We start from the raw sequence: 66,213 nt of genomic DNA on the forward strand, positions 1-66,213 counted from the left end.
TATCTTAGATATTCCACCGCTCTTCTTCTTATCTTCCATATTTACCCTCATCTATAGGATTTTCTAGAACATAACTTGTGGATGTTAACTAGTTTTCTTCTACCTTGGCTATACATAGCCGAGGATATAATCTTTCTCGGAATTTCTTATTGGATATACTTGCTCAGACATCATCTCTTTTTTAATTAGTGTTGCTTTAGGAGTTAACATTCATACATTCTCGGACCACTCAGTGTCTTCGAATTGGGCTTTTAGCTCAAAGAATACTTTTAGGCCACCCCACACATATTCCCAGGCCCAATGACCCTACAACTTACCTTGCCACAATTGAACACAACTACCCTCTTGGACACTTCTCTATTTGAAATGGATTCATTTCATGATTGAGATAAAAAAAAAAAATTACATATTCAAAGGTGTAGTGATTGTCATCTCATTTAATAACCGCCTAAACGTTGTTAGATCTTAAAAAATAATATCTTAACCAAAAAATAGAATCTCTTTATTTCAAGTGAAATGGAGAAGATATGTTCCTTTTTTGAACCCAAAAACCCATGCAAGCGGCTAACCCAAGCTGACATCTCTGTCTCAAGCCTCACCATCAATATTCATATGTTCAAACCTTTTACACCAAGCCCCTCTTTAATGGTTCGTTTGGATTTAGGGGGAGTGAGGGAGAGTGCAAAGGAGTAGAGTAGAGTTGGCCAAAGAGTAGGCTATTTTTCAGCCAACTCTATTATAATCTCTTCCACTCCGTGTCCCTCCCTCTCATTACAAATAGACCCTAAGTCTCTCTATCTCTCTCTTTTCCAAGGTTGTAAATTTTGCACCAATTTCAAATACCCTCAAAATGTACAAAATAAATTATCGAGCTGTACTGTGGGTTTCTCAAGTGTTTCAATTGGTTTTTTTTTTGGAGGATAAACGGTAGAAGTGTTTCAATTCGTTTTAATATTTCTACTAATACAAGAAAGCCGAAAAAAAATGGGGGTTATAAAACAAAATATTTGGACTAATATTTTGCTCTAATGTATTTGAGCTTATAAAATATATGGATTTTAATGTTTATGTTTAGAAATATAAATTATTCTCATAAAGAAGAAGAAGAAATATTTATTATTTATTTATAAAACTTGTTGTAACGACCTAATGGTACATGAGTACTAACCACTATCTAACTATTTTGTTCCCAGAGTGCTATCCATCACAAACTACATTTTTGGCTTTAGCTTTCTTGGAACTCATAAATTTTTCAATAGGTTAGGTAAGTTTCCAATATGTTTAGCTTGCAACTTCGTAAATATACATGAGATACATTTACAAATATGCATAACTAAATGTGTATTAAAATTTTACCACGAATACATAATATATATATATATATATATATATATATATATATATATAATGTTTGTGTATTTGAAAATATAAAATAGCTACTAATAAAATAAATATAATTTTATATGAAACAAATGAAAAAAAAATCATTTGAATTGTTATTCATGAAATTCTTAATTTTAGTTTGTCTAACCGTTATTTATATAATAATAATACCATAAGAAAAATGAATCAATGATGGTGACTTTTTTTAAGGTTTATTAATTTTGATTCTATATTTTTCACACTTAATAACTCATTTAACACAAAAAAATAAGAAATTTAAATTAGATTCCTTGATTTTTGTAGTGTAGTAAACAGTTGCACCAAAATTTTTTTTAAAAAAAGAAAAAAGGATGAGACACACATAGCATAAAATTAGACTCAAATTTGAGATTTAGTTGAATTTTCTTTTAGCTTTGGCTTAGATTCCTTGATTTTTGTAGTGTAGTAAACAGTTGCACCAAAATTTAAAAAAAAAAAAAAAAAGGATGAGACACACATAGCATAAAATTAGACTCAAATTTGAGATTTAGTTGAATTTTCTTTTAGCTTTGGCTTAGATTCCTTGATTTTTGTAGTGTAGTAAACAGTTGCACCAAAATTTAAAAAAAAAAAAAAAAAAAAAAAGGATGAGACACACATAGCATAAAATTAGACTCAAATTTGAGATTTAGTTGAATTTTCTTTTAGCTTTGGCTTTAAACACACACACACACGTTGAGGCTTGCACTGCGTTATAGTCTATAGATCTTGAAAGATCAACGTCTCAGCCAAAAAAAGAAAAAAGAAAAAAAAGAATGATCTTGAAAGGTCAAGGGAGAGTGCAGTCCACCTAAGTAGGTCATATTCACCAACAATTCTATTTACTTTTGGATCACTTGGAGTAAAAGGAGAGTCAATTTAATTTTATATTTCATCTTATTTAGAAATTAAAGAATATTATTGTTACTTTCACAATGGAGCTGAACAAACTTGGAGAATTAATTGAAAAATCGATCTAGAAAGGTAGCGGGTGTCTCGATTATTGAATCTTATGATAAATAACCAAGTTAATGTGTATTTATTTTTAAATAATTTAATAGTTACAAAAATGAGAGTGGAATTTCAAACCCTACAGGCAATGCCACTGACTAAGTTAAGAAAAGCAGATTATTAGTAATAATATAAGTAGTAGTAGTAGTAGTAGTAACAACTGGAAAAAAAAAGGGCAAAAATTCAACACTTAAGAATTAAAAAAAAAAAAAGAAATTACATTTTTTTGCATAAATACAAAAAGAGCAAATTTTTAATTTGTCCTAGAAATCCTTATAGAAGCATTTTAGATGTAGCTAACTAGAATCTTTACCTTTAGCGAGCTTCGAATTTGGTGATTGTCACGTCATTTATAGAATAAAAACGCTCACCTGTGATTGATCGCAAATTATTGGTAGGTCTTCTAAAAATGAAAGCAGGTTGTTTTGGAGAAGGAAGAGTTGTTTCACAACTTAGCATGAGAAGAATTGCCAACATTGTTGGTCGGTCCATTGCATCTTCTTGCACACAAAAGAGCCCAATTTGAATGCATCTCAAGACTTCATGGGAAACAAATGAGTCATTTATTGATGAATCAACTACATCCAAGACTCTATCTTCTCTCCATAGTTCCCAAACCTATATGGTTCATAGCATTACCCATAAGAGGCTGTATTATAAATGTAAATGGTAAAGATTGTTGTTTTTTATTACTTACATGCCCTATCAAAGTTAGGGAATCGTGCCTTTGATAAGAACTGTTATTCTTCTTGCCACTAACGATCTCCAACAATATGACACCAAAACTAAAGACATCAGATTTTGTTGAAAATTTTCCAAATATTGCATACTCTGGTGACATATAACCACTGCATGTGAACAATATTAAAAATAAAGTTAAAGTTTGCATAGGCCTTCATGTTCCGTAAGGGTGGCAACTGTGCAAGGCTTTGTGCACGCAAGTGTGCATGTGTTTGGGTGATACTTACTATGTTCCGACAACTCTAGTTGTCGCGTCTTGAATTTGGTCCCCATTGAATATACGAGCTATCCCGAAATCCGAAATTTTAGGATTCATCTCACCATCTAGGAGAACATTACTGGTTTTAAGATCCCTATGTATGATTTTTAATCTTGAATCTTGATGAAGATACAAAATTCCACGAGCGATCCCAATGATGATTTCAAAGCGTTTCCCCCAATTAAGCAATGAACTTCTTGTATGGTCTACAATAAAATTTAACTCTAGCTATACTCAAAATGTTATTAATTAGTGTAAAAATATTTGGTTGTATGTAGTCCAAATATTTTCTTTGAACAGAAATAATAGAAGAAAATAAAACAGATGAATGCAATCGATTTATAGAAATAAGACATACCAAAAATGAAGAAGTCTAGGCTTTTGTTGGGCATGTACTCATAAATCAACATCTTTTCTTCCCCTTGAATGCAACAGCCAAAAAGCTTGACAAGATTCCTATGCTGAAGTTTTGCAATCAACAAAACTTCATTTTTGAATTCCTCTATTCCTTGTGTTGAACTGTAGGATAGCCTTTTAATAGCTACTTCTTGCCCATTAGATAATTGACCCTGAATCCATGATCCAAAATTAAGCTCAGTCATAACAATTACTTCAAAGCAATTGAGTTCAATGCCACAATCTGGTTCTTCAATAACATATGTCTTAGCTTATGTAAATCATTTTCCTACCTTCACACTCACACAATAATGGAATTTGAAAAAGAAAGGAAAATATGCAAGATATTTACGTTAAACGATGTCATTATGAATTGTAACTGTACCTTAAAAACAGAACCAAAGCCACCCTGCCCTAGTTTGTTGATTGGAGAGAAATTGTCAGTGGCAGCAACTATGCAGCCTAGATCAAAGATCAATATATCTGGATGTCTACTACTCTCCTCTAGCTCATTTCCCTCCAAATAGCCTTTAGTACCGGTAAAATATAATGATCGATTGTGCAATTTTCTTTTCACTGTCCAAAAACATATTGATAAATTGCTCACTATAATTTTGCAATTGAGCATTTATATAGCTCGTGTAGACTACTAAAATGACTCTTGATTTAAATGTATATATATATATATTCCTCTGTGTTTGTGTGAACAATACAATAGAAGTGATTTTGTTACCTTTTGTTTTCCTCTTCTTCATTAGGCATATATAGGCTATCAAGCATACCATAAACAATGTCACCATAACAGAAATTATTGTAATAGACAGCAGCCTCTTGTGGCCAAGAAAACCATTGGACTTCCTTGTGTAAGTAGCTGAAGGACCAAAAAAAAAAAAAAACAAAAACAAAACAAAACATCAGTCCACGATCTGTATGTTGGAATAGGCAGAAATGAAAATTTACGAAAAATGCAAGCAAGTGGAGAAGGCCACCTAACTCAGTTGCATCTACACGTACATTTAGATCCCAACTTTGAAATGAACTCTCCGAAACGTCAACCAATTCACCATACCATGCCAAGCAACGGGTCCCCTTCCCATCAATATTCACGCTGATGAAAGCTGTGCAAGAGCAATTTCTCAAGCATGCCTGCTCGCACTCTGAGCTACTCATACTCTGGTCCATCCAAACTGCATTAAATGTATCAGGACCCTTCAAAAGCCCCACCTTCACAAACCCTTCTCCATTCCCACACATTGACAACCCCAACTGCTTCCTCACACACCCGTCAGAACCATCTCTGCGATACCAATTCTTCGGAGACTTGGGTTCATACCCTGGCAAACACGTACACTCTAACTTATAAACATTGTCATCAGGCTCAGGACCACATTTACCGTAGGCACCACAGTGTCTATAGTTGTCACACCGGTATTTAGGTGCTGACCAGAAGTTCTTCCATTGAAGATCACCATCATTCCACGTAAGGTGGTGGATTAATCCAGAATTCTCAACCACTAGTCTGGAAATGATGTAGGCGTCATCGAAAAAGTAGGAGTAAGATACCTCATCTTCGTTGTTAACAAAATAATACTTAAAACTCGATGAGGATGTTGCTAAAGATAATGATGTGGGCCACGGCCATGGAGCTGACCGCCAATAAAAAGTCGAACCCTTATACAAGACGACTTGTGGAGAGGCAGTAGGATTCATCTTACATAAGTAGTCCCCAGTTCCGGGGTCATCTTGCGATTTCCAAGATGTCAACATCATGTCTAGCCCAGTTATCCGATTCAACCCAAACCACATGCCTGGAAGCAAAGTGTCTGTAGGATGATCAAAGCTTTGCCATATCAACTTATTGTTATTGCCTTGGACCAATACCAGATTTCCTGAGTCTTGAAGCTGTGCAACAGAGGAGGTTGTTCCTTGTACAGACACATTCGTAGACCAAAGAAGACGGTTAGAACTGTCATGGAGGACAAGGTTTCCATACTGGTTGATGGAGAGAACTCCGGAGGAATCAATGATAGGATCATTTCTGTTTGCCACCCACACAAGAGTTTGTTTTGCCACTTTGACAAACCAAATACCAAGATACCGGTAGCTAGAATTGCCGGGACTGAAGAAGCCTAAGGCGAAATTATTTTTGTTGGAAATCAAAGACTGGCCATCCTTGATGGATTGGTCTAGTGTTAAGGTGTCAACGGAAGTACAAAATGGGAAGAAAAGCATGATCAGAATCAACGACATGGCCATGGTTTCAGCATCCATGTTTGTGTGCAGGGGTCTTTTTTTTAATATGGGGTGGGAAAAATATATTGATATTTAGTTTGATTGAGGATTCTGAAGCCTCCTTGCAGAAAAGAAAATGGATGCTGGGTCAAGTCGATAAGTCAGAAGTCCAGAATGGCGTCGAGGGACTGTAGGCATTCTAGACATCAATTTTCACTGACTGGCAGATATTTTTTTTAAAATCCCCCACGTGCTCCCACATATTCATCTATTCCCCACCGCACAGTCTCTTAAAATATCTCTGTCTCTCTCTTTACCGGTCACCTAAGGTCTTCTCTCCCACATTCTTTTCTTTTATTCACAAAATACACACACATATACACCTCCATCTCTCTCTCACCCTTACCAACCACCACTCCATTGGATCACCACCACCATCTTTTTAACGATGAGATTCACCGAGGAACTTCATAAGAATCTCTAGGCTCCTTCATCTCAAACTATTAAGGTAAAAACTCTAAATAATTTGGTGGATTTTCATATTATTGATCTAAGCTTTTGAAGTGATATTCACATGATTAAGCCTTAAGAGTTTTGATTTGGTGAACATATTCTGATAAAGGGTTTAGTGTTTTTATTTATTTAAATGAATGGTGACCATTTGAGGTTTTCTATAGCTAAGATTTGGCGGTTTTGATGCCTTATTGTCTTGGTAAATTTTTGTGATGCTAGTTTTGTGGGAGATCTTTCAAGTGAGGAAATTATGAGATTAAGGAGATTTTTGGGTAAAGTTGTGATTGGCAAGAGGGTAACCTCAAAGGAGTTAATAAAATATGCCCAACATTCTAAGTTGGGGCTTGCCTAAGTGAACTGTTTCTAGGGGAGATTAAAGTTACTTAACTAGACTTAGTTTAAGATTTTCAAACTTGTCTTGATAAACTTTTATTCCTTTTCTTTAGGTTCTAACTGATTCTTGTTGGAGCACTTGGAAGCTAGGCTTTGATGCGGTCTTGCAAGGTAAGTAGCTAATTAAAATGTGTAATGTGTGCATATATATAATGTGGGAATACTGCGAAGTTTTTATTAATTCTAGGAGATTGGCTTTGGTGTGATTCATTTATAATGGATATTACAAATAATTGGATAATTTAAAGAATTAGAAAGCCTCATTTGACAAGTGAGTGGGAAGTCATTTGGGAATTCATTTGACAAGTGGGTGGGAAATCCTACTAGATAGGAATTTCTTTGGAAATTATGCAAATTTATCAGAAATGTGTTATGAAACTCAATTATATAAACTTGCCAACTCTTTATCACACGTTACCTCATGTCATGGCAATTGTGATTTCCCAGTGATTACCTAGCCAAATACCTGGATCTTTGTGATGTTGGTATGATGGTACCTGAGTCTGCGTGACACAGTAGTCAAAAACTGGTACTTGCAGTTTTTGTGACACAACCAATAGTGCAATAGCCAAGTCTTTGTGACATGGTGGATTATATTATGGCACCTGAGTCTGGGTGACAGGGTAGCTAGTAACTAGTACTTGTAGTCTTTGTGACATGGCTGATAGCCAGTGTTGTTAAAAGCGCTGAGCGCACTTAAGCGCAAAGGCCTCCTGGAGCCTAGGTGCAAAGTGCAAGCGCGCGCCTAGTCGACGTGAAGCGCACATTTAAAAAAAAATTATTAATGATCAATATAACAATTAAGTGATCAATTAATCATATAAATTACATTAAAACATTTTATATAATTTATATAGCCTTTATATAATTCTATTGTGTTTTACAATATGCAACCATGATATTTGATGGCCATGATTACAAAATATGGTTGAATCAAAATAGAAGTATAGAACCAAGAAGGCAAAGGCTAAAATGTACTAGAATGTTAAGTAATGTTATCTTTGTGAGTGTCTGATTTTGTGTTTGTTTGTGTGGTTATGGTTAAAATTTCAAAAATATCTAAAGAGATAGGCTTAGGTGTATGGTAGCATACCACACTATTAGTTTTTATATATATTAAATCAATGGTTTATATCAAATATATTTAGATCTAATGTCTAAAAATCAAATTAGGATTAAAAAAAAATTACAAAAAACTCAAAAAAGTGTGCTTTGCGCTTAATAAAAAAGCTCAAAAAAGCGTGCTTAAAGCGCGCTTTTGTGAGAGCGCTGCGCTTTAGAGGGAAAAAGCCCCAAGGGCTCTGCGCTTTGCGCTTAAGCGTGCTTTTAACAACACTGCTGGTAGCACATTAACATTGCTACTTACTGAGCGTTGTCTCACTAATGTTTAATTATGAATTTTTACGGAGTAGGCAATAACCTTTTGAGTTAGATGTCATGGCTTAGATAGGCAACTGCTTTGTGGAGGCTAGACTTTTGGTATTATAGACCTTAGGAGTATGAGACTCCTAACCTAGTGTTGGAGCTGCACACACTAGGGATATTTTGCACAATTGTTTTGTAACTGATTTTGGTGATGACATTTATCCCATCTTAGAAACAAGATATTTATATGTAGTTAATTCAGACCTCCATTCTTTTGTGGCCAATGGTCCTTGTAATTATTGCATGAAGATTTGACTTACTTTTGAAGTATCATTAATGAAATTATTTTGAAAGTTCTTGATGTTGGTACTTGGTATGAATTGTTTGGATTGAATTGTCAAAAAGGAAAAATCAATAGGTACTGGGATGTATTTCTCATGCTTTGGACCCTTTTAGGTTTGGAGTTTGACAAAATATCACAATACTTATCTTAAATATATTTTTCTTAAGTTGTAGAGCAACTTAATAGGTTGGCAAATGAGGGGATCTAGAAAATAGGTTAAGATTGGCGTATTAGGTTGGAGCTGTGAGATTAATAGTATATTGTAATTATCTCATGACCAAAACACATGGACTTACACAAGTCTTTTATTGACCCTTTAATAGTGTAACATTATATTCACCTCATTTATTGTACCATATTTCCCATCTATTGCAAAATATGCTATATGAAGAAAGCAAATGTGGAAATCTTCAATGAATGATTGATTTTTGGGTCTAAAGTGAGTAGAAAGACCAATGCTGGTCAAACTTATTATTGAGGCATTATTAAAGACTGGTCAGAAATATGAATTAAGGAATGGTGTGATTAGGACCCATGGTGACTTTGACAGCAACAGCAATCTCCTCCACTCCCCTTAGCATAAGACAGAGCTTAGGCTAAAACCCCAAATTTTATATCTGTGGTTGCATAGTTTCTTCTCTAGCTCAATCTATTATCAATCTAAATCACACACACACACAAATAAAACACAAGACATAGAGAGGGGGATCATTACAAACATTAACTAACATAGATAATCCTACAACCACTGATTGATTCTCTCACCTACTGTTGGGTGCTGTTCTTAGTGACCCATCCTTCTTTCTCAAAAACACCACAATGCAAGCTCAAACAGTACACTCTCAAGTCTCAACAATCTCTCTCTCTCTCCCTCAAAGCTCGCATTTTTCTTCAACAATGGAGTTGGGTTTGGTCACAAAGAACACAAGCTGGTGGGTGTTTACACTCCCAGCTTATCTTGGCTCCAAAAAAAACCTTTGTTTTGTTTGCAATTTTTATGGCCTCTTTGTCAGTGTTTTGTGTCATGGGCTTTTCAGTTGCCACACAAGACAACATTAATTTATGAGTCATACCGCTATTACAAGTTTTACTATATTGAACTTACAAAAATAATGCCCCACTAATCATAAAGAGATATTTCAAATATTTATGAGTAAAAAATTAATTTGCCCTACAAATCCCTATAGAAGCAGTCTAGCTGCAGCTAACTAGAATCCTTATAGAAGGAAATTAGATGCAAATTAAGTAGAATCTTTGCCTTTAGCGAGCTTCAAATTTGGTTATTGTCACGTCATTTACAGAATGAAGCTCCCTCCAGTGATTGATTCAAAATCATTGGTAGCACTTTTGAAAATGAAAGCAGGTTGTTTTGGAGAAGGAAGAGTTGTTTCACTACTCAGCATGAGAAGAACTGCCAACATTGTTGGTCAGTCCATTGCATCTTCTTGCACACATAAAAGCCCAATTCGAATGCATCTCAAGGCTTCTAGGGAAACAAATGACTCATTTATTGATGAATCAACTATATCCAAGGCTCTATCTTCCCTCCGTACCCAAACCTGTGTGAGTAATAGTACTATCCATATATGGGTTGTATTATAAATGCAAATAGTAAAGATTAATGTTTTCTGTTACTTACATGCCCTAGGGAAGGGTGGTTCTGATAAGAATCTATGTTTTTCTTGCCACTTATGATTTCTAACAATATGACACCAAAACTTAAGACATCAGATTTGGTTGAAAATTTCCCAAATATTACATACTTTGGTGACATATGACCACTGATGTGAACAATATTAAAGATAATGTTAAAGTTTGCATAGGCCTTTATTTGTTGTATGTATGGCAAGTGTGCAAGTCTCAATGCACACATGCGGGCATGTGTTTGAGTGATACTTACTAGGTTCCAACAACTCTAGTTGTCTTGTCTTGAATTTGATCCCCTTTGATTATACATGCTATGCCAAAATCCGAAATTTTGGGGTTCATTTCACCATCAAGTAGAACATTGTTAGTTTTAAGATCCCTATGAATAATTCTGAATCTTGAGTCTTGATGAAGACACAAAATCCCTCAAGCAATCCCAATTATGATTTCAAAACGTTTCCTCCAATTTAGCAATGAATTTCTTGTATGATCTACAACAATAATTCGGTTCAACGTATTCAAAATGTGATATACATAGTGTTGAAATATGCGGTTTTATGTACTTCAAATATATTCATTCAACATATATGACAGAAGAAAGTAAAACATATGCATGCAATAAATTTTTGGAAAGAAAACGTACCAAAAATGAAGGAGTCCAAGCTTTTGTTTGGCATGTACTCATAAATCAACATCTTTTCTTCCTCTTGAATGCAACAGCCAAAAATTTTGACAAGATTCCTATGTTGAAGTTTTGCAATCAACATAACTTCATTTTTGAATTCTTCTATTCCTTGCCCTAAACTTATGGATAGCCTTTTTACAGCTATATGTTGTCCATTAGATAATTGACACTGAATTCATGATCAGAAATTAAGCTTAGTCATAACAATTAGTTCAAAGCAATTGAGTTCAATACCACAATCTGATTCTTCAATCACTTATGCTTGGCTTATGGAACTCATTTACTGTGCATTCACAATAATGGAATATGAAACAAAAAGGAATATAGGCAAGATATCAACATTCAACGTCATTATGAATTGTAACTATACCTTAAAAACAGAACCAAAACCACCTTGCCCAAGTTTGTTGGTCAGAGAGAAATTGTCAGTAGCAGCAACTATGCAGCTTAGATAAAAAATCGTTAAATCTGGATGCCTGCTACCGTCCTCAAGCTCATTTCCCTCCAAGTAGTCTTTGGTGCCAGTAAAATTTAATGATTGATTATGCAATTTTCTCTTGACTGTCCTAACATGTTGAAAGACATTGCTCACTATAGTTGCACTATGGAGCGGTTACACACCTCTCATCATGTGGAGGACTAGTCTAAATGGCTTGATATATATGAGTGTGTTACTTATCAAAAGATATATATGTGTGTGTGTGAACAATACAATGCAAGTGGTTTTGTTACCTTTCGTTTTCCTCTTCTTCATTAGCCACATATACGCTAGCAAGGATGCCAAAAACAATGGCACAGCAACAGATAATATTGTAACAGCTAGTTTCCTCTTCTTTCCAAGAAAACCTTTGGACTTCCTTGTATACTTAGCTGCAGGGAACAAAAATAACTGTAATCCATAGAGTGAAAAAGACAGAAATGAATATTTAGGAAAACAAGAGCTAGAGAAGAAGACTACCTAACTCAGTCGCATCAACACGAACATTTAGATCCCACCCATCATCTGTAAACTCTAAAATGTCGATCAGTTCACCATAAAATAATAAGCAACCGAATCCCTTACCATTAGGATTGTAATTGATGAAAGCTGTGCAGGAACAATTCCTCAAGCATGCCTGCTCGCACTCTAAGCTACTCATACTCATGTCCATCCAAGCTGCATGAAATGTATCAGGAGTCTTCAAATGTACCACCTTCACAAAACCTTCTCCATTTCCACACATAGACAACCCCAACTTCTTTCTCACACATCCCTCAGAACCATCTTTGAGAGACTTGGGTTCATACCTGGCAAGCAGGTACACGTAAACCTGTTAGTGCTGTCAACAATACATATGCTGTACGCACCACAATTTCCATAGTTATCACACAATCTAGGTGTTGACCATACTTCCTTCCATTGACGATCACCATCATTCCACATAAGTTGTTGGAAATGTCTAGAGCTGTCCACCACAAATCTTGTAATGATGGAGGGGTCATCAAGAGAGCTGAAGTAGGGTATCTCATCTTCATTGTTAACAAAATTTGAGGTAAAACCAAGTGAGGGTTTGGCTGCTGGTGTGTTCCATGGCCATGGATTTGCTCAATAATATGGGGTTGAACCCTCGTACAAGAGCAATTGTGGAAAGCCGGTAAGATTTAGCTTAAAGGAGTAGTTCCCAGTTCCAGGGTCATCTTGTGACTTCCAAGATATCAAGAAACTGTTGATCCTAGTTATCCTGTTCAACCCAATCTTCATTTCTAGAAGCGAAGTATATGTAGGATAGTCAAAGCTTTGCCATAACAACATTTTGTTATTGTCCTGGACCAATACTAGGTTTCCTGAATCTTGAAGCTGAGCAACAGAGGAGGTTGTCCCTTGGACAGACACATTTGTAGACCAACGAAAGACAGTTGTGACTGTCTTGTGACCGTCATTAAAACAGAGAGACCTGTCCACGTGACATACCCTTGGAAGCGTATGTGCATTAAGCCATTAAAGATGAATAGCAATTCAACCATATACTGTTATATAGTATTTAAGAAGACATATAAACCTACAGGACCACTAGCAACTTCCCTTGGCAGACCCGCTGCTGCCATTGCCTCCACTGCCAAGACTACAAACATAAAACTGGATTTCTATAATTTTGCAGCAGACAAGCCCAAGATTATGTTCTCTCTTCGTCCATTTCGTCTTCATTTTCTTTGATAGTTTTTGTGCTAGGTTAATACAATTTATTTTTGGGTTTGTGCTAAATTAATACAAACAAACAAGCCCCCTCAAAACCCAATTTATGAATTTATTCTCTATCATTTCTCATGAACCCACCCCAGTTTCAAACCGTTTGGACTCTTAGCTATTAATCACTTCACTCATTATCTGCATTTGTGATCATAATTAGACCCTCTAAACGACTCCAAGGACCACCTTAAAACTTTGTTCTCTGCAGCAACATATTGAGATAATAGACTCTGTGACTTTAGCTCTTGAATTCCAAAATACCAACTCCATTGTTGAATAAAGACTTTGGAATAATAGGTTGATCAAAACGAAGTTTAGGCTCTCTCTCTCTTTGGCACACGAAAATGGTCTCTAAACCTCTTGTCGAAGTCATGCTATAACAAGCCTTTTATACCATGTCATGTAAGGCCTGATAAACAAGGCAGCAATCGTCCTAATTAACGTAATTAGATTTGGTTTCACAATCTTCAATGCGTTGAGCCACTATCAAAGTCAACATCCCTCAAAAATCATCTTTCAATTCAATTGAATAGATGTCAAAATTATGAATTATTCTTAAATAACTGTCTTCTATTGAGCTGCATCTAAGGCCTATGAAACTTGGACTTGACATATATTACAAAATAAAAATATTCAAGGGTTTCAGGTGATTAGATTAAATGAGCTATTAATAAGTGAGAATAAACAGCAAACACAGTCTTGTCATTTGATTATGACGAGGATATTTACTTGAAAAATTAGTAGAACATTGTTCCTACAGTACTATCTATCACAGACTGCATGTTTGCCTTTTAGCTTTCCTAAAAGTTCTTATGCTTGGAGCTCAGAAAATTTTCTATAGGTTACATCATTCTCTAATATGCTTCATTTTTTACTTATTACCATATGAAGCTTGCACTGCAATTAATTATATATCTTCAGAGGTTAGGGGAAAGTACAGTCCACTGAAGTAGGCAGTATTCAACAACACTTATATTTTACTTTTGGATCACCTAGTACAAAAGGAAATAAAGAAGGAAAAAAGAATAAGAATTATATTTTTATTTTATAAACAGTGTAAAATGTTAATTGTTCCCATAAATCCTTATAGAAGCAATTTAGATGCAGCAATCTTTACCTTTTAGCGAGCTTCAAACATAGTTATTGTCACGTCATTTATAGAATAAAACCCCTTTTCACTAATTGATCCCAAATCATTTGTTGGTCTTTTGAAAACGAAAGCAGGTTGTTTCGGGGAAGGAAGAGTTGTTTCACAACTTAGCAGGAGAAGAATAGCCAGCATGGTTGGTCGATCTGTTGCATCTTCTTGCACACATAAGAGCCCAATTTGAATGCGTCTCAAAACTTCATGAGAAACAAATGACTCAGTAATTGATGAATCAACTATATCCAAGGCCTTATCTTCTCTCCATAGTTCCCAGACCTGTGAGTTAAGGAAGGGTGTGTTTGATAAGAACTGTTATTCTTCTTGCCACTAATGATCTCCAACAATATGACACCAAAACTAAAAACATCTGATTTTGTTGAAAATTTTCCAAATACTGCATACTCTAATAAACTCCCTACTGTGTGCCTGAAGTGAAAGTAATCTTAAAAACATGAGTTGAACTTAGAATCACACATTGAATACCTGACTTTCATGTGAAATCTAATACTTTTTAAATAACGGCGAATCACCTTTATCCGTTTCTTTTTTTGACCACGATACTAGAAGAGAAAAAAAAATGGTGTCATCACTTTCACATTCACATCTCTCTCTATCTCTCTCTCTCTTGAGCTGACACCCCTCTCCCTTTCTCTCACTCGAATCCCTCCCTCTCTCTATCTCTTTCCCCATGGTCTTCCACTAAAAATACTTAAGCCATGAGTTTCATTTCAAGCCACCACCACCGGTTGTGAAGAAAAGATTTTGGGAAGAGAGGGACCCATTCGGCCAAGCAAGGAATTTGAGGTGAAATTCCTATCTTCCTAACAAAACTAAGTAAAATATAGCTATGGGATTTGTGCTAGAGCAAGCTTATTGGGTTTATGTAAGAAATTCTTATTTGGAATGAAAAGTTTGGTTTGGTCTTGAGTGTTCACCCAATCACGATTTTGTCTTGGGTAAAGGGGCATGGAGGTCTTGGAGTTGCGGAGAGATGGGTAGGTGAAACTTTGATAATATGGGTGCTATGAACTTGTTTTAAAACAAATGGTTTGATGAAAGTATTAACAATAAATTAAGTGCTTTGTGGTTGTGCTTTTTGCACATCAATTGTTTGATATTTTACCTTATTGAGTTATGAGGTTGGGTTTAATCATTTTTAGTTGTTTATTCAATTCAAAGCTGGACTTTGTGACATATGTAATGAGTTTTAGAACTTTGAAAGTAATTAGATAATGTTATAATTGATTCCTATGTGATGTAATATGTATTGACATTATTAATACATGAGTTCGTGTAACACTTAAACATGGTTGTTTCGATGTGAACTCTTGAGAATTTATAAGAATTGTTATAATGTCTTGGTTTTATTAGTTGGTTCCCAAAAGAAATTCTTGAGACTAGCTACCTCATTTTTAAAGTGATGTGTTATGTTATCTAATAAATGCATAATATATGCGGTAGTGTATTATAATGCTTTTGTTGTGTTATGGTCCTTTGGATCATTTGTATGCTTATTTGGTATTCTTTGGGAATAGGTGCCTTTGGATAGTCAAGTTAAGCTCTAGGCCCTCAATTTGATTTTAGGGGACATTTTTTATCCAAGGAGACAATTTTTTTTTTTATAAACATTCTATGGAGACAAGTTTGATTGTACTTTGTCCTGGACATTGTTATTTATAGGCTTGATCATTTTGTTTCTAGGCTCCGAGTTTTTTGATGATGGACCTAGTGATGGGATTGGTTGATTTCATGGTGCCCAGTTGTGGTAAAATTGGTTGGCCTTCCAAGGTAAGTAACTTCTTAATGGGATTTTTGAAAAATTATTATTATTGCACTCAAGTATTTCATGGTTAAACTCATTTTGGAACATTATTCATGGCTTTTCTAAAATGTACTATGTGTACTATTATTATTAATCATTTATAGAAAATGCATGAAGCATTGAACGTGTATCATATTTCTTATTGCATATGAGAGAATGCATGATTTGTTAGCATGGGAAAGACTAGCATCTTTGATTAAATTCTAGAGAATGGATGTTATGGATTTATTGCATTATTTGCAAAATTTAAAGACACTTTTATCTTGACTTGTGATATTTGGGAAAATTGATACAATATCTTCTTGACAAGCAATGAGTTTGAAGGTTTTGAGAACCTTGTGAATATGTTGGGTATGGTATTTCAAAGGTTTTTGTGAAACTACTTGAAATTGAATTGTGTTTTGATTTAATGTAAATTGTGAGCTCTTTATGTTTTTACTATTGGGCTGTGACATGTGATTACCTGGTGATTACTTAGCTAGATACTATAGCCAGTGACATTGGTATCTTAGCTCTCGTCTTTGTAATGGTTATTGAGTTTCGGCTTTGTTTTAGCGAATTAGTTACGGCTTTGTGTCGGCAATGAGTTCTGGCTTTGTGTCGGTAGATTAGTTTTAGCTTTGTGTTGGCAGTGACTTCCGGCTTTGTTTCGGCGATTGAGTTCCGGCTTTGGGTTAGATTTTCTGGTTTTGGAACGGTGTTATTATTGCTCACAATATATAGTACGTAGCTTCACATGGAGATATTTTGAAAAAGCTTTGTTCTACACTGTTTCAATCATTCTTGTCATTTTATCCATGAAGATTGATTTTGCAGAAATTAAGTGGAAACTCCCAAAGTGTAATGTGTTTTGTGTTTTTTAAAAATGCTAATTGTCATGAGACTTGCATTTCTCATGCCCCCTTTAATTATGCTACTTACTAGGCTTTAGCTCATTCTACTCTCAAATAGTTTTACAAATAAATTAGTTATATGTTGGGCAAGGAGCTTATTTTGTTGGTGGTGATTAGAGTACTATGCTAAGTGGGAGATTTGTGCTATAAATTGTTGGTAACTCAACTTACTAAATTAGTCGAGGCCATAGCTAATTTTATTGGAAGCTGGGCTCTTGAGGTTTGTTAGCCTTGGGCGTGATCGGCCTAGATTTTTTGTTGAGGTTACATATCTTAAAGAGGATCGTGACTTTGTGTTTATTTATTTGGAGCTTTGGATTTTCATAGATATTTGGAGACACGATATTTATGGTTTGTATTGTTTGTAAGTGTTCATAGAGCTTTGACGTATACTATGGAGAGATCAGTACATTTATTTATTTTATCAAATGGAAAGAAAAAAAAATCCCCTACAATATCGCTTGAAGGCTCAGTTTTTCATGCTTTAGAGCCTTTTGGGTTTAGAGTGTGACAAATGATGTGATAGTAACATTGTTTTAGGCCCGACAGAAGCAACTTTTTTTTTTTATATATATTTTTGAGAGAGTTTAAACATATGACTTCTGCTCCAGATGATAGCTCTTTATAATCATATTAAGACATCAATTGGTTGTTAGTGTAGGCAGAGATTGAATCCAAATATCTTGTTCAACCATCTTAGACTTCACTAGTTAAACTAACTGGAACCCGTAAAGCAACATAAATGTACATCAAAAATAATATTAAATAATTAAAAAAAGGCTAAAATGCGAATTGATCTCAAATTTGGTATTTCAATTATTTAACTTTACTTTCGTTCAATTGAATCAGTGATTTTCAAATTTATTCAATTTAAATCTTTTATCCAATTTTGTTAAAAAAATGTCATTAAAAAATATTGTTTTCAAATAAAAAAAAATTATTTATTAATTTTATAGATTTTATAGATTTTTTTTAAAGTGATAATTATTTTTCCATTAGTTAATTGTATATTTAATGACATTTTTTAAAGGAATTGGACAAAATATCTAAATTGAATAAATTTTAAATTTAGAAAACTCAATTAAATGAAAGTAAAGTTAGATGACTGAAAACTTAAAATATGTAATTTGCATTTTAATTTTGATAATAATAATAATAATAATAATCAAACAATGGGTTTTCTTATTAGGCCGCATGTGCCGTCATTAAAGACAGAGTGGCTTATCCACATGATATTACTACTTGTACAAATGATGACGTTTTAACAAAGCCTTTTAAGTGTAAAGCACCAAACGGTGTCATCTTATGTAGCCGTTATAGTGAGCAGGTTAAAAAAGTTGTTATGAGTCGGTTTAGTTTGCTAGAGTTGATCTCAAGTTAGTTAAGATTTCATGGTCTCTGTTCAATTTTCTTCTTTGCTTAGTTTCTTCTTTGTCGTTTTCTTTTGCATCACCAAATCTCAGCACAAATTTTCATCATTAGGTAGCTATTGAATAGCTTGTACAGATAATCAAAACTAAACTTTCAAGTGGGACACAAAAATCCTTCATATTATACTCAGGGAATCCAATTTTGTGAATCAATAAATGATTTGGTAAAATTAAAAATTCTGTTTGGTCAAGTGTGAGAGGCATAATACTTTTGGAATCCATTAAATAATTTCTCATGAACCCACCCCAGTTTCAGACCTTTTGGACTCTTGCCTGTGAAACCCTTCTCTCATGATCTGCATCTGTGATCGCAATTAGACCCTCTAAATGATGACTCCAAGGACCACCATAATAATTTGTTCTCTGCTGCAATGTATTGAGATAATAGTCTTTGTGACTTTAGCTCTTGATCACCAAAATACCAACTCCATTGTTGAATAAAGACTTTTGAATCATAGGTTGATCAAAATGAAGTTTAGGCCTTCTCTCTCTCTCTCTAAACCCCTTGTTGAAGTCATGCTATAATAAGTCTTTTATATGATGTCATGTAGGGAGTGAAAAACAAGGCAGCAATTGACTTAATGAACATAATTAGATTTTGGTTTCACAATTTTCAATGCATCGAGCCACTATCAAATTCAACATCCCTCAAAAATCATCTTTCAACCGATTGAATGGATGTCTAAATTACGAATTTCTCATAAACAACAGTCTTCTTTTGAGCTGCATCTTAGGCCTACGAAACTTGGACTATACATACATTACAAAATCAAAATATCCAAGGGTTTCAGGTAATTAGATTAAATAAGCTATTAACAAGTGAGAATAAACAGCAAACGCAGTCTTGTCATTTGATTATGACGACGATATTTACCTAAAAAATTGAAAGAACATTGTTCCTACAATACTATCCGCCACAGACTGCATGTTTGCCTTTTGGCTTTCCTAAAAGTTCTTATGCTTGGAGCACAGGAAATTGTTTGTAGGTTACATCATTCTCTAATATATTTCAATTATTACTTATTAGCATATGAGGCTTGCATTGCAGTTATATATATATATATATTCAGAGGTTAGGGGAAATCCACTGAAGTAGGCTATATTCTCTAACACTTAAATTTTACTTTTGGATATTTTACTTTAGGATCATCTGGTACAAAAGGAAAGAAAGAAGAAAAAAAGAATAAGAATTATATTTGTTCTTATAAATGGAGTAAAATGTTAATTGTTCCCATAAATCCTTATAGAAGCAATTTAGATGCAGCAATCTTTACCTTTTAGCGAGCTTCAAGCATAGTTATTGTCACGTCATTTATAGAATAAAACCCCTTTTCAGTGATTGATCCCAAATCATTTGTTGGTCTTCTGAAAACGAAAGCAGGTTGTTTCGGAGAAGGAATAGTTGTTTCACAACTTAGCATGAGAAGAATAGCCAACATGGTTGGTCGATCCGTTGCATCTTCTTGCACACATAAGAGCCCAATTTGAATGCATCTCAAAACTTCATGAGAAACAAATGACTCAGTAATCGATGAATCAACTATATCCAAGGCTCTATCTTCTCTCCATAGTTCCCAGACCTGTATGGTTTATAGCATTATCTAAAAGGGGTGGTAATTATAAATGCAAATGGAAAAGACAATTGTTTTTTTGTTACATACATGCCCTATCAGAGTTAAGGAAGGGTGTGCTTGATAAGAACTATTATTCTTCTTGCCACTAATGATCTCCAACAATATGACACCGAAACTAAAAACATCTGATTTTGTTGAAAATTTCCCAAATACTGCATACTCTGGTGACATATAACCACTGCATGTGAATAGTATTAAAAAAAGAGTTAATCTTTGCATAGGCCTTCATTTTCTGTGTGGAAAGTGTGCAAGGCTTTGTGTGCACATAAGTACTTACTATGTTCCGATAACTCTAGTTGTCTTGTCTTGAATTTGGTCCCCTTTGAATATACGAGCTATCCCGAAATCTGAAATTTTTGGATTCATCTCACCATCTAGGAGAACATTGCTAGTTTTAAGATCCCTATGTATAATTCTTAATCTTGAGTCTTGATGAAGATACAAAATCCCACGAGTGATCCCAATAATGATTTCAAAGCGTTTCCCCCAATTAAGTAATGAACTTCTTGTATGGTCTACAATAAAATTTAACTCCAAAATACTCAAAATGTGATTAAATAGTGAAAAAATATTTGGTTTTATGTAGTCCAAAAATATTCTCTGAATATATATAATAGAAGAAAATAAAATAGATGAATGCAATAGATTAATAGAAAGAAGACGTACCAAAAATGAAGAAATCCAAGCTTTTGTTGGGCATATACTCATAAATCAACATCTTTTCTTCCCCCTGAATGCAACAACCAAAAAGCTTGACAAGATTCCTATGTTGAAGTTTTGCAATTAACATAACTTCATTTTTGAATTCCTGTATTCCTTGTCCTGAACTGTTGGATAGCCTTTTCACAGCTACTTGTTGTCCATTAGATAATTGACCCTGAATCCATGATCCAAAATTAAGCTTAGTTGTAACAATTAGTTCAAAGCAATTGAGTTCAATGCCACAATCTGATTCTTCAATAACTTATGTCCTAGATTATGTAAATCATTTTCTTGCATTCACACACACAATAATGGAAATTGAAAAAGAAAGGAAAATATGCAAGATATCAACATTCAACGATGCCATTATGAATTGAACTTTACCTTAAAAACAGAACCAAAGCCACCTTCTCCTAGTTTGTTGATTGGAGAGAAATTGTTAGTGGCAGCAACTATGCAGCTTAGATCAAAGATCAATAAATCTGGATGTCTGCTATTCTCCTCTAGCTCATTTCCCTCCAAATAGTCCATGGCACCGGTAAAATATAATGATTGATTGTGCAATTTTCTCTTCACTGTCCTAAAACATATTGATAGATTGATAGACATTGCTGACTATAATTTTGCAATTGAGCATTTATATAGCTCAAGTGGTCTACCAAAATGACTCTTGATATATATACATATAGATATATATACATACATACATACATATATATATATATATATATATATATATATATATATATATATATATATATATATATATATATATATATTCCTCTGTGTTTGTGCGAACAATACAATGGAAGTGATTTTGTTACCTTTTGTTTTCCTCTTCTTCTTTTTTTGAGGGGAATGTTTTCCTCCTCTTCTTCTTCATTAGGCATATATAGCCTATCAAGCATACCAGAAACAATGTCACCATAAGAGAAATTATTGTAATAGCCCGCTGCCTCTTGTGGCCAAGAAAACCATTGGACTTCCTTGTGTAGGTAGCTGAAGGACAGAACAAAAATTAAAATTAAAAAAAAAAAAAAATCAGTCCACGATTTGTAAGGTGAAATAGGCAGAAATTAAAATTTCCGAAAAATGCAAGCAAGTGGAGAAGGCCACCTAACTCAGTTGCATCTACACGTACGTTTAGATCCCACCTTTCATTTAAATTCTCGGAAACGTCAATCAATTCACCATACCATGCCAAACAACTCGTCCCCTTCCCATCAATGTTCATGCTTACAAAAGCTGTGCAAGAGCAATTTCTCAAGCATGCCTGCTCGCACTCTGAACTACTCATACTCATGTCCATCCAAACTGCATTAAATGAATCAGGAGCCTTCGAAAGCTCCACCTTCACAAACCCTTCTCCATTCCCACACATCGACAACCCAGACTGCTTCCTCACACACCCCTCAGAACCATCTCTGTGATACCAATTCCTTGGAGACTTGGGTTCATACCCTGGCAGACACGTACACTCAAACTTATTAAACCTGTCACCGGACTCGAGACCACACTTACCATATGCACCACAGTGTCTATAGTTGTCACACCGGTATTTAGATGGTGACCAGAATTCCTTCCATTGATGATCACCATCATTCCACATAAGGTGCTGGAGCAATCCATAGTTGTGAAGCACTAGTCTAGTAATGATGTAGGTGTCATCGAAAAAGTAGGCGTAAGATACTTCATCTTCGTTGTTAACAAAAGAATACTTAAAACTCGTTGCTGCTGATGATGATAAGGGCCACGGCCATGGACCTGTCCGCCAATATAAAGTCGAACCCTTATACAAGACGAATTGTGGAGAGCCAGTAGGATTCATCTTATAAAAGTAGTCCCCAGTTCCGGGGTCATCTTGTGACTTCCAAGATGTCAAGAACCTGTCTAGCCCAGTTATCGGATTCAACCCAAGCCTCATGCCTGGAAGCAGTGTGTCTGTAGGATGATCAAAGCTTTGCCATATAAACTTTTCGTTATTGCCTTGGACCAATACCAGATTTCCTGAATCTTGAAGCTGTGCAACAGAGGAGGTTGTCCCCTGGAGAGACACATTTGTAGACCAAAGAAGACGCTTAGAACTGTCATGGAGGACAAGGTTTCCATTGGGGTTGATGGAGAGAACACCGGAGGAATCAATAATAGGATCATTCCTGTTTGCCACCCACACTATAGTTTGTTTTGCCACTTTGACAAACCAAATACCAAGATACTGGTAGCTAGAATTGCCAGGACTGAAGAAGCCTAAGGCGAAATTATTTTTGTTGGAAATCAAAGACTGGCCATCCTTGATGGATTGGTCTGGTGTTAAGGTGTCAACGGAAGTGCAAAATGGGAAGAAAAGCATGATCAGAATCAATGGCATGACCATGGTTTCAGTATCCACGTTTGTGTACAGTGGTCTTCCACTTAAAATAACATTTTTTTTTTGGAGGGGTGGTGGGTGGGCATGAAGTCTTCCTACAAGAAAGGGGAGAGAAAATTCTGAAGTCTTCTATTTCTGATACCTATCGCTGATTAATTGTTTCTTTTAGGACTACACGCCTCAACTTTTACCTCTCTTTTTTCAAACAAAGAAGCAGCCTATCAAAAAGGATTGCGTCTAGGGACCGGAGGCATTGAAGCATCAATTTTTCCAGTGAAGGCTTTTTTTCTACCTGAAAATTACTATTAAATTAAATATCCCAATACCTAATCTTAAATATCTTTCTGTTTCGTTTTAGTGCAATTTAATGGACGGCTTTAATAACATGTTAAAATTTCATTGACTTTTAGCACATACTTTAATGAGTAATTGATAGTTTGATGAGGATGGCATTTATGTTGTCCAGAAAATTGGCTGAGATTGGTGGATTGGAAACTTAGTATAATTACTGGTCTTGTGCAAGCATCAACGATCTCGGCCAAGCCTGACTCCCAGAGATTTCTACTGTTCTTTGGCTAACCTCATTTCGGAGAATTTCAATGGCTTTCATGAATCAACCTACTACCAGTTGATTATAGCCTTTACAATCTAGTACACACTATGCAATCTACTAAATGCTTTGATTGTATCCAAAAAGAAAGTATCCAAATAGGGAAAAAATAATACAGCTAATTGGAAGCACAATTTTAAATTTTAAAAGACTATCTGGATTCCCAACCAAGCATATGAGATCAAAGCATAATCTATCTGGCATGTAAGCCTTAAGTGCAAGGTAGTGGACAACGTAAACTGTATTGCATAACTAAAACACATGGATTTTATAATTTCTTTTATCCTACTACATCTAACAACCATTGCAAAATTTGTTATATGAAGAAAGCAGATGTAGAGAACTTCAAACGACAGGCCTCTTTACTGAAAAAAAAAAAAAAAATCTAAATCTATATATATATATATATATATTTCTTTCCCTCGTTTTTTGGTGGATAAGACGCATAATATTTACAGTAATTTCCATACACTGTAAAAGGACTTGTAAAGTCAGAATAATTCTAAAAATCTCTTTATCACACGAACGCAAACAGACAAAAAGTAAAATCACAAATATCTTCAGCACTCAAGCAATAAGCAATTTGACATGTATCTATTATATAACAAACGATTCATTTTTGGGCCCAACGTGAGTAGAAAGTAGAAACACCAATGCTAATCAAACTTATTTTTAAGATATGAATTGCATAGATAGCAATAGCCAGAAATGAATTAAAGAATGGCGTGATTAGGTAGCCAGGGAACTCCTTATCCCTTTGGACCCATGGTGACTTTGACAGCATCAGCAACCTCCTTCACCCTTTAGCATAAGTGATAAGACTAAAAAGACTGGGCCTAAACCCCGAATTTTATATCTTGGGCCGCATAGATTCTTCTCTAACTCAATCTACCACCAATCTAACTCTCTCTCTCACACACACACACAAAAACACAAACAATGAACAAAAACAAATAAATAATTTGATAAATCACATACACAAATAAAACACAACACACATAGAAAAGTGTCGGACAACAATAGAGAGAGAGTACTCTAATAGACTCCCTACTGTGTTTGGGTCTGAAGTGGAAGTAATCTTAAAAACATGAGTTGAACTTTGAGTCACACATTGAGTACCTAAAATCCTGACTTTCAAGTGAAATCGTTACTTTTAAAAGAACATCGAATCTTCTTTTCCCATTTCTTTTTTTGACAACGATACCAGAAGAGAAAAAAAAAAAAAAAAAGGAATGGTGTGGTAGTAAGGTGTTAAACATGAAGACCATGACAACATCGTTTTAGGCCCAACAGAAGCATCATAAATTTACATAAAAAATAAAAATTTATGTTGCTAAAATTGAACCCAAATTTAGTATTTCAGTTATTTAACTTTATTTTTGTTCAATTGAGCCTACTAATTTTTATATTTATTCAATTTCAGTCTTTTATTCAATTTTGTTAAAAAAAAAATTGTCATTAAAAAATATTATTTTCATATGAAAAAAAATCTATAAAATTTTTTATAAATTTTTTATGTGATAATTTTTTTTCATTAGTTAATTGTATATTTAATGACTTTTTTTTTTTTTTTTTGCGGAATTGAACAAAATGCTAAAATTGAATAAATTAATAATAAATCAAACAGTGACATTTCTTATTAGGTCTCAAGAGACTTATCCACGTGATATTACTACTAGTACAAAAGATGACGTTTTAACAAAGCCTTTTAAATGTAAAGCACCAAACGATGTCATCTTATGTAGCCGTTATAGTGAGTTCAATAAAAAGTTGTTGTGAGTCGGTTCAGTTTGCTAGAGTTGGTCTCAAAGTTTGTTAAGATTTCACAATCTCTGTTCAATTTTCTTCTTCGCTTAGTTTGTTCTCTGTCATAATCTTTGTATCACCAAATCTCAGCAAAGATCACAAAATTTCATCATTAGGTAGCTATGTTATAGCTTATACAGATAATTAAAACTGAACTTTCAAGTAGGACACTAAAATCCTTCATATTATAATAAGGGAATCAAATTTTGTGAATAAATAAATAATTTGGTAAAATTAAAAATTCTGTTTGACCAAATGTGGGAAGCATAATGCTTAGCTAAAATTAGACATACCCTTTGAAAAGTATGTGCATTAAGCCATTAAAGATGAATAGCAATTCAACCATATACTGTCATGTAGTATTTAAAAGGACATTGTCAAACACTTGAGGTTCATTAATTGATCACAAGTGACCAGATTTCATAATTGACATATAAACGTGCAGGACCACTAGCAACTTCCGACGGCAGACTTGCCGCCGTTGCCTTCTCCACTTCCAAGACTGCAAACATAATTATGTAGCAGACAAACGCATGATTCTGTGTTTCTCTCTTCATCCATTTCATCTTCATTTTCTTTGATAGTTTTTGTGCTAGATGCCTAGATTAATACAATTTATTTTTGGGTTTGTGCTAAATTAATACAAACAAACAAGCCACCTCAAAACCCAATTTATGAATTCATTCTCTATCATTCCTTATGAACCCACCCCAGTTTCACACCCTTTGGACTCTTAGCTATGAATCACTTCTCTCATTATCTACATCTGTGATCACAATTAGACCCTCTAAACGACTCCAAGGACCACCTTAAAAATTTATTCTCTGCAGAAACGTATTGATATAATAGACTCTGTGACTTTAGCTCTTGACCGCCAAAAATACCAACTCCATTGTTGAATTAAGATTTTGGAATAATAGGTTGATCAAAATGAAGTTTAGGCTCTCTCTCTTTGGCACACGAAAATAGTCTCTAAACCTCTTGTAGAAGTCATGCTAATATGTTGTCATGAAAGGCCTGAAAAAACAAGGCAGCAATTGTTCTAATTAAATTAAATTTGGTTTCACAATTTTCAATGCAACAAGTCACTATCAAAGTCAACATCCCTCAAAAATCATCTTCTAATCAATTTGAATGGATATCAAAATTACGAATTACTCTTAAACAACTGTCTTCTTTTGAGCTGCATCTTAGCCCTTTGGAACCTAGACTTGGCATACAAAACAGAATCAAAATATCCAAGGGTTTCATGTGATTAGATTAAATGAGCTTTTACTAAGTGAGAATAAACAGCAAACACACTGCTGTCAGTTGATTATGACAAGGATATTTACTTGAAAAATTAATGGAACATTGTTCCTACAGTACTATCCATCACAGACTGCATGTTTTGCCTTTTAGCTTTCCTAAAAATTCTTGTGTTTCGCTATGACTTATTGCTTGGAGCTAAAAAAATTTTCTATAGGTTACATCATTCTCTAATATGATTCAATTATTACTTATTAGCATATGAAGCTTGCACTGCAGTTAGTTATATATCTTCAAAGGAAACAAAGAAGGAAAAAAGAATAAGGATTATATTTTATCTTAAAAACAAAGTGAAATGTTAATTGTTCCCATAAATCCTTATAGAAGCAATTTAGATGCAGCAATCTTTACCTTTTAGCGAGCTTCAAACGTAGTTATTGTCACGTCATTTATAGAATAAAACCCCTTTCCTGTGATTGATCCCAAATCATTTGTAGGTCTTCTGAAAACGAAAGCAGGTTGTTTCGGAGAAGGAAGAGTTGTTTCACAACTTAGCATGAGAAGAATAGCCAACATGGTTGGTCGATCCGTTGCATCTTCTTGCACGCATAAGAGCCCAATTTGAATGCATCTTAGGACTTCATGAGAAACAAATGACTCAATAATCGATGAATCAACTATATCCAAGGCTCTATCTTCTCTCCATAGTTCCCAGACCTGTATGGTTTATAGCATTATCCAAAAGGGGTTGTATTATAAATGCAAATGGAAAGGATAGTTGTTTTTTTGTTACTTACATGCCCTATCAAAGTTAGGGTAGGGTGTGTTTCATAAAAACTGCTATTCTTCTTGCCACTAATGATCTCCAACAATATGACACCAAAACTAAAGACATCTAATTTTGTTGAAAATTTCCCAAATATTGCATACTCTGGTGACATATAACCACTGCATGTGAATAGTATTAAAAATAGAGTTAAAGTTTGCATAGGCCTTCATTTTTTATATATGTGAAAAATGTGCAAGGCTTTGTGTGCACATGCGTACTTACAATGTTCCGATAACTCTAGTTGTCTTATCTTGAATTTGGTCCCCTTTGAATATACGAGCTATCCCAAAATCTGAAATTTTTGGATTCATCTCACCATCTAGGAGAATATTGCTAGTTTTAAGATCCCTATGTATAATTCTTAATCTTGAGTCTTGATGAAGATACAAAATCCCACGAGTGATCCCAATGATGATTTCAAAGCGTTTCCCCCAATTCAGCAATGAACTTCTTGTATGGTCTACAATAAAATTTAACTCCAAATTACTCAAAATGTGATTAAATAGTGTAAAAATATTTAGTTGTATGTAGTCCAAAAATTTTCTCTAAACATATATAATAAAAGAAAATAAAACAGATGAATGCAATAAATTTATAGAAAGAAGACGTACCAAAAATGAAGAAGTCCAAGCTTTTGTTGGGCATGTACTCATAAATCAACATCTTTTCTTCCCCTTGAATGCAACAACCAAAAAGCTTGACAAGATTCCTATGTTGAAGTTTTGCAATTAACATAACTTCATTTTTGAACTCCTCTATTCCTTGTCCTGAACTGTTGGATAGCCTTTTTACAGCTACTTGTTGTCCAGTAGATAATTGACCCTGAATCCATGATCCAAAATTAAGCTGTCATAACAATTACTTCATAGCAATTGAGTTCAATGCCACAATCTGATTCCTCAATAACTTATGTCTTAGCTTATGTAAATCATTTTCCTGCATTCACACACACAGTAATGGAAATTGAAAAAGAGAGGAAAATATGCAAGATATCAACATTCAACATTTAACAATGCCATAATGAATTATAACTTTACCTTAAAAACAGAACCAAAGCCACCTTGTCCTAGTTTGTTGATTGGAGAGAAATTGTCAGTGGCAGCAACTATGCAGCTTAGATCAAAGATCAACAAATCTGGATGTCTACTATTCTCCTCCAGCTCATTTCCCTCCAAATAGCCCATGGTACCGTTAAAATATAATGATTGATCGTGCAATTTTCTCTTCACTGTCCTAAAACATATTGATAGACATTGCTGACTATAATTTTGCAACTAAGCATTTATATAGCTCAAGTGGTATACTAAAATGACCCTTGATATATATATACGTATATATATTCCTCTGTGTTTGTGTGAACAATACAATGGAAGTGATGTTGTTACCTTTTGTTTTCCTCATCTTTTTTTTTTTTTGAGGGGGATGTTTTCCTCTTCTTCATTAGGCATATATAGCTTATTAAGCATACCAGAAACAATGTCACGATAACAGAAATTATTGTAACAGCCAGCTTCCTCTGGTGGCCAAGAAAACCATTGGACTTCCTTGTGTAAGTAGCTGAAGGACAAAAAAAAAAAAAAAATCAGTCCACGATTTGTAAGGTGAAACAGGCAGAAATGAAAATTTACGAAAGATGCAAGTGGAGAAGGCCACCTAACTCAGTTGCATCTACACGTACATATAGATCCCACCTTTCGTATGAATTCTCGGAAACGTCAATCAATTCACCATACCATGCCAAACAACTCGGCCCCTTCCCATCAATATTCATGCTTACAAAAGCTGTGCAAGAGCAATTTCTCAAGCATGCCTGCTCGCACTCTGAACTACTCATACTCATGTCCATCCAAACTGCATTAAATGAATCAGGAGCCTTCAAACGCTCCACCTTCACAAACCCTTCTCCATTCCCACACATTGACAGCCCTAACTGCTTCCTCACACACCCCTCAGAACCATCTCTGTGATACCAATTCTTTTTAGACTTGGGTTCATACCCTGGCAGACACGTACACTCAAACTTATTAAAACTGTCAGCGGACTCGGGACCGCACTTACCATATGCACCACAGTATCTATAGTTGTCACACCGGTATTTAGGTGCTGACCAGAATTCCTTCCATTGAAGATCACCATCATTCCACATAAGTTTCTGGAGTAATCCAGAGTTGCCAATCACTACTCTAGAAATGATCGAGGGGTCATCAAAAAAGTAGGAGTAAGATACCTCATCTTCGTTGTTAACAGAATAATACTTAAAGCCCGATGAGGCTGTTGCTGCTGCTGATGATGTGTGCCACGGCCATGGACCTGACCGCCAATATAAAGTGGAACCCTTATACAAGACGACTTGTGGAGAGCCAGTAGGATTCATCTTATACAAGTAGTCCCCAGTTCCGGGGTCATCTTGTGACTTCCATGATGTCAAGAACCTGTCTAGCCCAGTTATCCGATTCAACCCAAGCCTCATGCCTGGAAGCAAGGTGTCTGTTGGATGATCAAAGCTTTGCCATATAACCTTTTCGTTATTGCCTTGGATCAATACCAGATTTCCTGAGTCTTGAAGCTGTGCAACAGAGGAGGTTGTCCCCTGGAGAGACACATTTGTAGACCAAAGAAGACGCTTTGAACTGTCATGGAGGACAAGGTTTCCATAGGGGTTGATGGAGAGAACACCGGAGGAATCAATAATAGGATCCTTCCTGTTTGCCACCCACACTATAGTTTGTTTTGCCACTTTGACAAACCAAATACCAAGATACCGGTAGCTAGAATTGCCGGGACTGAAGAAGCCTAAGGCGAAATTATTTTTGTTGGAAATCAAAGACTGGCCATCCTTGATGGATTGGTCTGGTGTTAAGGTGTCAACGCAAGTGCAAAATGGGAAGAAAAGCACGATCAGAATCAATGGCATGGCCATGGTTTCAGTATCCATGTTTGTGTGCAGTGGTCTTCCACTCAAAATATATATATTTTTTTGGTAGGGTGGTGGGTGGGCACGTAGTCTTACTACAAGAAAAGAGAGAGAGATTGAGAAAATTATGAAGTCATCTCTTTCTGATCCCTGTCTCTGACTAATTGTTTCTTTTAGGACTACACGCCTCTCTTTTTTCAAACAAAGAGACCGGAGGCATTCAAGCATCAATTTTATAAAACACATGATTCAGCAAAAAAAAATTATAAAACACATGGATTTTGTAATTTCTTTTATTGACCAGTCACAGTGTAACATAATTGACTACATGAGTTGAACTTAGAATCACACATTCAGAAAGAAAGAAAGAGAGAGCGTTTTGAATGTTCTGGAGTAGACGAAGTGCTAGAGAAGAAAAGAAAAAAGAAAAGTGAAGATAGAGATAAGGGAAAGAATACATGTGCGGAGGAGAAAAAAAGAGAGAAAAGAAACATGTGGATGGAAAAAAAAATTAAAAAAAAAAAAGATGAGGGAAAAATATAATAAAAAATAAGAAATTAAAATTAAGAAATGTTACTGTAATATTTTTATAATATTTTTACAATAAATCTTAAATGGTGGGTTGTTACTAACTAATATTGATGAAAAAAAAATATTTAAGTGATGTGTTCAAATTAAAATTAGTAATAACTTAACGCATATAATTTATTGTAAAAATATTATAAAATGTTAAGAACGTAACACTTCTCATTAAAATTATATAAATAAAAAAAATAAAAAAAATATTAAAAAAAAATAAAAATATAATATTTAAATGGGATAGAGAAAATAAAAGAAACTTATTGAAAAGATTATTTGAAAAGTAAAAATTTTCCGACTGTACAAAAATTTGAAGAGTACACTGGATATGCTTTTAGTATATAAAAGCCCAAAAAAAAAAAGAAAAAAACATGAAACTAGTGGGTTTCTCCCAACTTCATATCCTCTCTCGTGTGCTCCCTCTTTCTCCTTCTCAGATTTTGCTTCTTCTTCTCCCAAGTCCGTCAATTTTACTTCATCCCATCGGCATCCTCATTTACTCACCGCTGAGGGTATTTTTAAGGGATCAAATCGTTTTGATTTTGTTTAAGGTAAGAATCAAACAAAACCCTAATTTCTCTGTCATTGTTTTTTGCCCTTTTTTCTTTTTTGATTTCTGAGAAAATTTTGGGATTTCGCTCTTAAATTTCATTTCATGTTGGCACATTTCTTTGCTGGTGAGGTACAAATTTTGTTCTTCCATATAAATGGCACAGAAAGTGCTTGCTGAAATGCTTCTAAGGGATTCAGTTTTTCCAAAACTCGTGGCTTTGTGTTCTGCTCATCAGGGGGTGTGGTGCTTCTTGTTAGTGTGGTGTTGAAATTTTATTTGTTTATTTATTTAATTGGTTAGTAGAGGAAAAAGGCAACACCTATGTATTTAAGGTGGAATGGTTTTTATAAAGAAATAAATTTTTTCTTTTACATTCCATCCATTGCTGAGACCGGCTGAATCAACCCCAAAAATTGGAACTGTTACTGTTTCAATCAATCTGACCATTTCACATGCTACAGCCACTGAACCGAATTCATCTGTCCCCTGCATCTCAGTATCATTCTGCTGATTGAACTTCAATGCCTTAGAATCGTTGTCCTCCATATCCTGAAATGAGTATCTCAAAATAAGTAGCAAAAGAATGAATTGCATTAATTTCTGAAACCTCCCAAGGCAAGCAAATAGGCAAAATAGCCAACAACCCCACCAACAGATTTCCTCACACCTTAAACCATTGCACTTCTTTTTCTTCTTTACTCACCAGATCCTAGGACTTTTTCTCTCCCAATTTGGACTAATAGACTGAGAGGAGGTCAAAAGCTAAAGCTAAAGCTATAGCTAGATAGCTCTATACTATACTTCTTTGGATTTCTATTGTGGTGCCTGCTTTGCTTGCTTTACCTCTAATTATAACATTGTCCCTCCATCCCATGTGTGTTGTTGCAATGAAAATTTGCGTAGTGTGTAAATATATGAGTTCCAAGGTCAGGCTGCTACTGGCTTGGTCTTTGAGATACTTGATTAAAGAGGTGGACAAAAATGTTGTATATATAGGTATATACAAGGATAGGTTGTAATAATGATGTTTGAGTTTGAAATTTTCTAAGTGAAAATTCAAAAATTAGTATTTTCGATCAATCGAAACTTTGGCTCGATCAATCGAAAATGATAAGAAAATAATCCTGGAGTTTCAAGATGTCTCGATCATTGTTTGATTCCTATTTAACCAATTGAAAAGAGCACTTGATCGATCGAAAATCGTGAACAGGATTTTCTGTAGAATTTTTTGGTGACTGTTCAGGAAGGTTGAAGAGGTTTCAAGCCTTGTTAATGGTTTTGTGAAACATTTTAACTCTCCATATGTGCCTTTTGATGAAATATAACCCTATGAGTATAAATAAAGGCTTATGTTCACTAGAAAATTGGAGAAAAACACAAAAAATCTTGTAGTCATTCTCCAGAATTGCTATCTGTAGAACCCAACATTTTGGTTGTATTCTAGGGACAAATTTGTGATAATCCGTTAGCAACAATAATGTGAGGAGCAAATATTGTCTAAGAAAAATGATATAGTGCCTCCAAGTTATCTATTTTCTGTTTGTCTTTTGTATTAATCTTGTTCTTCTATTATTACTTTGTGTAATATCCTCAACAAGAAAAGACACCCATATTCCTAATTTTCTACTCATAACTAAGATTTTAAGAAAGCTTTTGCAGGCCATATTGGCCTTTTCTTTAATTTTAAAAGTGAACACTTTTTCTTAAGTGTTACTCTAATTCAAGGGAATATTTGAATCTCTTTATTAATTAACTCCCTCCTTTATTTATTTTTTTTCTCCTTCTTTGGCCCTTACGTTCCTCCTTTGTTTAATTAGATTGAATGTTCTTATTGCTGTCTGGAACTGGAATTTTTCTTTTGTTGTTAACTCCCCCACCCCCCCCCCCCCCCGCGCCCCTCACTGTACGACAAATGATAGACACCATCTTGGAAATTTGGGTTGCTGGGGTTGCAATCTCTCTTTTCACACACATTTTGGCATGAAATGAGGGTGAAGAAAATGTAAGATATGTGAAACTTTTTTTTAAGGGTGATGGTATGTTTCAACTATGCAAGGCATTTAGGCCAAACTCACTTTTCTGCTTGTGGAGAAGAAAGACACTCTTCGCAAACTCCAATTTCTCTCTCCCTCTTTCTTTCTCTGTCATTACTATTATGCCCTGTGTTTCTATGTGTGAGACTTCTTTGCTCACACATGTAGGTAGGCTTTCCTCCTAGTAACTCCCAATATATTTTGTCAGCAATGAGTGAAATGGAAGAAGCTTTTCTCAGCAATGACCCAATGAAAATAGCGTTACTCATTTTGTTTTAAATTTTTCATTATTCAGTCAAGTTTCATAATCTAGAATCTTTTAAATATTTTTTGAAACTTGAGTGAATTGCATTGTAGTCTTCTATATTCAATTAGTGTAGTTTAATGGTTTTAATGATGCTTGGTATATTTTAACAGTTTACTGGTAGGATTAGCACCCTGCTATCTGGTTGCTAGAACTGAAGAAATCTAGTCTCTCCAAGTAACTTCAATGGAAAAACTATTATGCCCACACTTATATATGAACTTGTCTTTTAATGTGCTTACCATTGTCTTTTGACGTGCTTACCATGTTTTGGGTATAGATTGTTAGCTATTAAATATAAGTTTATCACTAATACAATCATCACATAATTTCCTGCTTTTTATTTATTTTTTTCCCTTTTCTTTGTTTTATTGTCCAATTTATTTTATTTAAGTTAACTTATTTCTTCTTCTTTTTTTCTCATTAGAAAAATACAAGAGCATGTGATATAAAAACAAAGTTATTGACAATTGGAGGACATTGAGATCTTGTGTGGGACAAATAGAGCTACTAGTGTTGGTGCAAAATATACGGACGATGCAGTTGAAGTTATGACTGAGGAAGGAGAAAAGTGATGAATTCTCCTATTGTACAACAACACGTTAACATTTGGTATCAATAAGTTATGCAATTGAGCCTTGCCAAAGAAAAAAGAGTAGAAAAGTTCCTCTTGGAAACAATTTTTTAGTTTGAGATTCCGAATATTGTTAAATAAAATAAAATAAAAAAAACCCATGTATTTTGGGTTCTCTCTCTCTCTCTCAAATATTAGTTGGCAAGACATTTTTTTAGTTGGCTGTAATGGAAGATATTTAGTCATTATCTTATCAATTGGTGTATAAATGGTCTCTTTGTTTTCAATGTTGCGTAAAAAACACATATTTTAGAAATTTTATCGTTTCTCTCTTGATATAGAACTTTTTAGCTGTTGAGAACTTTGAAACAATTTCTCAGTTTGAGTTTTAAATGTTGGCAAAAAACTCATACATTTGGGTTCTCTCTTTATGTTGATATAAAACATTTTAATTGTCAATAGTTGGGAAAAAATATATTGTATAATTTTAAATTTATTTTTTTGCCCCTCTTCCTAAATAAAACCTAAAGCCTAAGTTTTTCTTACATAGTTTGTGTTTGTTTGGTGTTATGCTCATGATTATTTAGTTATAAATTTGCTCTTATTTGTAGGTGCATTAAAGTCATTTTTTAGGTTCTAATGGTATTTTAATTATTTTAAAGTTTCTAAGGGCATTTTGATAATTTTAGAGGGAATTGGAGGAATTTTGATAATTTTAAAGGATTTTGATGGAATTTCGGTCCTTTCTAGGGTTTTTGGGGTCATTTCAATCATTTTTTTTAGGTACTAAGGGTATTTTGGAAATTTTTAAGTTTCTAAAGGTGTTTTTAGATATTCTCTAGGTATTGGGGGCATTATGGTGGTATTTAGGTCATTTGGTTTTGGTTTCGTGGTTATTTCAATCATTTTTTAACTTTTAAGGCCATGCAGTCTTTTTTTTTCCTAAGGGTATTTTGGTCAACTTTAGCTTCTTAGGGGTATTTTGGTTATTCTTAGCTTTCAGGAGCATTACAGTCATTTTTATGGTTCTAATGATATTTTGATCATTTTATAGGTTCAAAGGATTTTTTTTTTATTTTTTATTTTAGAGGGAATTGGGAGAGTTTTGGTAATTTTTTTGGTTTTGAGGGAATTCTGGTCCTTTCTAAGGTTTTCATGGTCATTTCGATCATTTTTTAGGTAGGGGTGTGCAGCGAACTTGCCAACCTGCCAAAACTAACCTAACCCAACCTAATCCACCGAGTTGGGTCGATTTTTAGAAGATGATGGGTTGGATAGAAAAAAACTTCTCAACTCGACCTATGCACTACCCTAACTAAGGATAATTTGGTCTTTATGAAGTTTCTAAGGGTATTTTTAGATATTCTCAATGTATAGGGACCATTACGGTCATTTTTTTTTTCTAAGGGTATTTTGATCATATTTTAGACTTTGTGTTTATTTCAGTCATTTTTTTAGGTTTTATGGTAATTTCGGTTATTTTTTAAGTTTGAAGGTCATGTGGTCATTTTTTTTGTCCTATGCATATTTTGATCATTTTTTAGATTTCGCGGTTATTTCAGCCATTTCTTGGGTTTTTTTTTTTTTGTGTGGTAATTTGGTCTTTTTTTAAAAAAAAAAAAAAAGAAGAAAAACTTTTAGGGTTATTCTATCATTTTTAGGTTCTAAGGGCATTTTGGTCATTTTTTAGCTTTTTAGGAGTATAATGATAATTAGTGAGAAAAAAAAAAGAATCATCGAATGTGACAAATGTATGGTTTAATGTGATGTTGATATTGCCTAATGTAACAGTGGATCCATCAAATTTAAGAAAGAAATAAGGGGACCACTATATGTGATAAAAGTACAGTCATATGTGATGTTGGTACTATACAATGTGAGAACGACACTATCAAATATGAGGAAAAAAAAAATTAAAATACAACCAAATGTAAGAAAAGTATGGTCAAACGTAATGTTGACACTATCTAATGTGACAATAGAACCATCATTTGCAAGAAAAGAAAAATTGAACCACAAACGTGTCAAAGGTAGAGTCACATGTGATTTTGATATGGCATAATTTGAAAATGGTACCATCAAATGTCAGAAAAAAAAATACAAGTATAACCGAATGTGGCAAAAGTACTGTCATATGTAATGTTAGTACTATGAAAAAGGAACCATCAAATGTGAAAAAAAAAGGGGAACTATTGAATGTGGCATAAATCCTGTCATATGTAATGTTGGTACTACTTAATGCGAAAAAGGAACTATCAAATGTGAAAAAAAATAAAAGGGAACTATCGAATGTGATAAAAGTATTGTCACATATGATGTTGGTACTACTTAATGTGACGATGAAACCATCAAATATGAAAAAAAAAATAAGGGAACTACCGAATGTGACAAAAGTGTAGTCATATGTGATTTTGGTACTACACAATATGAGGATGGTATTATCAAATGTGAGAAAAAATATAAGGGAACCATTGAATGTGACAAAAGTACAATCATATGTGATATTGGTATTGCATAATGTGAGGATGGTACCATCAAATATGAAAAAAAAAATGAGTACAACTAAATATGGAAAAAGTACAGTCAAATGTGATATTAGTACCATTCAATGTGATAATAAAACCATCAAATATAAGAAAAAATAAGGGAACCATCGAATGTGACAATAGAACTGTCAAATGTGAGGAAAAAATTAAAGTACCACCGAATGTAAGAAAGGTACGATCAAACTTGATATTTGTGACAATAGAACCACCAAATGTAACATAAATAAAAAAATGAAACCACCGAATGTGACAAAAGTACAGTCACATATGATATTGGTACTACACAATGTAAAGATGATACCATTAAATGTGACAAAAGTACAGTCACATGTGGTGTTGGTATTCCACAATGTAAGGATGATACTATCAAATGTGAGAAAAAAAAAAGGGAACCAGCGAATGTAAAATAGTACAATCACATGTAATATTGGTATTGCATAATGTAAGGATAGTACCATCAAATATGAGAGAAAAATAAGGGAACCACCGAATATGTCAAAAGTACAATTACATGTTATGTTGATATTGTACGATGTGATGATGATACCATTAAATGTAAGAAAAATAAGAGAACCGTCGAATGTGACAAAAGTACAGTCACATGTGTTGTAGGTACTACATAATGCAATGATGGTACTATCAAATGTACTATTTTGATAACCTAGTATAACAAATTGTCTACTAGTAAGTACCGTACCCCAAATAAAGAAAGGGAGAGAGAAATACGATAGAATTATGTGTATATATATATATATTAGGAATGGTGTAGCAGTAAGGTGTTAAACAAGAAAAGTAAAAAAAATCATACCTTCTTATTCTTTTGGGTTTCGGACCCTTCTTCTTTTTTTTTTTTTTTTTTTTGCCTTTCCTTTTTTATTTGTTTGTTGTACAGGTAATGTACTTGTTAACCTCCTTACTCTTACTTAATGCTATGTCCTTTGTTTTAAAAAAATTTCGTTTGTTCTTTTTAAAAATTTGAATTTTTTCGTTTGTTTTGTTTTTGTGAGCCCTTTTCACTAAAAATAAAAATAGAATGTTCTAGTCTTTTAAGTTTTAACCATCTTCCACTGTTCCACCTACTAATATTAATATCTCGGTTTTTTTTTTTTTTTTCACATTATTACTCTTATTATATTTTATAAATGATTGAATTGATATTATAATTACTACTAACTTTTGCACATGTGTATTTAGAGATTTTTCTATTTTTTTGGGATAAAAATTAATAATTTGCATCTATTATAATTTAGAAATATATATTTATTTTTTAAACAAATAAAAATGATAAATTTAAAAATAAGCCATAACCATAATTTCTTTTTTGAATATGAAAGGAAAAAAATCCCAAATTTAAGGAATTCTCTTTTTTAATTCAAAATTAAATTTTTTATTTGACATTTATGTCCCTATTTTTAAATAAAGTTACTCTTCATTAATGAGAGTATTTTTGATTCGCATAAAAGTTTAGTTGAAGGAGGGAAATCCTTTTATGTATAGTATAGATTATTATTATTATTATTATTATTATTTGGGCTTAAAGATTACATATTAGTTGAAATATGTACATATACCTTCTCTAAAACCCTTAATAATTTATATGGTTTATTTATTAATAATATATATATATTTTTTATTTTTTTATTATAAAAGAATGGTAACTCCGAAACACCCCAATTTTGAAGCCCAAAATTTGAAAATCTCAGAGTGGTAGTAGAATAACAGTAATATAGATCAAAAATCGGAATGAAAAAGATGGCTCCAATATCAGCTTTAGTGAAATAAAAGCTAGTGTTTTCGGGGGACCAGTCCATCAGCAAAGCTAGTATCATCACTTGCTTCATGTACGACAAGTTCGACAACACCTATCAGGTCCATTTTGCAATTTTTTTTTTATGGCTTTGTTTTCGGATCTGATTGGCTATTTTTGCATTCGAATGAATGTGATGTAATCGTGGTTGAATTGAATTTTTAGATTTTTCGTGATGTTAAAATTTTTGTGTTATTTATCGTATGATACTATGATCTAGGTGTTGTGAGGGGCAATGCTATAAATAAAATTCATTGAGCAAAATTGCATTGGTATTGATATTTTTACTTTACCTGTTCAAATTAGGATTTAAATAATGCTAAATAGTAAATACTCAACTAGAAATGTACATTAGCTTTATTACCTTATCATTATAATTGTAATGACACAATTTGAGCCCGAACCCACAGTCAGAAGGGAATGGGCCTGAAAGGCCTTTCACAATAAAAAGTTTTGGGGTGTTTGGATTTTACACCTCCAAATTTTGAAATTTCAAGATGTAAAACTCAAATTCCTCCAAATTTTAGGGGGTAAAATCCAAACACCCTTAAAATTTACGAGGTAAAATCCAAATTTCGAAACGTTAGGATGTAAAACCCAAACATCCCAAAATTTTAGGGGTTAAAATCTAAATTCTGAAATTTCAGAGTGTAAAATCCGAACACTTCCAAAGTTTTGGGATATAATTTGTAATTTACCCTTTAAAAATCTATTATAATGTTTTTTTAATAATTCTAAAACACTTGCAGATTCCATTTCCACTTCCTTAAATATATTACATTGATTAAGCCAATTGACCATTATTAAAAGGCCCATTCTTTCGCTACAAAATTGAACATTAATTTTCTCCTCATAAAAGAAGAAAAATAAGTGAACATTAATTTACTAGACCAGCCTCTAGTCTTTTATATAAGTTAGATATTGATAGGATGTGGAGATCCAACTCCTCTGTTAGCTCTAGGACTGGTTGTCCTCTTGATATTGTAAATGAAGAAGACCTCACTGTTGGAGAAAGTGAGTACCCAGATTTTAGGAAATGGAATATTCCTAAGATTTCTATTAAATCTGTTTATGATCTTAATTGGACTGAAAAAAGTATTTTCTCTAAATATAGAGCTAGAACTGTTGAACAAACCTTTTCTATTTCCAAAACTCATGAAAAATGTTGTTTATTTTCCAAGAAAAATATTAACGAGTTTTTATCCAAGAAAAATCTTAAATATTTACACATTGGTTTGGTTCAAGTTGCTGTTAAACCTTTAACAAGAAAAGAAATTGATACTTCTGTGCTTATGTGTTTACGCGATGCTAGATTTAAGAAATTTAATGATAGCATTCTTGACATGATTACTGCTTCTTTGTATGATGGTCCTGTTTACTTTGATTGTTATTCTGATCTTGTTCTTGCTTTAGATGATCCTAATATTATTAAAGCTTTAACTTTGAATATATTGACATCTGGTTATGATATGGATGATGGTAGTAGACCTTTTACTCTTATTTACCGAATTTTTTATAGATTGCTTGATTCCCAGCTAACTCCTCGGTCTAGAGGACATGATCCTACTAGAAAAACTATGTTGATTCAATGTTCCACCCCTGATGCTAAGATCCAAGTCCCTAAAATGATTCAATGGCAAGATATTACTCTTCCCAAAGAATGGACTTTGGAACAAGTAACACCACCTGTTAAACTTGTTTTTGATGAACTTAATTTTACTAAGATTGCACAATATACTGATGAAACTATTAAAATATTTTTTGATGATACCAAATGGTTTCCTACTAACAAACCTTTAAGAATTAACGAAGGAAGAAAGTCCTTTGCTAGATCTGAAAGTTTTGTTAAAAGAAATTCTGATGTTGATGAATTTTTGAAAAAGAATTTTGAACCACTTGATTTAAAGCTAAAAGGAGTTGCTAGCAACAATTCCCAGGTTAGCAATACTTATTATTCAACTAAACCTGAATTTCTCTCAAAAGATGATCAAGAAGAAGAAGAAGATGCAAAATCTGAGGCTCCTTCTGGATCTAATTTTCCACCTATTGAAACTCCTCCTCCTTTCAAACATCTGCGTGTGATAAATTTGATGGATATGGATTTTGAAACCCCTACTTTTCAAATTGATATGGTTGCTTTAAGTAATGAATTCTTTTCTAAAGCAAACCGTGATAAAAGGAAGTATTACCAAAGTACTTTTGCTCAGTCTGAAAAAGACAGAATCAAAAGGAAATGGAGAGAAAAAATGAATTTGTTAAACAACATATTTTGTTTTTTGACTATCTTGAGAATTATTATGTTTCAAGAAATGAAGTTCATACCAATTGCTTGAACGTAATAAAAAAATCTGCTTTTGTCAAACATGATAAAACTGTTGTTAAATCCAGTCATCTACCCCTTGAAACTGTTTTGATTACTTGCAAAAATGATAAAGAAAGCACTGAGGTGAAAGCCTCCCCTTTCAAAATTGTTGATGATAAAACTCTTGTTTTTGCCATTATTGAACAAAACAATTTTACTAATGAATATTTGCATATTATTGGTCAACAGCTCGACCGTATTGAAGAAAAAATTGTTGAAAAACCTGCTGTTTCAAAGCCTGAGAAACCTTTGATTGATTTACCCAGTCAAAGAAAAAATATTGATTTTAAAACTTCTCAGAGTAAGACTTTTGATTTAGTTAATTCCCAAGGATCAACGGTTGTGTATATATATATATACAAAATAGAATTTCTACTCTAGCCTAATCTAAGTGTATATGTGTGTGAAGTTCATTTCTAGAGACTTGAATCCCAGCCCATGTCCCTCACACCCCACAAGCATTTATACTTATGAAGTGACCACCGCACCAAGGGTGCGAGATGGTAGCCTCTGGTCTTTTACAATATAAATGTCATGGTAAAAGTTTTGTTGCATATTAATATGCAACAACTGTTGCATAATGGGTTATGAGGCAGGGGGAAAAAAAGCAGCATATGTCCAAAGGTTCACCTGATCATGATTCTTAAATACATGTTACTTTCTTTTTGTTGCCATATAACCTATTATGCAGCAAAACTTTTCCCTATTTATCTTTACCTATTTAATGACTCCTTTAATTATCCAAAAAAGAAAAAAGAAAAAAGAAAAAAGGCAAAGCCAATATGAATAACTTACTTTGCCACAATTGAACGTAACTACCCTCTTGGACATTCTCTATTTGAAATGGATCCATTTCATGATTGAGATAAAAATAAATAAAAAATTACATATTCAAAGGTGTAGTGATTGTCATCTCATTTAATGACCGCTTGAAGGTTTTTTTTATTTATTTATTATTTTATAATATTTTTTTTATACAAGATAGAATTTCTACTCTAGGCTAATCTAAGTGTATATATATGTGAAGCTCCCTCTTGAAGACTTGAACCCCGGCTTTTGTTTCCACACTCCACAAGCATTTATATTTGTGGAGTGACCACCGCACCAAAGGTGCACGATGATAATGACCGCCTGAACGTTGTTAGATCTAAAAAAATAATATCTTAACCAAAAAATAGAATCTCTTTATTTCAAGTGAAATGGAGAAGATCTTGTTCCTTTTTTAAACCCAAAAACCCATACAAGAGGCTAACCCAAGCTGACATCACTGTCTCAAGCCTCACCATCAATATTCATATGTTCAAACCTTTTACACCAAGCCCCTCTCTAATGGTTCGTTTGGATTTAGGGGGGGTGAGGAAGAGTGAAAGGGAGTAGAGTAGAGTTGGTTGAAAAATAGCCGAAAAATAGGCTATTTTTCAGCCAACTTTATTCTACTCTCCTCCACTCCCCGTCCATTCTTCTCATTTCAAATAGACCCTAAGTCTCTCTATCTCTCTCTCTTCCAAGGTTGTAAATTTTGTACCAATTTCAAATACCCTCAAAATGTACTAAATAAATTATTGAGTTGTATTGTAGGTTTCTCAAGTGTTTCAATTGTTTTTTTTTTTTTTTTGGAGGATAAACGACAGAAGTGTTTCAATTGGTTTTAATATTTCTACTGATACAAGAAATCCGAAAAAAAAAATGAAGGTTTTAAAACAAGCTATTTGGACTAATATTTTGCACTAACGTATTTGAGCTTATAAAATATATGGATTTTAATGTTTATGTTTAGAAATATAAATTATTCTCATAAAGAAGAAGAAGAAATATATATTATTTATTTATAAAACTTGTTGTAACGACCTAATGGTACATGCATAACAAGAAAAACGACCTATTGTGGCGGGTACGTAAATTGCCGCTATATGTCGCCTATTGAGGTGCGTTTTTGGCCCGCCGCTATACATGAGATCTATTGTGGCATTTTTTGTGACCGCCACTTTAGGTAAGGTTTTTTGCGGCGTCCTACAGCGGCGGGACATAAAACCACCGCAATAGACCTGTTTTAGCGGCGATAACTGAGATATAGCGGCGCTCCAAAAACCCTGTCGCAATAAATATATCATTTTGAGCAAATGCTATAGTGGCAAAAGAGAAAAACGCTGCAATATGCGAGATATAGCAACGTTTTGTATGACTGCTGCAATAGGAATCCTTTTTGCGGTGCCTTTTCTAAGTTATAGTGACGGGTTGGACCGTCGCAATAGACCTTTAAGTTTCCCAACCCCAAAATTTCCCTATGTTTTTTTCGCCTTCCCACTTAAAAATCAAATGATAAATTACACCCGATTGGCATGAAAATTGGCATGCATGTTAAAAACATATAGAACATGTAATTTAACGGTTGGATTTTCAAAATATGAATTAAATAATAAGTTACTAGCTAGTGTAACATTTTTTAGAGTTACATCAAGTATAACTTGAACCCAACCCTATATTTCTTAATTCAATGTGAATTTTGACAAATCTACCGTTGAATTACATTATCTTCACATATTTTTCATGCTTACAAAAATTTTAAGGTGATAAAAGATTAATAGTCATGTTATCAATCAATTGTTTAAATTCAAGTTTTTGTAGTTTAAAATAACGCATAAAAGATGAGTTTAAAGATCAAATGGTAAATTACACCTAATTGGCATGAAAATAGGCGTGCGTGTTAAGAACATATAGAATATGTAATCCAACGGTTGGATTTTCAAAATATGAATTCATTAATAAATTATTAGTTGGTGTAACATTTTTTAGAGTTACATTAGGTGTAACTTAAATTCAACCCTATGTTCCCTTAATCTGACCATTCAATTAGTCATATTTTTTTTAAAAATAAAAGTAAACGTAGTTAATCACATATTAAAATTCTTACATAATTTTAATAATAGCTATGATCATTTTTTTTTAAATTTTTAATAAGATAGAACTTGTGATAATTTTTGTTGTGTGTTTTTTTTTTTGAAAAAGTTGTGCGGTGATTTTTATTGAGTATATAAGATTGTTTTTTTTTTTAAAATTTTATTTCATAGCCATTAATATTAGATTCTTAATATTTTGTACTCATTAACATATAAATATATTTAATTCATATATAATTACAAAATACATAGCAAAATAGTAATCACCACTTAAAAATAGTAATTAATTAAAATTATCATCTTTTATTATTATTATTATTTTTCTTAAAATAAATCTGTCTTCTTTTATTTTTTCCGCCCAAAATTTTGTTCTGACTTTTTACTTAGATTACTTGTTCTTTTCCCAAAATTTGTTTCCCTCTCTCTCTAAGCCGTCACTCTTCTTCTCTCTCTTTCTCCATCCTCACCAGCCACCCCACCTGCGCTTTCCAAATCAACAAAACTGCGAAATCCTCACCAGCTTGTAGTCGTCTTGTACGCACGTGCGCCTCACATGTTCATCCCGTGGTCGCAGGGCCGATCAACAGGCAAAAACGGCAAACACCTTGTGCTTCTTGATCAATGGGTTCCAGAAAGCGATGTCTTCGGCGACGTTCGTGATGCAAGGCAAGCCGTTGGCCGAGCTGAGGATGCGTAATCTGATTGCTGTAACACATGGGAGGGTGGGCGAGCTCGACGGCGGCGTTTAGGGACTCGAGGCTTACGGAGTAGAGTTCCGATTCCCTTGCGAAGGATGACGGTGACATTCGAGGAGGTGGCGATGGAGTAGCGGAGGTGGAGGTGGATGAAGTATGGGCTGTCGATTAGAGACAGCCATGGCTTTGATACGGAGCGGAGCTTGATAAGGGTCTTAGAAGAGAAATTTTATCTATAAACCAAAAACAGTAAAACCGGTCGCTCGCAAATCAACCTATATCGAATCAGCCTCAGACGAGGTTGGTTAGTTTTTTGTATATGCTATTTATTGTTGTTTTTGGCGTTCATTGTGTTTGTGTTTTGTGTTATATCTTATATGTCATGCGCCTGAACTGAATTACATGTTTGTGAAAATGCCTATGAGAAACAACCAACTTGTTGGAGAGGTGGTTATAGGAAGCATAATATATGTTGGAGGTGTGGGAAGTTATCCCACTTTGCTTATTACGAATTGTTTGGAGAGTGTAAGGTTAAGGCCATTTGTGGGAACTGAATTCCTTTTGCTCAGCTGAAACTTTAATTTTGAGACCTGTATTTGAGTGGGCTAGAGCTCTTGGAGTATTCAATCACTTCATGGCTTTTTGGATCATTGCTATCTTAGTGTTTTCTTTTTTGTTTATGTCTCTCTTGTATACCATACATGTACTTGGATTTCCGTTTTGTTTAATAAAATTTTATGTATTCATCAAAACAAGATTTTATATTACTTTATATATATATATATAAACCATGTGGGTCCCCTAGGAAGCAGAGTTAGAAGAAAGAAATCTTGGTAATTCTTTGACAAAATTATCTATCCTGCTTATCATCCTTGAGACTTTCTTTACTTCATTTTTCTCTATTTTTGTTTTCTGATGCTTAATATCGAAGAATAATGTTTTTTGTTTTGTTTTGTTTTTCTTTTCTCTTCTTTTTTGATGCTTTACGTATCAATAAAATTTGTAATAGTGGGTTTTGACAGTGCAATGGAAGCAAAAGAGGTATTGAACGGCTTCAAAGTTGGTTCACTGCCCACCTTAATATACATTCCTGACTTCATATCCGAGAGCGAACAAACCATGCTCCTAAATAATGTAAAAATTCCATCTTTTTTCTTACGCATGCCTTGTTCTGTTTTCTCCAATTCTTGTTTGTTTTTTTATTAGAGTGTTATCGCATGTTACGTCACCCATGCTTTATAGGTTTATGGAGCCCCTGTATCAAAGTGGAAATCTTTGAAGAATAAGAGACTACAGAATTGGGGTAGGTTGACATTTTATTTTGTAAACCTCTCTTTTAGAGTTTCTTTCATATTGAGTAAAGTTTGCTTTTGTGGTCTAACAGGCGGTGTTGTCCATGAAAAGGGTCTTCTGCCGCAAGAATGTTAGTGGGAAAATAATTATGATTTATGGCATTTTCAGCCTGCATGCATCACATAATTATATATGCTGTGTGGTATTTGAATGCCGCGTATAAATTGAAGCAACGTGGAATACGGAGATGTGTTTGCTTTGTTCATTCTTATTTCTTTCAGTAAACAACCTTATTAACATTAGAGGTGTTTGGGCATCCATAGGCTTTGAGATTCGCACTTTGCATGCCTTTGCTTTATTTTTAATAAGTGTTTGGTGCAAATTCATGTGATTCAAACTTGCTTCTTCTTCTTAATTTTTTTTTGTTTCTCTAATTAATCATGTTCTTATCAACGAATACCTTCCTAACCAAGGCATAATGGTTTGCACAGGATCCTCCTTAGTTTATATATAGCCATTGCTTTATAGTTTCTTTTTCTTCTTATTGTCAAATTTTTTTTTTTTTTGATAGTAATAAAAATCTATTAAAAGAAAAGGTGCTAAAGAGGTGCAATCCTAGCATACAGGAGGTATACAAAGGAAAATCCCAAATAAAATATAGATAAAAATAAAAATGAAAGTATCAAAAAGGAAAAACAATAGAGGGTAATAAAAACAAAGTCAAAGTCCACAGTGAAATAAGCCTAAGAAGTCAAAGTCCAGTCAAACAAAGTCTTCAAAACTAAATACTTCAACTTTGACGTATGCTTCTCTTGCCCCTCAAAGCATTGAGCATTTCTTTCTCTCCAAGGGCACCAGATTATACACAGAGGAACAGTGTTCTAAATCTCCCCATTGCTTCTCTTACCAAAATGTCCCTTCCAACTAGATCTTTCCAAGTTTCTTGTAGCATTTATGGCCTGTTTGAAATTTTAGAGAGGGAGGAGAGTAGAGGGGAATAGTTACCCTCTACTTTGTTTGGATGTTTTTAAAATTAGTAAGGGAGAAGGGAATAATTAGTCATTTATCTTGTTTGGATGTTTTAAAAATTAGGATGGAGAATAGAGGAAATAATTTAAACAGACAAATTTACTCTTATTTGAAAATAGACTTGCAACATTAGTCTATGATTAATTGGCCCAATTTTCCTGCCAAAAATTGTGAGCACGGACAATGAAGCTTTCACAATATGGAAGAGTGAGTGTTGTGCTATTCTCTTTGAATTTTTTTTTTTTAAAATTAAAATTTTCCTCAATTTTCTCACTAACCAAACAGAGAATAAAGAACATTCTAATCACAGATTATCACTAAAATTCCTAAACTATATCAATTTTCCTATAAAAGAATCCAATGAAAGATAAAATGCAAGGAAATCAAGAACTAGAATTAAAGAAAAGAAAAAAAAAAGGATCCACAGAATTACCTTCAAGTGGATTGGTAAATGCCTTAGCTTGTGAAGCCATAGTTGCTGAGAAGACAACTACCACGAGACACAAACATAGATACTGTTTGGCCATATTTCTCAGTGAAACAGTGCAAGTCTATAGAAAAACACGAAGAAATATATAACACTCTAACTTGCTTTCCCGAGAAAATCAAAAATTTCAAATCCAAGGCGGCCAAGTAAGTAATTGTAAAAAACTTGTATACATAACAGTTTTTAACTACAAGTTTCTGTCATTTTCCTCTGTTTTCTCAGAGTCCAAACAGAGCAGAGCAGAGTACTGCTAAATGTACCAGTGCACATTGATATAACACGATCAAGAACACAATTCCAAGTGAATAAAAAAGAAAATTGAAGTTCAGAAATATATCGTGAAAAATAGTGAAATTTTGGACCTCCAAAGCCAAAAAGAACACTGAAAATCAGCCACAAAAAGTCACAGAAACAGTCACCATTTAGACGACTCGGTGCGTCTAAATAGTGAGATTCAATTTTTTTTTTCATTCACCTTGAATTTTCTCAAGAAACAAACAAAGATTATTTATATAATCAGTTTGTAATTTTGTTAATTTAAAAATGGTAAATTAGAGAATTCATTTGGTCAATAATTTATCTACTCTACCCTCCCTCCAAATCTCTCCAATTTGGGGGAATTAAAAATGAGGAGTTGAAGATAGTTGAAACCCCTCTAAACCTCTCAAAATCCCTCTTCCTCTTTCCTTAAAAAACTTCCAAACAAGTTAATTAAATTACTCTCCCTCCCTCTACTCTACTCCTCCTTTTTTAAACATCCAAATAGGCCATGAAGCTCAAGTTTGCAATATAATTCTGGTAATGATATATTGTTTTTGAGAACTTTAGAGGGTGTTTGGTTTGCCTGTTTTCATCACTTAATTCTCACTTTTCATAACACACTTCTCAAATTTTGTAGGCCTCACACCATTTCAATTTCCATAAGTAACTCAAAAAATTTTGAGTTTTGAATTATGAAAATTGGAAACAAAAACTGAACCAAACACACTGTTATTGCTTCATGTTTATAAATTATAATTTCCACGCGACGAGCGGCAAAATGCATTCGTGTCATGCATGCCTTAAAAGTGCATGTCTGTCCTACAGTCACACTAGGATGGGCCTGCTTATTTTCCAGTTGTAGTCGAGTTGGGAAGTGTTCTGACCCTTGGATTGTAATAATGAAGTCTTGCCTATTTATTTTCCCAATGGCAATTAGTTCTCCCTTATGTAGGCATAAATTATGAGTCACCTTGAAATCTACTTGATTATTGTGAGAAATGATTGGTTGCAATAGTCGTTGTGCTATCAGAAAGTTTTCTTGACTAATATACCAACATTCTTGTTAAAGTTGCTAAGGGATGGTAGTTAGACTCATAGTTGATATGACTGTAAATAACTATAGTTAATAAAATGAGTGACGGGCAAAAAGGGTGTTATCTTGAGAAATTTTTTTATTTTAATATTATTAAAAATTTAAAAAACATATAAAGTTGCTTTTTGTTTTTTGCTAAGCTTGAAGAATGTATAGCATGATTAAAAAAAAAAAAAAAAAAGTTAAAAACAAGTCTTGGCCTAGTGGCATCTCTTAGTTTTATATATATTGACTTTTCTTGTTGGGCATTGTTGGCTTGGAAACAGAATGTCACTTTTCAAATAAAAGTAAGCGTTCATGCTCTTTGTAGTTTTAAGTTCCATATGCTTTTTATATGGTAATAATGACCTATAGCACTAGTACAGTTAATTGGCAATGAAGCTATAATTTTTTCTACAGATGATAAGTTTAGGTGCACTAGCATATAGGCTTATGGGCTAACTCTATATTAGTTCTTGAATTGCCATTCTTTTCTTTATATTTTTGGTGCTCAAGTATGTATAGTGAGTGCTTGGTTTTTTTTTTTTTTTGGGACATATATACGTTAAAAGTGCTTTTATGTTGTAATTTGGGTTTGGACATGCATTAAAAGTGCTTTTATGTTGTAATTTAGGTTTGGACATATATACATTAAAAGTGCTTCTGATTTTTCAATTGTTTCAATACATTCAACAAGATTTTAGTTGATTTAATCACGTCTAGTTTATCGGTATCATTATAAGAAACCACTCTATGTTTATAAGTTGTGTAATTTTGCAATTTGATATTGGGGTTGTTTTTGGGACTCTGGGAAAACTTATCTCTAGACAAGCCCTAGGCATCAGCTAAGGTGGTAAGAGACTAAGGAGATATTGTAGGTTCAGTTTTCACTTAAAGTAGAGGAAGAAAAGGACATTACAAATGAACTTATGTTTATATATATTTTTTCCTTGTTGGCAAATTGCAAAAAGAAGAGGCATTACAAGTTTGTGTGAACAAAGCAAGTGAACTTGTTTGTGTTAGACTTAAGGTACTCTCTCTCTCTCTCTCTCTCTCTTTGTTTGTGGTGGGCTGTTGAATTGGGGTAAGCAGGTGGTTTGCATGGAGATATAAGGTGGTTTTAGATGATATTAGGAGTGTTGACTGTTTTGTGTAATATTGGGTGATTCTTATTGAGTTGTTTTTATTCGATTAATTCATTTTAAGGGCTTCTCTCTATCTTTTTCACACATGAGGAACACTAAAATGAAATGGGATATTTAAAGAGATGTCAATTCCTAAAGAATATTGCTAGTAATGATGTTATAGATACCAAATGTGTTGGTAACTTTTGTATGTGTTTAAATTCGTTGTTTTCTAAGGAACATAGCTGGTTGTTGGGTCCCTTGACTAGTCAATTAGGCCAACATAGATATAATACTATTCTCTTTAGCCTACTTTGGAATGTGATGGACATATTTATAGTATGTTTACAGTTTTGGATGCTATTAAATGATAGTAGCAGTTTGTAGTATGTGAGGTTCTTTGCTTTTTTGTCTTTAGAACACCTTATTTATTTTGATAAGTTACATTCCACCCTAATTATAGCTATTTGATATTTATTTACTAGGTGCACTAAATTTCTATAGTTAGCCATTTGAAATCAAAAGTTTTGTGCAATGCTGAAAATAGATTTGATGCTAGCTATTAGTTGATATGACTTTTGCAAGAGCCCTCAGTTAAGTAGCACTACAATTCTATCCAAATCAGTTAGATCATATATATATAGGACACTGTTTGAACTTGTTCCCGTTTTTTGCCTTGGTAATATTTTATTGTCATTCTATTCCATTTATATGCACTTATTGCGTAATCATAATTTGTACGTAGGATGTTAATTAGTTACATTTGTGGTATTGTTTTAGTAGAACTATAATTATTAAAGGTTATTTGTAATGGGATTGGTTTTAAAAAAAAAAAATTAACTTATAGTGGCGGGCAAACATAGAGGATCCTATTTGGTTTGTGAATTTGGTCCCGTTTCTAAGGCACTCACATGTTACGGTGTGATTGGGTACTTTTTATTTATTTATTTATTATTTGATTCTTCTCTATGTTCTTTATTTTGGAATTTACGATTTGGTTGGTTCTATTTTGAAATCTTTTTATTTTGCAATTGGTGTTTGGTGGATGAATTGGGAAAGGCATGTGGAGAATAAGCAAGATTGAGGGAAAGGAAACTTTAAAAAGCTTAGAATTTTTTGAGTTGTTAACTATTAAGTCGTTGTAAGGACTAAGGACGGTTTAGACTGTAATATATGTGGAGTCGAAGATTCACGGAGTTGAAAATTTTGGTTTCCATTTGGAGATGTGGATAATGCCGTGTGTATTAAGTGTACTTGGGGTGCATCTAGTTGTAAAGTTTTTGAAAAATACTTGTTTGGATACGACTGCACTTATATGTATATAATTGTGTATAACATGTCATTTATTATACATACTTTCTTGTTTGATGTCATTGTAAAAGATGTGTCTACTTTATGGGATGCCAACTTGGAACTTTGTACTTTTTGCTTGATCTAAAAGGCTAAAAGTTAGTACAATTGTGATTTTTCTAGAATATATTGCTTTCTCATACTGTGGCATTATGAGAAAGTTAGTAGATCCTAAAGGCTAAAAGTTAGTAGATCCAAGATAAGTCTTGCGTTTTATGTACTGTGGCACTAATACTGTAATAACATGTATTTTTAGATTAGTTCACATGATTCATTTTTATGCAGGGGACCCATTTTCGATATTGCATTGATCGGTTCATAAGATCTATGAGAATGATTTATGATTTATCAAAAAAAAAAAAAAAAGATCTATGAGATTGAACATCAAGCATTGGAGAAGGATAGGAACACTACAATCACCATTGCCACCAAGCAGTGAAAGAAAAATTCCAACCCAAACTTCATTAATCCACGATCAACTATCTACAATAGTGAGTCCAGGGGTCTTTTAATAGGCTCTTCTAATTATGTCAAATATGGAAAGAAAATAAGCTCATAATGACATTACATCACATATGAGAATAAAAATCTAATAGCAATCAAATCTCTCTAATAACATCTATCATTGTCAATCAAGATTTATAAGGCCAAATAAAATCAATATTCATTAATAGCTTTTGTCAATGAAGATGCTTTACTATGCCAATGCATGAGCATGATTGTTCTAAGAAATTTTGCATTAGCTTCGTTGATGCAAAAAGGGAACTATTGGGTCCAAATGGTTCTCTCTGTTCAAAAGGGCTCAACAGTCAACACTATCACATGGTGCCTCCTCATTTTCCTATGCATGATAACGGTAACATTCCAAGAAAATTCATAAAGTTGTGCATGATATAACGGTAGCTTTCTAAGAAAATTCACAGAGGAAGACTAGTAACGGTAAGTTTCTTTGAAAAAACATAAAGCTATGGATAATTAATGTAACTTTCTAAGAAAATTCGTAAAGGAAAAGTAGTAACGGTAACTTTCTTCCCCTTTAAATATTTGGTCATCCTCGTCTCTTTCTTCACAGCAACATTACTCTCTAGCTTTCTTCTCGCTCTTTTAGCCTTCTTTTTCCACTCTTTAGCATATTGAAGCACTTCAAGCTCTCACTCTTTTAGAAAGCTCTCACTCTTTTGTCTTGCTTCCCTCTCGCTCTTTAAGTCTTCCTTTCTCTAGCATACTAAAGCACTTCAAGCTCACCCTCTAGCTTTCCCCTAGTTCTTATAGCCTTCCTTTCACTCAATAGAATGTTTATACTTTAAGGTGTTTGATAGTTGTATTGTGATTTCCATACTGTAGTTGCAGCCTTTGAAACTCCAAATTTCCCTTCTAATGCTCATACATTAAGCAATTTTGGATTCCAATATTTGATATCGTTGTGTCCTATTTATCACCTTTTTTTTTTTTTTTTTGTATGTAGGACATTTCTCCGATCCTCCAATCCCCAGCTCTCTTACAATCCCAGCTTTCCAAAAACATCCCATCAACCAAGCAACTTATAAATTTATGTTGGTGTTTGAGGACATTTTGTGTACAAAGAACCACCTTTGAACAAACACATTTTTTGCAAGTGTTGAAAAATGTTTTGAAACACTTTGAAACTTTGATTATGGTATTAGTTTAATTTAAGTGTTGAAGGACTTTTTGTGTACAAAGGACCACATCTTTTCTTTTGTTAATTTTATGATGATGGTTATAGACAATGTTATGTATTTGATAGTATATTTCTATGTTAATATAATGTTAATTTTGAGGCATTTGTGGTGTTATCTAGTTAAATTTGTGGTATTGTCTTAGTAGAGCTAAAATTATTACATGTTATTTGTAATAAAAATGTGGTTTTGAAAAAAAAAAAAAAAAAACCTATAGCGGTGGGCAAAATCCACTGCTGAAGACTATGATTATGAAATAATTGGAAACCTATAGCGGCATTTATAGCCCGCTGCTAAAGCCTCACACATATATAGCAGCGGGTGTAACTGCCGCTAAAAGGTGCGTAGAGTCTATTGTTTAATAAACCCTATAGTGGCAGATCTATCCTGTCGCTAAAAGGTCATTTGACCCGAATTGTAACCTCATATGGTGGTGGTTTTCTGCCCACTGCAATAGGCCAAAAGCGCCACTAAATGGGCAATCTATTGCAGCGCTTTTTGTGACTGCCGCAATGGACCTATTGCAGCATTGCAAGGTTGGTCGGTAGAACTACTGCAATAGGCCAAATGGATCTTTAACAACGGTTTTTTTGGGTTTTTGTGGTAGTTTTGACCCGCCGCAATAGTCCAGTTTTTTGTTTGTTTGTTTGTTTGAGTGCTAACAACTATCTAACTACTTTGTTCCCAGAGTGCTATATCCATCACAAATTGCATGTTTGGCTTTAGCTTTCTTGGAACTCATAAATTTGTCAATAGTTTAGGTAAGTTTCCAATATGTTTAGCTTGCAACTTCGTAAATAATAACTAAATCTGTATTAAAATTTTACCACGATTACACATATAATATATATATATATATAATGTTTGTATATTTGAAAATATAAAATAGCTACTAATAAAATAAATATAAGTTTATTTGAAACAAATGAAAAAAAAATCATTTGAATTGTGATCCATGAAATTCTTAATTTTAGTTTGTCTAACTGTTATTTATATAATAATAATACCATAAGAAAAATGAATCAATGATGGTGACTTTTTTAAGGTTTATTATTAATTTTGATTCTATATTTTTCACACTTAATAACTCATTTAACACAAAAAATAAGATATTTAAATTAGATTCCTTGATTTTTGTAGTGTAGTAAAAAGTTGCACCAAATTTAAAAAAAAAAAAAAAGGATGAGACACACATATAGCATAAATTAGACTCAAATTTGGGATTTAGTTGAGTTTTCTTTTAGCTTTAGCTTTAAATACATACAAGTGTTTAACCAGTGCAATGCGCGGGATCATTTTATGAGTTAGAAAAAAATCAACTTAATATATTATACTTAGTATCCGTTTGGATACAGATTATAATGGCTGCGTTTTGAGTGTTTTGCGTTTTTTGCTTTTTTTTTTTTTCCTTCTTTTGCTGCTGCACGTGTCAGGGGGAGACAAAGAGTCCAAATCTTCTGTCTCACTTTTCCTGCTCCACTCTATACTCCACCAATAAAAACTTGCCATGTGTGTATCTAATTAATTAAATACTACTATTAATTAATAACCGTAGCATTAATAAGTCAATAATGATAGTATTTAATTAATTAGATAAACACGTGGCAAGTTTTTATTGGTAGAGTATAGAGTGGAGTAGGAAACGTGAGACAGAAGATTTGGACTTGGGGACAAATGCTATTGTTCATGAATAGTAGCCGCATATTGTTGACTTTTCTGCCCTTTTCAGCACATCTGTAGGTTCCTTTGTACTGTTCACAGGACCCCAAACTTCAATTTTCAGAATTTTTTTATTAAAAATGGGTCCCACGACACTATTTACACATTTAAAATTTATTTTGCTACAGTGTTTTCAGTTTTCAGTTTTCAGCAATAAGCTTTATTCAAACGGACCCTTAATGTAATGGTAAAATATGGAAGGGGGTGGATGGTTAGTTGTTCAGATAATGATGATAATGTTGCAAAGTGTATAAAATATGTTAGTTATCAATTTGTTTGTTTATTATTTTAAAATGCAATAATTAACCCAAAAAATTCCATAATTCTATTTACAAAAAAATTATGATTATTGTACATTCTAAAGCATGCATGTTGAAATATGGTTACGAACACAAAGATTTGCATGATCAATATAGATTTTCCTCTTATATTAAAAGTTGTCCTAACAACATTTATTTGAAACTTAATCTCTTCCCTTTGTATCTTTATCACGTAGGATTATTCTTAAGTTAGCTAGCATTCATTATTCCTAGAATTGGTCCAATATTTTCCAACAGCTTCATTCTCAGTCATCACAACCCAAACTTTGGTGGTATTTACAGAGGAGCCTGACAAATTATTAGAATAATATTGTACCTATTCAGTAGAGAAGAAGTACATGAATAGAGCATCTTTGCATTTTTTAAATTTATTATTATTATTATTATTATCATTATTATCATTATTATTATTATTATTATTATTATTATGAAAAAAGACAGCAATGTATTTGTATCTAGAAAATCTTGGGACTTTATGAGAAGGTACGTAAGCAAATAAGTTAAAAAGCTTACAGTTAAAAGCTAAAAGCTAATCCAAATGGTTATCAAGCTAGATAAAAATTTGTCTTACCAAGTAATATAATTCTTGATAAAAACTTGAATTATTTATTTATTTATTTTATGACAGCATTATTTGCCCATTTGACATATTGTAGGACTTAGAAAAATTGTAGAACTTTAGTAATAGAGCTACTGTAATATTCAATTTTGATGTTTTTGTGTTTTTGTCAAATTACCGTGAATAGTGTTTTGGGGTCCATTTGGTTTCAATTGGCATGACATTTATGTTCCTTATCAATTAGATTTCATTTAAGGCTTAATCATAACTGATGTATTTAAAATTGTTTATTTTCTTTTGGAATTCAGTATCTTACAATGATTTATTTGCGTGTGAATCTTATAGCAGCCAAATGCTTATTAAAGAGTAATTCACACTGCAAATGTTTGATACTCCTTTGCAGCTTCAGCTTTGTGGTCATGCCACATTGGCTGGCACATACAATCTTTGAATGTATTCTATAGTGTGAAACTCAAAGAATAAGAGGTGTCCACCAACCAAACATTATCTACTAAATGAATTACATGCAATTCCTATCAACTTAATAGCAATCGCATTCGTTGTTTTATTAATGAAAATTCACACACCAGCAACCATAAAGTTACAATAACAAAATACATTTTTTGCAATTGTCTACCATTAAAATAAAATTTTAAAGTAGCTAACCCTGGTAATTATGCAGATAGGGTGAAATATTGACTAAAATCTATGAAATAATCAACTTAATATAAAGAACATTACACTTTCAGATTTCAAAGTTCTACAATTTCAATCCCTCTTTAAAAAGAGTAGAACACATAGGAGGGAAAACAAAAATTGAAAATTAAATTGAATTCTGTAGTTGCTATTTTTCCTTCTTCAATTTTGCTTCTTCTTTGATGCATTTTGTTTAGTAGCATTGTTTCGTTTGGGAAGCATTTGAATAGGCATGCTATCATCATCTCATTTTCCATCTTCAGCAGGAATGGAAGCTGCAAATAGAGAATTGCTGTCCTCTTTTGTTTTTCTTACAAATTTGTGTTTTGTGTCCTGTAATAATTCACTTAAGTAAAATGTGCTTCAAAAATTCACAAACATCTAATAAATCCTTAAACAATAAGTTACAGTTCTCTTATAAACGAAGTTAATATTGCTTTTCTGTATTACATTGGCTTTCAAGGTATCATAAGAAGGTCTAATATATTATTTTTAATTTCATGAGAATTTCTTATGTACCAAGCAGATGTGCATAGTAACTAATATGCATCAGACTACATAATATTATGAAAAATTCAAGGGGTAACATTAATTATCAGGAAATTGAATGTTATATCTTCAAGTTTTTGCCCTCTATTTTAATGTTCACTTCAACTTTTGAAATGATCACTCCAATAGAAACAATCTTAGTGTCTGAGCTTGTTATTTCCTTCTAATACAATGTCACACATCTAACTAATTTTGAGATATGTTCTCAAGGGATCACCCTAGATCCTCATATTTCAAGCAATGCAAAGAATGTTCTTGAAAACAAAACTCAATGGCCAACCTTACAGGCTTACAGCACAACTCAGCTCTACAGGGATCGATCAATACTTGTATGCATATCCATAAGGAACCCACTCAGCACTCAACAAAATCCCAATGCAAGGGCTACCTATTTGATCTCCAAATTAGAGAGCCCCCAAACACCAGCTATTTATGATTGGTTAGTAATAGGAAAGAAGAGAATGTAAGAACTCATAAATTTAAGAAAGTATACATACATACATCATGGTTAACGCTTTTCATGGAATTCTACGTGTTTTTTGTAGAACAAAATTGTTTTTGAGCTTCTAATAATATTTAAGGCACTCAGCATGATGTACAACAGTTAATATTTTCAATAAAGGCTTGTTAATGCCAATCACTTCAAAAAACAAAAATGACAATCGTGTGATATAGAGTCAGGTTCAATAACAATGCCAAAAGTCCAAAATTCCCCATAGCAGAAAATTAAGTCTAAGAACTCATTAACCAAAAAACAATTCAGTGCGCTTAGCCATATTCTGACTCTGATGCATTGTAAATGCCAACTCTGTTTCACTTGTAATATTATAAGGTAAAATTCCAATGTATAGATACAAAGAAAAAATCTTTTAATTTCTGTCAGTAGAAACACTTTAAGAAGCAAAATTTAAATGTGGAAAAACCAAAACCAAAACCAAAACCAAACATTTATGTAAAAACACCACCTTAAATTCTCTAAATTTGGTGCTTTGAATCTAAATGACTCTAATAGAGTAACTAATTGAAAAGAAAAAGCATAGCTGATAGTTCAAAGGAATTCGGATGTACTTAAAAGTATTATAATATCTTTTATAGCTAACACTTAGCACTAACCAACAGAATCACTTACACCTCTGCTAGGGAAATCCAAATTGTAATGTAGATGCCCAAGATTGATGTTCTATTCTTAAATAGATAAAAAATGCATCGAACATAGTTAACAGTTGCAATTTTTAATACACTAACATCATCTAAATTAAATACCTAAAAGCCATAAAAGAACAAAAGAACCTAAACAAAATTGGAAAAGAAAAATAAATACATATTTTTTTCCTTCCAAGTTACACTTTGCATCTTTTGTAGTTTGAATTCTAAGAATGCATCTTACAATCCCAGCCACCAAATTTCCACTATGGAAGTTTCAAATGTGTAATGGTCATAAGCACTATAGTGTCAAGCAAATTTTTATTAATAATTAAAAGCACGTAATTCTTGCAATTCAAGCTGTTTTATTATGTGATTAGTTGTAAATCAAATAGTTCTTTGGAAATTTTTACTAAATTGATGTCCAAAGTTGAAGCGCATACATGCTAGAGAAATTGCATCTAAAATCTCGTTTTGAACAAATTTAACCACATCAATTAGTTAGAGTTATACATTAGAGAACAGAATTGATGCTAAAATTCCTTCTTTTCACTAGGTATAGACATTTCCTTCACTTCAGATAGACTATTATTTCTACATTAATTTCATAGTTTTTATTTTTTATTTTATAATATTGATTGCAACATTAATAGTTTTTTTAATTTCTACATTATTGCAACATAGGTTCCTGCTTCATTGATTAAGCCTATCAATGCTCTTATGCCTATCAAATATTGACATGCATGTTGGAAAAAGTCATACTTCAAAACTTTGAATCCCAGTCATTCTCTTGAGTTTACAAAAACCATAAGTGTCAATGTAACTTTGAGAAAACACCAAAAAGAAATACACAAATAGGTAATTTAAGAATTAACTTTGATCAAAACTCTGTAAAAAAGAACTTATTAATCAGTATCATGTTTTATGAGTACATCAAGGGTGACATCCAAAAACCCCATATTTGCTTATTTTTAATATCCCCTAGGGGAAAAAATCACTGAGGTTATAGCAAATTTTGAGAAAATCAGTAATTTTTCTAAATAAATCACTCAATGCAACATGTCTTAGAAGTATAAATGAACCAAAGTGTTGACAGTAAATTAGTAATCACCCTCCTACCTATTTTCACAATAAATTTATTAGAATTATTACATGCTTAGGGTTCAACATACGGATCGAATCTAATGATTGGAAATTGATATCGACATAAAAACTTCTACATATGTAATAGTGATCAAAACAAAACAAAAAAAAGGAAGTCCCAAAAATTTCCTAAATGAACCAATCTTTAAAATCTCTAAATTCTAAAATTATCCCAACACCAAAAGGAACCCCCAATTCCCATTTGCAAACAACCCCCCCCCCCCCCCCCCCCCCCCCCCAAAAAAAAGAAAAAAAAAAAGAGAGAAAAAGGACTTTGGTGTGAGTTACAATTGGAAACTTGGAGACAACAACACTTACTTTCCTTTAGGAGAAGTTTAACTCAGATGAAATGCAAACTGAGCCAACTTCTTAATAGGAACATTAACATATTGGTAACACAAAAAACATCCCAAGTATGAAAGGAATATAATAGGACCATTTTCTTAGCATGAATGTCACACAACAGAAAAATTATTAGGAGAAGAGCAAAGTTCCTAAAGAGTGCCTTTCAATTATATCAAAAGGCCAATCTTAGGAGCAAAAGCACCACCATGAAGTGCCACTATATATCTTTTGTTGAGGGAAAAAATAAAATAAAAACCCTTTAATTTCACAAATCCTCACAAACCCAGAAATCGTTTCACATGCAACCCTCAAAAAATGGAGAAAAAAAAGAACCCGAAATCAAATTTCAAATAAAGATACTAACTTGTTCTCAAGCCAAAAAAGATTTAAAAAAAAAAGATGCTATCTTGTTATCAAACAGAAAACAAACATGCAACATTAATCATAGAAAAATAATATTAAAATTATTCAAGAACAAAAATTTCACTAAAAGAAAGGAAAAAGAATTTACTTACATTTCCTTAGGAGTATGTGCTCTCTGCTTCCTCAATCTTTATTGTACCACCTTTAGGAAAAACAAAAATCATGAGATTGCAATTATATTTAAGCTCCTTGGTGGGCTAAGAAATTACATAAAGAAATAATGAGGTGGAAACAAACCCAATCAAATTTATAAATTCTTAATTAGGAGCAGTTTAGACTCGTGTAATCCGAATTGAATTTAGAAACCAACAACACTCTCATACTAAAGCAATTATCAACATTAACAGATCAGTAAAACTAAATAAATTTAAGCATGCATATAATGAACAAAGCAGAGATATGTGGCAGAGAAAGAAAGTGGTAGGAGAAGAATTTAAGAAACAGGGCAGTTCACCTAATGTCCTAGATAATGTTTCCTAACAATCACCATAAGGAGCTATTAAATGAAACTGGTGCAATCAATCATAGTATAATTTGTACTAAGTTTCTCTATAATAAATTAGGAATTCAACTATATCTATACAATAGATACACTTGCCAATGCAACTTGGATAGAGTTAGATCCAAAATTACCACTTCAAATAATTATCTTCTTCTCTAATTTATTTCTCTCTTTTTAATTTCAATTTCAAATGAAGGTACATTCTTAACAGTACTCAGAGTGGTTCAAGATTGATCTACATAGTTCCAATGGCTTTAAAAAAGGGACTATTCAGAAACAATAAATGCAAAAACTTTAAAATTTAAAATAAAACTTTAGTGTAGTTGTGATTACTCAAAGGTTTGTGCTTTGAGTAAAAAAGCAAATCGTCATTTTATGTGAACTCAAAATCAAAGCAACCCAAATATTCAAAATCGATTCTAAGTACCCTAAACATTGAGCCCAGCCAAATACCCTAAAAACAAAACTTCTTCTAACCAAAATCCCTTAATCAAAACCAAACCTTGCCCAAAACACTTATCGAAATCATAATTAACCCCCAATTGATTCTCCAAATAAAAACCAAAAACCCTTAATTTTTTAGTTTAAAATAGAATTTTACCGGTAGCAATTTCGTTAGTCTGATAATGGGTGGAGGCTTACGGTGATGACAGAATTTGTGGTGGTGCCCCTCTCTCAATCCATGGTGCATTGACTTAACAGTCTAACGATTATTCTTCCTCTTCTTCTTCTTCAAAAAAAAACTCCAATCGGCCGATCTCTCTGCACTCTGTGTCTAACTGACTCTCTTTCTACCATTCTCGGATTTTTGGCCTCGAAACCTTGATTATCCAAACCCAATTATAAATACCCTAAAACTAAACCAAAATCAAACACAAAATTAATTGAATCCAAATTGTCCCAAAAGTTTTTAGTATACTGAGAAACTAAATCAAATCCAAAAAATCAAATCAAAACCCAATGTAACCCAAATACCTAAATACAAATCAATCCAACCAAATTTCTCAAAACTAATTCATATTTCATACCCAGATCTAAGAAAGAATGGAAAAAAAAAAAAAAACTTACCAATGGTAGTTCTCTCTATGTCCGTATCTCAAATCTTCTGTGCACCTTTAGGTTACCGGTGCCGGTTTTGGTGGTCTAAGTCTGGCAAAGGACCAACAGTGGTGGGAGAATGATGGTGACAGCCGGCCAGCCGTACGACCTTTGTCTCCTTCTCATAATCTCATCTCCGTATCGCAAGCTTTTTTATTTTTATTTTTATTTTTTTTTTAATCTCTATATCGCAAGCCTTTTTTTTAATTTATTTTTAGAATGTCCATGTTGCAAGCCTAATTGTATTTTAACCGGTTATTCTTTTGTTTATATACTGACAAATTATCAAACGGGGTCAAAATTGTGAAAGAATATATCTTATTGCTTTTTAACTGACACGTGTCTGATTTTTAGATCGTCTGACTGTTTTAACGCTGTGATAGGAAGCATTTCCAAATAATGCACCGTACGATTTTTTAAAGATATTGTATACATGTTTGAATTTTAAATAGGCACTTTTCCTACATGGCAACACTTCCTTAATTGTAGGAATCAACTTTCTTTCAGCTTCTGCTATTATATATAAACCCAATTTTTTTCCCCTTCTTCCCTTTCTCTGTGTCGCAGTATTGTTAGGTGATTTCTTTTAGAGAGAGAAAAGATATAAAGTGTAATCTGATGAAAAGAGATGGCTAGGGTCTTTTTAACTACAATTTTTTTTAAAAAAAACCGGACTTCATTTTTAACATACCTAAAAAGGCAGTCAAATGGTTTTTTTTTTTTTTTTTTAATAAAAAAACCGGTTACTTAATTTACACCTTTTTTTTTTAATTGCAAACGTGGCAGGGTTTTAAAAGCCAAGCGTTGTAACGTGTGGCTTTATTTTTAAAAAACTGTATACGTGTCTGAATTTTAAATAGGCAGTTATCTTATTTGTCAACACGTCCTTAAATGCAGGAACCAACTTTCTCTCAGCTTCGTCTATCATATATATATATACTAGTCGCAGACCTGCGCGATGCGCGGAAAAATAGGAAACACAATGCAATAAAAAAAGTTATCTCTTATTTTATAGTGTGAGAACTATTAGATTAAGTTGTAACCATATATACTTTATTAATTACTATACAAACACATGCGAATCAACTCTTATAGGTATATTTTTCTCCTAAACATAGATCAACATTTCGTTCTTTCTCATAATCAATAAATCATATATCATAAAGTGGAAATATAAAATAAAATAAAATTTAAAAGACAAATTTTTTTTCTCATCATATGAACATTTGAATAAATCCTGCAATATATAACTCTTCATATTCATAAACCATATAATTACTTAGATTATATAGTAAAATAAGACCAACCTATCCATCATAACATTGCAGTATCGTCTAGATATAATTATATACAAGTCATGTTTTGTTGATCTTGTCTCATTAATCCAAAAGTAACATCTATAAAGCTAATAAGATCTTTAGAGAGTAACATATGACGGAGAATTCTTAGTTTGAATAACCAATTATAGATATATAAATCATCCAACACAAACGTCTATTAGAAGATAGAATCTATAACTGTAATACAAAAATTTGGCAAAATGATTAAATAGTATACTACCTTTAGATTAGTGATATTAAGATATTTTTTTATATAATTAAGGAGTGTACACATTCAACCAAGAGGAATTAATCAAAGAATTTTTAATCACTATCAACTATGTTAGTTTGCTCTTTTTTTTCATGGTTTCTCTTCCAAATGAAGGTGACATTGACAAATTTAAACTACGGCAATTATAGAGTAGTTATACAAAAACTATTCAAAAACTATTATTCGAAACTTTGTACAAATAAATTCATTTTCCTGTTCCACATGTTGTACATACTTACGGAATTTAAAAGTTCACTCTCCATTAAGGCTTGCATTACAAATACCAATGACTTCATCATAGAAATCAACTCTATTGAGAAGTTTATGTGGTGTAATGCTTAATTTGTCAAAAGTGGGGGCACCTTAGGCATTGTTTTTGTTGTTACCACAACATAAGCTTAATTTGGTTCTATGTAACAGAATTTGTGCAATTTCAAAATCACAAAGAGACTAAAGGGTGGGGGGGGGGGGGGGGGAACAAAAGATTAATTCAAAAATGTTATATGAATTAAGCATTGCATATATGAAAGATTTAAGCAAATAATGGGACATAGAATGTTATTCAAACTACACAAACACTAACATTCTTTCCTTTTTTATCATAGGTAGATAGTAGTGGAGGGGGGATGGTGGGGTTTGAGCCACAAACATGGGACGCCACAAAGAATGTATTTACCTCTAGGCTATCATTTGCACCCCTAAAAATTAATCTAGAAGCCTAGAAAAAAGAATAATTGGAATTCCAAAAAAGAATTAATCACAAGTTCCTCAAGTATCTATACATAAAAACATTAATAGCATAATTATCCTCTAGAGTAAATTATATTTTTTCTTTTTTTGATATTTTCCTTAAAGATGATCAACTACGCAAAATCAAAACTTACCAAAAAAACTCAAATTAACTAAAATTGTGTTGCCAATTCTAAGTCAATTAAGAGTAACAAAAGTCAATATCATAAAAAATTTGGGAAGGAAAATAGCAAAATCACTTCACATAGACTAAATGTAAGAATACCAAAAAAAAAGTTCATTTCTATCTGTGCGTTTTGTTCACCTCAATGGTCGTCCTATTGCCGACTTAACTTTGAAAATCTTTGACAAAAACAATTGATGTCTTCTCAAAATGGTGAAAACTAAAGCTTGATTGAAAAATGTGGAGAACAAATAGTATTGAACTAATTTTTTTGTTGTAAATGATGAGGGATCGTATCTAAAATGTACATTGGTAGATATATTGTAAAGCTTAAATAAAAAATGATTGATGTGTGAGTGAGAGAGAAATACGGTTGTGAAAAACTGAAAATTTGGAAGATAAAACATTGTAACTATAGATAAATGAAGAGACACAAAACTCATCTTTGGGCTGTAGACTATGCTTGAAATTTTAATTGTATCTACTAAAAAGATAATGAACTATTCAATTTTAATAATTACTTGAAATTAGAAAGATGAAAATGAAAAGTTGAAATCAATTTGGGTGGCTGAATAGTCAAACATTTGTATCTAATATATAGTAACGTTTGTAATTTGAATATTTATTATTAGATATTTAGTTTAATAAGCCCACCTTTTATCCATATCTTTTCAAAGAACACAATCCTTAAGCATTCAATCTAAAATTAAGAAATGCAAATCTTGAAACTTAAATATATTTTAATCCTTCATTAGTTAAAGATTTTATCTCGGTGAATTTTTGCATTGTCAAATGCAATTTCTAGAAATTTAAGATTCTTTTAACAAATTTAAAATAATTAGATGAAATGTTAAGTATATCTTTGAAAAGATATTAACATGATCCGTTTTCAAAAATAATCATTTGGTTCTTATTTACTTACAATTATTCTGAATTGTAAAGAAAATTTTCAAATTTCAACAATTATTGAGAAATTAATTGTTGAAATTTGCCATATGTCAATCCAAATATGACACATAGTACCTTAGCACCTTATCATCCAAACATAGCTCACTTACAAAGGATAATGACTAACATAGGACAATGTTGAAAAGAAAATTCAATTAATAAGACTATATATTGCATAGAAATAATTACCAACCATAATCACACAAACGAATGTAACAAAAAAAAATGTAGAGGTGAAAAATATATTATCAAAATTATAAAAATTGGTATAAATCAAAGCAATGATTATTACACATTTATAGAGTTGGAATATGTCCCAACTCCACCACATTCTAAGTCCTCAAACAACAAACAAAGTCTATGGAACACGTTTACTTCAATTTCACTAAAAGAAAAAAATAAATAAATACAAATATCATTTTCTATACAATAAGTTACGTATAAAATGTTTCTCAAAAATTTAAAAAAAAAAGTTATGTATAAAAATTTTGAATTCTAAAAAAATCTAACAATTTATAGTTTGATTATCACTAAATGAATGTTAAAAGAATCAAGTCAATTTAATGTTACAAAAATATCTCCCACAAAATGTATTGATATTTTTTCATTCTAAACAACTATAAGAACACTTTAATCTTTACTGGGCATGAGAACCGTGTATCAAGTTGCTTGGAGACACATTGCAAGAAAAAATTCCAAAAGGAATTATTTTAATCCAAGTTACCCATAATTACAATCCCATTACATAAAATAATTCCAAACCCTAATTGATTACCTTATGAATAAAATATGTTTGAAATTATGAGAATCCATTAACACAAAGAGACCAAAAAATCAAAATAACAATCTAGATATTTTTTATCTGGTGATTGTAATAAAATATTGAATTGTGAGAATAGAGTAAGAAAGAGAGAGAATAGAAGCTTACTAAGTAGAGCTGTCAAATTCATTAAGATATGAGTCTTTAGAGGGAGACAATTCCGCCA

At 32.9% G+C, this 66,213-nt stretch overlaps 3 protein-coding genes, 3 long non-coding RNA genes and 1 pseudogene across 17 annotated transcripts; 2 read left to right on the forward strand and 5 right to left on the reverse strand.

Annotated features, from left to right (window-relative positions):
* Positions 1-2,464: 2,464 nt before the first annotated feature.
* Positions 2,465-6,103, reverse strand: LOC142636458 (G-type lectin S-receptor-like serine/threonine-protein kinase RKS1). 2 transcript variants are annotated; one of them, XM_075810700.1, is made up of 7 exons: positions 4,798-6,103; positions 4,542-4,679; positions 4,194-4,384; positions 3,771-3,981; positions 3,381-3,636; positions 3,110-3,260; positions 2,465-3,030 (listed from the first exon to the last, which is right to left on the reverse strand). In XM_075810700.1, exons 1-7 carry the CDS (start codon positions 6,077-6,079, stop codon positions 2,728-2,730), a joined length of 2,532 nt encoding a protein of 843 aa, XP_075666815.1. In that variant the 5' UTR covers positions 6,080-6,103; the 3' UTR covers positions 2,465-2,727. The 2 variants fall into 2 exon arrangements, with proteins under 2 accessions (XP_075666815.1, XP_075666816.1); XM_075810701.1 differs by having other exon boundaries at positions 2,473-3,030; positions 3,381-3,618.
* Positions 6,104-6,290: 187 nt separating this feature from the next.
* LOC142636459 (uncharacterized) lies at positions 6,291-34,946 on the forward strand. 5 transcript variants are annotated; one of them, XR_012844323.1, is made up of 4 exons: positions 6,291-6,548; positions 7,000-7,057; positions 16,062-16,148; positions 27,371-27,493. It is a non-coding gene; the product is annotated as an uncharacterized LOC142636459 (long non-coding RNA). The 5 variants fall into 5 exon arrangements; XR_012844324.1 differs by lacking the exon at positions 27,371-27,493 and adding an exon at positions 23,676-24,085; XR_012844322.1 differs by lacking the exon at positions 27,371-27,493 and adding an exon at positions 19,884-20,280 and having other exon boundaries at positions 6,293-6,548.
* LOC142637091 (G-type lectin S-receptor-like serine/threonine-protein kinase At1g11410) lies at positions 9,950-12,501 on the reverse strand (annotated as a pseudogene).
* On the reverse strand, positions 18,368-23,579 carry LOC142636453 (G-type lectin S-receptor-like serine/threonine-protein kinase RKS1). Of its 6 annotated transcripts, none has more exons than XM_075810694.1 (8): positions 21,958-23,579; positions 21,666-21,840; positions 21,226-21,421; positions 20,806-21,016; positions 20,417-20,654; positions 20,167-20,317; positions 19,780-20,085; positions 18,368-19,655 (listed from the first exon to the last, which is right to left on the reverse strand). In XM_075810694.1, the coding sequence occupies exons 1-7, from the start codon at positions 23,213-23,215 to the stop codon at positions 19,783-19,785; spliced, it is 2,532 nt and encodes an 843-aa protein (XP_075666809.1). In that variant the 5' UTR covers positions 23,216-23,579; the 3' UTR covers positions 18,368-19,655; positions 19,780-19,782. The 6 variants fall into 6 exon arrangements, with proteins under 6 accessions (XP_075666809.1, XP_075666812.1, XP_075666811.1 ...); XM_075810697.1 differs by lacking the exon at positions 18,368-19,655 and having other exon boundaries at positions 19,662-20,085; positions 21,666-21,680; positions 21,712-21,840; positions 21,996-23,579; XM_075810696.1 differs by lacking the exon at positions 18,368-19,655 and having other exon boundaries at positions 19,662-20,085; positions 21,666-21,680; positions 21,712-21,840; positions 21,963-23,579.
* LOC142636452 (G-type lectin S-receptor-like serine/threonine-protein kinase RKS1) lies at positions 25,921-31,041 on the reverse strand. 2 transcript variants are annotated; one of them, XM_075810690.1, is made up of 8 exons: positions 29,356-31,041; positions 29,088-29,259; positions 28,740-28,935; positions 28,314-28,524; positions 27,925-28,162; positions 27,671-27,821; positions 27,285-27,590; positions 25,921-26,642 (listed from the first exon to the last, which is right to left on the reverse strand). In XM_075810690.1, exons 1-7 carry the CDS (start codon positions 30,860-30,862, stop codon positions 27,288-27,290), a joined length of 2,778 nt encoding a protein of 925 aa, XP_075666805.1. In that variant the 5' UTR covers positions 30,863-31,041; the 3' UTR covers positions 25,921-26,642; positions 27,285-27,287. The 2 variants fall into 2 exon arrangements, with proteins under 2 accessions (XP_075666805.1, XP_075666806.1); XM_075810691.1 differs by lacking the exons at positions 25,921-26,642; positions 27,671-27,821 and having other exon boundaries at positions 27,450-27,590.
* Positions 34,947-44,627: 9,681 nt separating the features above from the next.
* LOC142637305 (uncharacterized) lies at positions 44,628-46,575 on the forward strand. Its single transcript, XR_012844599.1, has 4 exons — positions 44,628-45,266; positions 45,989-46,100; positions 46,209-46,269; positions 46,351-46,575. It is a non-coding gene; the product is annotated as an uncharacterized LOC142637305 (long non-coding RNA).
* A 9,861-nt stretch (positions 46,576-56,436) lies between these two features.
* On the reverse strand, positions 56,437-61,896 carry LOC142636996 (uncharacterized). Its single transcript, XR_012844455.1, has 3 exons — positions 61,747-61,896; positions 60,269-60,318; positions 56,437-56,906 (listed from the first exon to the last, which is right to left on the reverse strand). It is a non-coding gene; the product is annotated as an uncharacterized LOC142636996 (long non-coding RNA).
* Positions 61,897-66,213: the final 4,317 nt, after the last annotated feature.

The sequence above is a fragment of the Castanea sativa genome, chromosome 5 (genome assembly GCF_040712315.1).
Source record: "Castanea sativa cultivar Marrone di Chiusa Pesio chromosome 5, ASM4071231v1".
Classification (NCBI taxonomy): Eukaryota; Viridiplantae; Streptophyta; class Magnoliopsida; order Fagales; family Fagaceae; genus Castanea; species Castanea sativa.

Coding starts and splice junctions, on each gene's coding strand:
- LOC142636458 (XM_075810700.1), bottom strand. CDS start 6,079: ATGGATGCTGAAACCATGGCCATGTCGTTGATTCTGATCATGCTTTTC. Junction 3,637..3,770: donor CCTAGACTTCTTCATTTTTG/GTATGTCTTATT, acceptor GAGTATAGCTAG/AGTTAAATTTTATTGTAGAC. Junction 3,261..3,380: donor ACTAGAGTTGTCGGAACATA/GTAAGTATCACC, acceptor GTTCACATGCAG/TGGTTATATGTCACCAGAGT.
- LOC142636453 (XM_075810694.1), bottom strand. CDS start 23,215: ATGGTCATGCCATTGATTCTGATCATGCTTTTCTTCCCATTTTGCACT. Junction 21,841..21,957: donor TGTAGATGCAACTGAGTTAG/GTGGCCTTCTCC, acceptor TCTGTCCTTCAG/CTACCTACACAAGGAAGTCC. Junction 20,086..20,166: donor CCTTAACTCTGATAGGGCAT/GTATGTAACAAA, acceptor TAAACCATACAG/GTCTGGGAACTATGGAGAGA.
- LOC142636452 (XM_075810690.1), bottom strand. CDS start 30,862: ATGTGTTTTATAAAATTGATGCTTGAATGCCTCCGGTCTCTTTGTTTG. Junction 28,936..29,087: donor AAAGATGAGGAAAACAAAAG/GTAACAACATCA, acceptor AATATGTTTTAG/GACAGTGAAGAGAAAATTGC. Junction 28,163..28,313: donor CTTGGACTTCTTCATTTTTG/GTACGTCTTCTT, acceptor ATTTTATTGTAG/ACCATACAAGAAGTTCATTG.